A 63,758-nucleotide genomic window follows, 5' to 3' on the forward strand; every position below is an offset into this window, starting at 1 on the left:
AAGGTTAGCATTCTATCAACTCAAGCCACTCAGAATTTCACTTGTTTTTCTGCCTAGGATGGCCTCAAACCTTGATCTTCAGCTCTCAGCCTTCTTAGTATCTAGGATCACAGTCATGAACTATCAGTGTCTATGGTGTTTCAAAAGACTGATTAGATTTTCATGTTACTGTTTTTTAAACTTTTATATTTATCTTTTGTCCCTATGTGTTTTCATAGCAATGAGGCTTGTCAACATTAGCTCTACCTTCAGAGTTCCAGCTCTGAAATCTTTCTCTTCAGTGTCATATGGGCTAAACATAGTCTCTAGGCCATCTACATTTATTGAATACTTTAACACTTGGGGTACTATAGTTCTGTACAAAGGAGAAGGACACATTGGCCATACCAATTTAGATCCAGCGATAGGAAAGTATATCATAAAGGGGATAAGGTAATTAGCTGTATATCCTCTTATGCTTATAGTGTTAATTCACATTTGTTGCAGAAACATTGAGAACGAGAGATTGAATCATAGAATGAATTATTTTGAGTAGTAATAATCTTAGAAAAATTACTGAATTAACTAATGGTATCTTAAATCACTTGCAGTAAATTGATGATAAACTGTAAAGTGTTTCAGAATGAAAAAATACTTTTATGCAACAGTCAAGAAGTGAGTGTATGTGAGTGTGTGTGTGTGTGTGTGTGTGTGTGTGTGTGTGTGTGTTTGCTGGTCCTGGGGCTTGAACTCAGGGACTAGCACTGTCCCTGAGCTTGTTTGACCTCAAGGCCAGAGCTCTACCACTTGAGACACAGTGCCATTCCAAGCCTTTTCTGAGTAGTTTATTAGAGATTAGAGTCTCATGGACAATCCTGCTGGGCTGGATTTGAACCGAGAGCCTCAGCTGTCAGCCTCTTAAGTAGTTAGGATTGCAGGGCTGAATGTTTCTTGATGGTGACAAGTCCTCCTGGAGGCAGAGACAGCACAGGGAAACAGGCTCATCCCTCCATGTTGCTCCATCCTCCCATCAACACTCCTGAATATTTGCACGCAGAGGAGGAATCGCAGAATTACAATACATAAGTGGATGAACTTGCACACAAAACACATGATCACATTCACTGAAAAAGGACCTGGAAATGTAGAAACTTGATTGTCCACGGAAAAGAAGAGCATGGGTCTAGACGGGCCACTTTCTGATGCATGTAGTATGCCTTTTGTGTACAGCATGGGTCAAGAAGGAGGACAATTGGGGTCAAGCAGGTATGGAAGCCTTGCAAATATATGACCTGAAATGGAGCACTGAGACAGTGAGAATAGAGACCATGAGTTATGTAAATATGATAATAAGAAGAATTAATTGTTTTTCAAAAGCAAAAAGAGCAGATGTGTAGGCAGGGGACAAAAGGGTGACTGTGCTTTTATGCGTCTCCCATGTGGGGACTGCAGGAGATAAACCATGATCCAATTCAAGGAACAATAAGTGAGAACAAATTGGTTCACAAAATGAACAATGCTCCATAATAAAGGAAGAAATTAAAAATAAACAATATATAACTTCCTTCTCCTCTAAAATCTTGCAGTCTTGACTGAATAGAACAGGCTGGGTTGCTAGGATGACTAAACACACAGGGAAAAGAGAGCTAGCAATCATCTCATAGTTATAGTCAAGTGCAATTCAATAAGTCATCTAAAAAATAACAGGGAAGGAAGACTGAAGAGGAAGCCATTCTGATTACATATATCTAAGGATTTTCCAAAGAAGAAAACCTAGTAAAGGCTAGGAAAACCTGGTAATGGTGAAAATCTACTTGACAAAAGGAACAGCTGTGAAGAAAATTCTCTGGGCCTATTTATTTTTGACATTAAAAAAATTTATTGTAAAGGTGAAGCCCAGAGAAGTTACAGTTATGCAGGGAAGGTAATGAGTACATTTCTTTTAGAACAGTGTTATCCACTTCCTTTATTTCTCCCACGTTTACTGATCCCTTTCCCTTGACTGTGTCTTGGTGGTAGTATGCTTGCCTAGCATGCATGAGGCCCTGGTTTCAAATCCTTAGTACAACATAAACAAAAAATCTCTTGTGATTTAAAAAAAAGAAAGGAAAAAAGTGTACATTTGTGCCCTATGTCCTCATGGGCAGTCATCTGGGTGTCTGGGAATCTTCCAGTGCCAGTGGAGATGCCTGTTCTATCCTGGGTCCTGGAAATCCTGTGTCAGGCCATTGGGACTATTCCTAATTCCCAAAGTAATCTTCCTACTGAAGGAGCCTCAGCACTAGAATAGATTGTGAAGACCCCAAGTGCTGTCTCTTCATGTACATGACCAGTAGTGTGGGATACTGGCTGCTCCAGGAGGTTGTAAGGTCTGAGAGAGGAGCAATAATCTACATCACAATGAATGGATGCGAAAGACATTTACATTCTTATGAATTTTCTGCAAAGAATATGATGTTAAGAATATGAACAAAATGATCAAATCTGAAAGTTGGTAATATCCATAGAGATGATAAACAGCCAATTTACAGATTGCTTATTTTTGAAATGAATATCCAAGTGTGAATGATGGTTAATCCCATTAACCAAGGAAGTTCTCCCAATCAGTGGGTTCCACTGAGATTTCATGAACTCAGTTATTCAGATAGCCGATCACTTGAGCCAACAGTGGTGGATATGAAAGGTCAGAAATTGCACTACTAATTCTGGATTCCTTTTCCCTGTCATGCTGAAGGAGTCATGAGAGAAGAAAACCAGTCGGCTACCACAGATTTCATCCTCCTGGGAGTGACTGGACAGCAGGAACAGGAAGACATCTTCTTCATCCTCTTCCTGCTCATTTACCCCATCACACTGGTTGGAAACATGCTCATCATCCTGGCCATTCTCTCTGATGTTCGCCTCCACAACCCCATGTACTTCTTCCTTGCCAACCTCTCTCTGGTTGACATCTTCTTCTCATCTGTCACCATCCCCAAGATGCTGGCCAACCATCTCTTGGGTAGCAGAGCCATTTCCTTTGCTGGATGTTTCACACAGATGGATTTCATGATATTCTTGGCTAACACAGACAGCTATATCCTGGCTGTGATGGCAGTAGATCGAGCTGTGGCCATCAGCCGCCCTCTTCATTATACAATGATTATGAGACCCTGTTCTTGTGTCCTGATGCTTGTTGCGTCTTGGGCAGTTGCAATCATCAATTCCATTCCCCATGCTGTATTTACAGCTAGTCTGTCTTTCTGTGAAAACAGGGAAGTGGACAACTTCTACTGTGATGTTGCTGCTTTGATCAAGCTGGCCTGCTCTGACAACCACTTGAATGTGAAGATGTTGCACCTTGGAGCTAGTATTTTCTCATTGCCCTTTCTGTGTATCATTATCTCCTATGTTTGGGTCTTTGCCACTGTCTTACGGGTTCCATCTACTAAGGGCATACTCAAAGCCTTCTCCACCTGTGGCTCTCACCTCACTGTGGTTTCTTTGTATTATGGGACGGTCATGGGCATGTATTTACGGCCTCTGACCAGTTACAGCCAGAAAGATGCAGTGATTACTGTGATGTACACAGCAGTGACTCCAATGTTAAATCCTTTCATCTACAGTCTGAGAAACCGGGACATGAAGGCAGCTGTGGGGAAACTCTTTAGTAGAAGTTCTTCATCCCCACAGTGAGATCACACACTCTCTGGTGAGGTCCAGATTGGGAAGGACTTGGAGATCCAGGTCCGATACTACCTTCTACAGGATGCTGACTCGCATATTAACAGCTTCAATGGATTGATTTACTTGTTTTCTTTTTATGATTATTTTTAAGTAGTTGTAGAAAAGAGTTTACATTTTAACAAGCAATAATAAATACAGATATTTTCATCAATGTCACCCCCTTCAACATTCTCACTCAATCCCGTCTTCTCCCCTCACTCTTCTTAATTTTGTACAATGTATACTGAATTCTCTTTTTCTTGAATAACACTTTTTTATTGTCAACGTGATATACAGAGAGGTTACAGTTACATAAGTAAGGTAATAAGTACATTTCTTGTCAAACTTGTTACCTATTCCCTCATTTGTCTCCTACTTTCCCAGCCCCAATCCCACAAGTTATACAGGTAATTTCCAACATATTGTCTTGTGTATTTTGGTGTTGCCTTAATAACCTTGTTCTTTGTCTCACCATTCTGTTGTTCCCCTACCCTTCCTTAATTCAAATAAATGTATATAAAATCAATGTATATAATCAATGTATATAAAATACCAGGGAACCAAAATCAAATACAGTGACTGTTCATATGTCTTACTGAAGTAGGACTTCCATGATACTAGAAATCATTTAGAAAGGAAGATAGGGCTACATCACCACCATTACTATTCATAAAAGTCACAAGAAAAGATTATTGCAGTGCTTTTCTTTGTCAATACCATCAAATTTTGTTGCAGTTATAAAAAGTACAACCAGGTTACCTTTTCTCTTACTGAATTTCATGTTTCACAGGTCTGTAACATTTTTTATCCAGTAGAGAATTTTAAAATAGTTTCTGTAAGCATTCCAAGAATTTAAATGTGAAAGTAGTTTCACATTGTACTATCATGTTTTGCACCCGTGTTTTTCAAGTACACCAAAGAAATGTATTTTTCCCAAAAATGAAATATGATGTCCACATTAAAAAATAAAGCCTACAAAAAGTTCCAGAGCTAAAAAAGATTATTCATATGGCACAATGTGATCTCTTACTAGTCCAAAGGTTTAAGTCCATTTATATATCTTGTTTACTTTTCAATGGAAAACTAAACTTCTTGAGGTGAAATCACGTTATTTTTAGTTCTTCAGTCAACAAGTATACACAAATGTTTTTCTATATAGTTATTAAAAATAGGAGACCAAGTTGAATGTGCCAAAGAGTACATTTCTTCTCAAGCATTGTAGCCTCCGTAGCCTCCTCCTTTGTTTCCCCTTCCTATCCTCCCTCTCTCTGCCCATCCACCCAGTCATCTCCCCTCCCCCCCCCACCCCCCCCCCCCCCCGCACCAAAGTTGTAAAGTTTGTTTTCGACATAACGACTTGTACATCTCATTGTTGCAATGGGTCCACCTGTATCCCTATTTAAACGATTTGTTTTTCTCCTTTCCCTCAACAAATTATACAGTGAAAGCAGGGGTTATACTGTGGGGGAGGGACATACAAAGCAACAAAGAAATAATCTTATAAATGTGTTAGAAACAATTGCATGAAAGAAAAAAAATTAAATACATATCTTAGGGTTCATTTCCCTAACATCAACTTATCTGACCTTTTCTGCTTGACTCAGACATATACTAGATATTGCAAATAAGGAAAACCATGGCACCTATGTTTCTTTGGGCCTGGCTTACTTCACTTAATATAATTTTTTCCAAGCCTTTCCATTTAACCAGTACATTTCTTATCAAGACTTGTTTCCTCCTCTTTGTTTCCCCTTCCCATCCCTTCCCATATTCCCCCCCCCAATTCTCCCCCCCTCACCAAAGTTGTAAAGTTCGTTTTTCGACATAACGACTTGTACATCTCATTGTTGCAATGGGTCCACCTCTATCCCTAGTTAAATGATTTTTTCCCCTTCCCCTCCACAAATTATACCAACATCAAATACAGTGAAAGCATGGGTTATATTGTGGGGGAGGGACGATCCATTCATCTACTGAGGGGCAGGGGTTGGTGCATCTTAACTATGGTGAATAATGCTGTAGTAAACATAGTTTTACTGGTAGCTTTAGTATGCCCTTGTTTGTAATCATTTGGGTAAATGCCCAGAAGTGGAATTTCTGGGTCATAGGGGAACTCTATATGTATAGTCTTTTGAGGAACCTCCATACTGTTTTCCAGAGTGGTTGAACAAGTTTACACTCCCACCAATGGTGCAGTAATGTTTCCTTTTGGCCACATTCTCTCCAGCATCTGTTGTGATTAGCATCTGTTCTTGATCATAGTAATTCTAATTGGGGTGAGGTGGAATCTCAATGTTGTTTTTATTTGCATTTTTTTATGACCAGAGGAGTTGAGCATTTCATGTGTCGATTGGCCATTCTTATTTCCTCTTCAGAGAAGTCTCTCTTTAAATTGTCAGCCCCCTTATTAAAGAGGTGGTTGTTTCTTTGAGGGTAGTTTTGGGGGACTTTAATATTTGGAGTTCTAAGCATATTTTAGATATGAGGCCCTCTGTTGTATGGCTTGTGAAGATCTTCTCCCAATCCATGAGCTTTCTATTAATCTTGCTAGCTATGTCATTTGCCATGCAAAAAGCTCTGCAGTTTCATGCAATCCCATTTTCCAAGCTTTCTTTGAGTTGTTGTGTTTCTGGGTCTTTATTAAGAAAGTTTCAGCCTGTGCCAAGGAGACCTAGGGTTTCTCTTATTCCTTCCTGTAATATTTTCAGGGTGTCTGCTTTTACCACAAGGTCTTTGATACATTTGGAGTTGATTCTGATGCAGGGTGAGATATATAAGGATGTAACTTTAGTTTTCTACAGGTGTTTAACCAATTTTGCCAGCACCATTTACTGAAGTGGCTATGTTTCTACTACCCTATTTTTTTGCTCCCTTATTGAAGTTTAGGTGGCTATAGGTCTGTGGTTTCATTTCTGGGTCTTCAGTTCTATTCCCTTGGTCCTCAGGTCTGTTCTTGTGCCAATATCAAGCTGTTTTGATTACTTTGACTTTGTAATAGAGTTTGAAGTTTGGTATTGGTATTCCTCCAGCACTGTTCCTTCTGCTAAGGATTGTTTTTGCCATTAGGGCATATTGTTCCATATGGATTTTTGGATTGCTTCTTCTATTTCATTAAAGAATGAAGTTGGCATATTGATGGGTATTGCACTGAATTTGTAGATAGCCTTTGGCAGTATTTCCTTTTCACAATGTTAGTCCTCCAAATCCAGGAGACCAACTAGACTTAACAGACATCTTCAGAATAGTTCACCCAGCACCAGCAGAATACACATTCTTCTCAGTAGCACATGGAGCATTCTCCAAAATAGACCACATTTTAGGTCACAAAGCAAATCTGTCCAAATTCAGAAACAATGAATTTATTCCCTGCATTCTCTCATACCATAAGGGGATAAAATTAGAACTCTACACCAAAAGCCACCAAAGAAAATCCTGTAACACATGGAGACTGAACAATACACTGTTGAACCACCAGTGGGTCATAGAAAAGATCAGAAAGGAAATTCAAATGTTCATGATATTTAACAAAAATGAACATACATAGTACCAGCTCCTATGGGACACAGCAAAGGCTCTGAGTTTGTACATCAACAAATTGAAGAGATCTGAAACCCACAATTTAACAAGGCACCTGAAGCTCCTTGAAAAGGAGTAACATGCCAAACCTCAATCCAGTAGATGGAAACAAATAATTAAAATTAAATCAGAATTAAATGAGTTAGAGTCCAAACAACCATAGAAAGGATCAACAAAACAAAGAGTGGGTTCTTCAAAAAATTAACAAAATTGACAGACCCTTAGCAAATCTTATTAGAAAAAGAAGAGAACACACCAGGTAAACAAACTCAGAGATGAGAATGAAAACATCACCACAGAAACAACCAAGATTCAGAACAGTACAAGGGAATAGTCAAAGCTTATTTTTAAAATTCAATTTAATTTTATTTGTGAACATACTGTACAGAGGAGTTACAATTACATGGGCAGGATAATGCGTACATTTTTTACCAAGCATTGCAGCCTCCTCCTTTGTTTACCCTTCACATCCTTTCCCAGCCTCCCCCCTCCCCCCCAATCCCAATCCTTCTCCTTCCCCCCCTTCCCCCCCCTACACCGACGTTGTAAAGCTCGTTTTGGACATGACAACTTGTACTTCTCATTGTTGCAACAGTTCCACCTGTATCCTTAAACAACTGGTTTTTCCCCATCTCCTCCACAAGTTATACTGACATCAAATATAGTGAAAGCAGGGGTTATACTGTGGGGGAGGGACATACAAACCAACAAAGAGATAATCTTATAAATGCGTTAGAAACACATGCATGAAAGAAAAAACATTAAAATACACATCTAAGGGTTCATTTTCCTAACATCACATTATCTGACCTTTTCCGCTTGACTCATACATATACTAGATATTACAAATAAGGGAAACCATGGGACCTATGTTTCTTTGGGCCTGGCTTACTTCACTTAATATAATTTTTCCCAAGTTTTTCCATTTTCTAACAAATGGTGCAATGTCATTCTTTCTGATGGAGGAACAGAATTCCATTGTGTATATATACCACATTTTCTTGATCCATTCATCTACTGAGGGGCATCTGGGTTGGTTCCATATCTTAGCTATGGTAAATAATGCTGCAATAAACATAGTTGTGCTGGTAGGTTTAGTGTGGTCTTGTTTGTAAACATTTGGGTAAATGCCCAAAAGTGGGATTGCTGGGTCATAGGGGAGTTCTATGTGAAGTCTTTTGAGGAACCTCCATACTGCTTTCCAAAGTGGTTGAACAAGTTTACATTCCCACCAACAATGAAGTAAGGTTCCTTTCTGTCCACATCCCCTCCAGCATCTGTTGTTGTTAGAGTTCTTGATTTTTGCCATTCTAACTGGAGTGAGGTGATGTTCTCAATGTTGTTTTGATTTGCATTTCTTTTATGGCTAGGGATGTTGAACATTTCTTCATGTGTCTATTGGCCATCCTTCTTTCTTCTTCAGAGAAGTTTCTCTTTAAGTCTTTCGCCCACTTATTTATTGGGCAGTTGTTTCTTTGAGGATTTGTTGTTGGGGGGTTTAATTTTTTGAGTTCCAAGTATATTTTAGATATGAGACCCTTGTCTGTTGTATGGCTAGTAAAGATCTCCCAATCTGTGGGCTTTCTATTGATCTTGCTAGCTATGTCATTTGCCCTGCAGAAGCTCTGCAACTTTATGCAATCCCATTTGTCCAACCTTTCTTTGATTTGTTGTGTTTCCGGGTCTCTATTCAGAAAATTTCGGCCTGAGCCAAGGAGATCTAGGGTTTCTCCTAGGGAATACTCAAACCTTTATGCTAACAAATTTGAGAATCTGGAAGAAATGGAAGAATTTCCAGCAAATATTGACATGCCCAAACTAAACCAAGATTTAAACCAACTAAGCAGACCCATATCAAGCACTGAAATAGAAACAGCAATAAGAGGCCTCCCATCCAAGAAAAGCAGAGGACCAGATGGATTCACAGATGAATTCTGCAAGGCATTCCAAGCAGAACTCACACCAATACTCTTCTATTTCTTCAATTAAATTGAAAATGAAAGTTCGCCAACAAACTCTATGAATCCAGCATAACCCTGACCCCCAAACCAGACAAGGACTCATCAAATAAAGAGAACTACAGACCCATTTCTTAGATGAACATCGATGCAAAACTTCTCAGCAAAATTCTGGACAATCCACTTTAATAATTTATCAAAAAAATCATACACTATGATCAAACAGGATTCAATTCAGAGATGCAAAGCTGGTTCAATATACACAAGTCAATTAATGTAATTCATCACATCAACAAGAGCAAGGATAAGAACCACATGATTACCTCAATAGACTAGAAAAAGCATTTGAAAAGATCCAACAGCCCTTTATGATGAAAGCTCTGGAGAAACTAGGAATCCATGGGACATTCCTCAATATAATAAAGACTGTGTATGACAAACCTATAGCTAGAATTATACTTAATGACAAAAAGCTAAAGCAATTTTCTCTAAATTCAGGAATGAGAAAAAGATGTCTGCCCTTTCCACTCCTCTTCAACTTAGTATTAGAATGCGTAGCTAGTGCAATAAGGCACAATGAAAATGTAAAGGAGATACAAATAAGGAAAGATAAAGTAAAACTCTACCTCTCTGCAGATGACATGATCATTTAAAGAATCCCATTAACTCTACTCCCAAGTTGCTCAAGCTAATCTGAAACTTTGGCAAAGTCGCAGGGTATAAAATTAGCTTTCAAAAATCAATGGTTTTTTTTGTATGCCAATAAGAAGAGCATGCTGAAACCAGAAAAGCAACTCCATTTGTAATGGATTCCCCCCCCCCCCAAATAAAATGCCTAGGAATTAACTAGAGAAGTGAAGGACTTCTATGATGAAAATTTTAAAAACCTGGAAAAGGAAATTAAAGCAGAAATAAAGAAGTGTGAAAACCTCCTATACTGAATTCTTGAATACAATCTCCTACTCTTCTCCTCTTTATGAATCTACTGATTTCTCTTTGACACCAGCCCACCATACCCTGACTTAACACAGTCTTTTCTAGTGTTTTCCATTTCTTTACAAATGGTACAATAAAACTCTAATGGGTGAGTAAAATTCCAAAGATTACAGGTATGTACCACCAGTGCTTGGCTGACATTTTATTCTTAGAATTTGCAAAATATGGAAGGTTGCTCTCAGAATGTTGAAGTAAATAAAGTAGACACTCAAGCCCTCCTGAAGTCAATCCTAGCTTTAACATACTCTAAGTGAGATGAAGACTAGGCACAGTCAGGAAGAAATACCACAAAGCAAAGTAACTATACCATAATCCTTGCAACTACCCAGGCAGGGTGCTCAGTTGGTGCTGAGCAACAGGGAAGAGGAGATTGCATCCCAATCAAGTGGCTGGAATAGGTCAGCCCAGAGCCTGTACTCGGGGAATACATGCCAGGTAACTCAGGCTCCTCTTGAGACCCACTATGTCCACATAGAGCATAGCAGGATTAATTTCCACAAGTTTCAACAATTAGTGTGTCTTTGACCTGAATGAAAATCCTGGGAGACTCAGGGTTCCACAGACTTTATAACCCATTAACTAATTCCCCATCTTGTTTATACTATGACATGACAGCTTCTCAGAGATGGATGCTACACTCTTTGTCTTTAGGCTTCCTCCAGGAGAACTCTTTCTGCCCCTCCTGTTTTGGGTCAGAATCTGGTGACCTTCCTGCTTTCTCCACCTTAGTCACAGAGCACCAGGATGTGGCCTCACAGCTTATCTGTCCCCCAGAATGAATGCTAGGCAGTGCTAGACCCAGATGAACAACTGAGCTGACTCCCCAGGTAGGGCTGTCAATGTTGGAGACAGTTTTCATGACAGCAACAGCAATCAGTAAGAACATCTGCCAACTCCTTCCCTTGACCATCACTAGGCCCTAGGAGGTGAGTAGAATGATTGTGTCTTTGATCAGATGTGGTTTATCTGGAGAAATGAACTGACTGCAGTCACACAGAGAGGTGGTAGTAAAAGCAGGATACAGATGTCTGCCTGACTCCAGCACCAGAGTCCTGAAGATACAGTGGACAGAAGGCCGAGTGAGAGGATCCCACCCTGACCATGTTCCTCTGTGGGCTTTGTCCATGAACACAGAGTGGAAGAGGACAGTGGTGACTCGGTTGTTCCTTCTGTCTTTGGCTCATCTTCATTCGGAAGCAATACTGTGTGTAGGGGTACGTGCTGTGAATGCCTCTGTGTGTGTGTGTGTGTGTGTGTGTGTGTGTGTGTGTGTGTGTGTGTGTGTATGTGTGTTGTGTGTATGTGTGTACATTCACACATACACACATTGACAAGTGGGCAAAGGCATGATCTTAGGCAGAACTACAAAGGCATTGCCCACTCTCATATTCCATGGAACCTGGCAGTGGGCCCTTCTTTGTCAGGGACTAGCTGTGGATCAAGCAGATGAATCTGAGAGCACTCAAAAGATAGGGTTTTTACTGGGTCTGTTGAGCTAGGATAACAAGGGAAAGCATGTGGCCTTACTGATCTCTGAAAAACTTCCCACAACATCATCACCCTCGTGTCCTTGATACCTCAGGCTACAAATTATTCCAAGGAAACTAGGTGTTAATGGTTGGCCCTATGTGAGATGCTGACCTCCTTCCAGTGAGTTCAGGACACTGACTGTGTCTCCTATATTCACATTGATGCACCTCTTGGCTCCTTTTCCTGGGCTCTGAAGATTGTTTTGTGTCTTCCCAGGGGTTCTGGACACATTATCCACCCTATGGCCATGTTCTAATATCTAGCACTGTGTGTCTCCATCCTGAAGTCCCTCTGCTCAGAATTTCTTCTCCTTGGGTTCCCTGGTTCTTTTGGTCCTGCATTGGCCATATCAACTTTTCCTCTTTTTCTGGTGCAACTTTTCCTTTCATACTTACACTCTAGTTTTTATGACTGATTTCTGGCAATGCTTGTGAGATACTAGCTCAAAATGTTGCTTCATTTATCAATCACATAATGACTTTGCTCAAATACCTTCATTCACATTAAAGGGCCCAAAGCCTCTACTATCAGGTAGCACATTCTACCTCTACATTACTTTTTGTTGCCTCTTAATAATCCAGTCCGAAATCCTTGGCGTGGGTCAAAACCTTCCACAAAACAGAATCCAATTTTCTTGTCCAGATGATTTTCCTGTTCTCTGTCCTGGCTTCTAGCCTCAGTCCCTGATAAGTATAAGTAATACAATGTTGCCTGAAGTCACACTTCAATGTCTGAACTTTAGAACCTGGAAGTTTTTTTCTAATATGTAAATTGGACTTTGACTTTAATTGTTAGGTAGGAATACAAGTGATTTTCAGGTAATAGAAACATTCACATCTGCCTTAAAAATATATTTCTTGCTTGGTGCCGGTGGCTCATAACTTTATTCCTATCTACGCAGGAGGCTAAGATAAGTCCAAGAGACCCTTATTTCCATTAAGCACCAAAAAAGTTGGAAGTATAACTGTGACTCAAGTGGTAGAGCCCTATTAGCCTTAAGCAAAGAAAGCTCAGGGACAGTGCCCAGGTCCTGAGTTCAAGCCCCAGGATTGGTAGAACAGCAACAACTTTATATATTTCAGCCATCCCAACAAGCCAGGTTCATGAAGAAAGAAAAGTTAGAAGTGTGACAAGGCAGAAGATGACATATTGAATAAAGAGGGTAGAAGCATTGCCCACTCCATGGGAAAGAGCTGATGTTGATGTGGATATTGAAAAGGGAGAATAGTATAACTAAAGGATTTGATGGAGAAAATGACTGAGAGAAGAAGGAATGAAAAGAGGAGTCACCTGCACATACACATATCTTTCTCCTCTCTGAATCTTTCTTGTCATGAGAATTAGAAATGACCCTTGGATCATAACCAGGATAAGCAAACCCATTTGATTTGCATTCTCCTCACAGAGAAATCCCTCTCTGTCTCTGTCTGTTTTACCCTTGTAGTGAAATATGGGCTGAGCCAGTTTTATGGCCACACTAAGAGCCACATTTTCACCAAATATGTGACATCTTTATTTTAAATCACCTTTATTATGATACTATTTAAATATTAGGAGAGTTCCGAGAATAACACGACACACACCAACCCTTTGGATATAATAAATAGAGTAGTTGTTCTTAGTTCTAGTAAAAAAAACTTTTCTTCCTTTTACTCCCAAGATAGCCTATGCCCGGTGATTGTGAGGATATTCGCATCCAGTGCTTGCACTTTCTTATATACAAATAAATTCCTTTGTGTATGTGCCTCTGTGTGTGTGTGTGTGTGTGTGTGTGTGTGTGTGTGTGTGTGTGTGTGTGTGTGTGTCCTGGTTCTTGAACTCAAAGCCTGGATGCTGTCCCTGAGCTTCTTTGATCAAGGTTAGTGCTCTACCACCTGAAAGATAGCATCACTCACAGATTTTTTGTGGGGGTTATTGGAGATGAGAGTTTCATATCCTTTCCTGCCCAGGATGGCTTCAGACCATGATCTTCAGCTGTCAGTAGCTCTCAGAGTAGCTAGGATTACAGTTACAAGCATTGGTTTTTCATCATTGGTTTTTGAAAAGACTGATTTTAATGTGCTTTAAAACTTTTATGTTCATCTGCTGTTCCTATGTGTTTTCATAGCTCCAGCTCTGAAATCTTTCTCTTCTGTGTCACATGAGCTAAACATAGTCTCTAGGCCATCTAGATTTATGGAATACTTTAACACCTGGAGTATTATGATTCTGTATGAAGGAGACTGACACATGAAGGTTTTAAACATACTGATTTAGATTCAGCAATGGGAGAGCACAACATAATGGGATATGATAGATTTATATCCTCTCATGTTTATTGTGCTAATTTACATGTGTTGGAGAAATATTGAGAACTCTGATTGAATTAATAATGGAATGAATTATTTTTGAGTAGTAATAATTAATCATGAAAAATTATTGAATTACCTAACCATATTTCAGATCACTGTATTAAATTTATGATAGACTGTGAAAATGACTTAGACTGAAAAATTACTTAGAATGACTTGGAATGAAAGCACGCCAAGTGAGTGTTTCTTGATGGTGAGCAGTCCTCCTGTAGGTGGGGACAACACATGAACCTTCATGTCTCCATGTTGTTCCATCCTCCCAACAAGGTTCCTGAATATTTGCACACAGTGGAAGACTTGCAAAACTAGAATATATAAGTGGATGGATTAGAACACATAGAATCATATTCACTGAAAGAGGGCCTGGGAAATGTAGTCTTTTTCAGTATCCAAGAAAAAGAGAGGAGCCGGGGTCTGGGCAAGCAACTAGCTTCTGCCACAAGTAGTGTGCCTGAGTGTACAACATGGGTCGAGAAGGGGGCAACTGGGGTGTAGCAGTTATGGAAACTTTGCCACTACATGGCCTGAAATAGAGCACTGAGACAGTGAAAGGAGAGACCAAGAGTTATGTGATGATGATAATAATAATAATATAATTGTTGTTGTTGTTGGTCATGGGGCTTGAATACTGGGCCTGTGTGCTGTCTTTCAGCTCAAGGCTAAGGCTCACCACTTGAGCCACAGCACCACTTCTGGCTTTTTCTGTTTGTGTGGTGCTGAAAAATCGAATCCAGGGCTTCATGCATGCTAGGCAAGCACTCTGCCACCGAGCCCGCTTCCCAGACCAATTATTATTATCTTAATGCAAGGAGAAGCCAGTTGCCGGTGCCTCATTCTTGCAATCCTAGCTACTCAGGGGGCTGAGATCTGAGGATCATGATTTGAAGTCAGCCCAGGCAGAAAAGTCTGTGTCATTCTTATTTCCAATAAACCAATAGATAGAGCAGTGTGGCTCAAGAGGTAGAGCAGTAGCATTGAGCATAGAGTCTTGGGGACAGTGCCCAGTCCCTGAGTTCAAGATTCAGGACCAGCAAAAACAAAAAACAAATACACAACCAAAAAAAAATCAAGAAGAGAAGATGTACAGACAGGGGACAAATATGGTGATTTGTGCTGTGTGCATTCCCTATGTGGGGACTGCAAGAAATAAACCAGGATTTAACTCAAGGAACAATGAGTGAGAATGAATTGGTTCATGAAATGAACATTGCTCCATAATAATCACAAACAGTAATTAAAAATATACAATATATACCTTTCGTGTCCTCTAAAATCTTGCAATCATGATTGAACAGGCTGCGTTGCCAGGATGACTAAACACACAGGGAAAAACATTCTAGTTAAATAGAGCCAGTGGTTTTCTCACAGTAGTTGTAGCCAAGTGCAATTCAATTACTCATCTAAAGAATGAGAGCAGGAAGAGAAAAGTCTAAAGATTTTCCAGTGGCTAAAGCCTACAAAATCTAAACCTACTAAAACTTACTAAATCAACTTGGTAAATGGGACAGCTGTGGGCCTATTTTGGTAGGACTTAAATGCAGTCATCTGGGTGACTGGGAATCTTCCAGTGCCAGTGGAGATGCCTATTCTATCCTGGGTTCTAGAAATCCTGTGTCAGGCCATTGGGACTATTCCTAATTCCTAAATTAATCTTCCTACTGAAGGAGCTTCAGCACTAGAATAGATTGTGAAGACTCCAAATGCTGTCTCTTCATGTATGTGACCAGTAGTGTGGGACACTGGCTGCTCCAGGAGGTTGTAAGGTCTGAAAGAGGAGCAATAATGTACATCACAATGAATGAATGCAAAAAGCATTTGCATACTTATCAATTTTCTACATATCAAGAATATGATATTAAGAAGATGAGCAAAAGGATCAAATCTGAGACATTTACCTGGTAGTATCCACGGGGAGGATAAATACGAGCACATTCAATCCACAGATTGCTCATGTTAGAAATGAATGTCCACGTGTGAATGATGGTTAATCCCATTAACCAAGGAGGTTCCCCCAATCAGTGGGTTCCACTGAGATTTCATGAACTCAGTTATTCAGATAGCCGATCACTTGAGCCAACAGTGGTGGATATGAAAGGTCAGAAATTGCACTACTAATTCTGGATTCCTTTTCCCTGTCATGCTGAAGGAGTCATGAGAGAAGAAAACCAGTCGGCTACCACAGATTTCATCCTCCTGGGAGTGACTGGACAGCAGGAACAAGAAGACATCTTCTTCATCCTCTTCCTGCTCATTTACCCCATCACACTGGTTGGAAACATGCTCATCATCCTGGCCATTCTCTCTGATGTTCGCCTCCACAACCCCATGTACTTCTTCCTTGCCAACCTCTCTCTGGTTGACATCTTCTTCTCATCTGTCACCATCCCCAAGATGCTGGCCAACTATTTTCTGGAGAGTAAAACCATTTCCTATGCTGGATGCTTCATACAGATGGACTTCATGTTAGCTTTTGGTAACACTGACAGCTATGTCTTGGCTGCAATGGCAATTGATCGAGCTGTGGCCATCAGCCGCCCTCTTCATTATACCACAATTATGAGCCCAAGATTGTGTGTTGTGATGGTTGTTGGGTCTTGGGTGGTTGGAAATGCCAATTCACTTCCCCATGCCCTGCTTACAGCTAGTCTTTCTTTTTGTGGCAACAAGGAAGTGGCCAACTTCTACTGTGACATTATCCCTTTGCTCAAGCTGTCCTGCTCAGACATCCACTTCAATGTGAAGATAATGTACCTTGGGGTTGGCATTTTCTCTGTGCCACTGTTTTGCATCATTATCTCCTATGTTCGGGTCTTTGCCACTGTCTTACGGGTTCCATCCACTAAGGGCATACTCAAAGCCTTCTCCACCTGTGGCTCTCACCTCACTGTGGTTTCTTTGTATTATGGGACAATCATGGGCATGTACTCCCGACCTCTGACCAGTTACAGCCTGAAGGATGCAGTGATTACTGTGATGTACACAGCAGTGACTCCAATGTTAAATCCTTTTATCTACAGTCTGAGAAACCGGGACATGAAGGCAGCTCTGGGGAAACTCTTTGGCAGAACTTCTTCATCTCAGTTGTGAGATCACATACTGGGTGCTGGGGTCAATTTTGGGAAGGCCTTGAAGATCTAAGTCCAATGCTACCTTCCGTAGGATCTTAGCCCCAAATGATTGACTTATTTTTTTATTTTCATTTTATTATTCTTAACTAGTTGTACAAAGGTGTTGCCATTTAACTAAGCACTAATAAATACAATATATTTTCATCAATGTCACTCCTTTCAACATTTTCATTCATTCTTATCTCTATTTTCATTCTTCTTACTTTTGTACAATATATACTGAATTTTTAAATGCAGTCTCCCTCTCTCTTCCTCTTCATTCATCTACCCATTTCCCTTAGTTTCCAGCTCACCCCACCATGCCTAATTTAACATAATACTTTCCAGTTTTTACCATTTCTTTATAAATGGTACAATATCATTCTAATGGCTGAGTAAAATTCAATTTTAAGTGGCAAAGATTACAGGTATGTACCACCAGTTCATTCTATTTGTAGAATTTGCAAAATTTGGAAGCTTGCTCTCAGAATGTTGAAGTAAATAAAGTGTACACTCCAATCCTCTTAAAGTCAAATCCCAGTTTATAACATATACTAAACAAGATAAAGTCTCAGGCACAGGCAGGAAGAAATACCACGAAGTAAATAACTATACCATTATCCTAGCAACTCCCTAGGCATGGTGCTCAGTGGGTGCTGAGCAACAGGGAAGAGGAGATTGCATCCCAATCAAGTGGCTGGAATAGGTCAGCCCAGAGCCTGAACTCGGGGAACACATGCCAGGTAACTCAGGCTCCTCTTGAGACCCACTGTGTCCGCATATAGCATAGCAGGATTAAGTTCCACGAGTTTCAACAATTAGTGTGTCTTTGACCTGAATGAAAATCCTGGGAGACTCAGGGTTCCACAGACTTTATAACCCATTAACTAATTCCCCATCTTGTTTATACTAAGACATGACAGCTTCCCGGAGTTGGATGCTACACTCTTTGTCTTTAGGCTTCCTCCAGGAGAACTCTTTCTGCCCTTCTTGTTTTGGGTCAGAATCTGGTGACTTTCCTGCCTTCTCCACCTTAGTCACAGAGCACCAGGATGTGGCCTCCCAGCCGGTCTGTCCCCCAGAACGAATGTTAGACAGAGCTAGACCCAGCTGTGACTATTCCACATGTGGGAGAGGAGTGAAGATCGCAGCAGCAGGAAAGCTGAAAAACTGAGCTGACTCCCCAGGTAGGGCTGTCCATGTTGGAAACAGTTTTCATGACAGCAACAGCAATCAGTAAGAACATCCGCCAACTCCTTCTCTTGACCATCACTAGGCCCTAGGAGGTGAGTAGAATGATTGTGTCTTTGAACAGATGTGGTTTATCTGGAGAAATGAACTGACTGCAGTCACACAGAGAGATGGTAGTAAAAGCAGGATACAGATGTCTGCCTGACTCCAGCACCAGAGTCCTGAAGGTGCAGTGGACAGAAGGCAGTTTTCAATTCTATTCCAGTGGTCTTGAGGTCTGTTCTTGTGCCAGTACCAAGCTGTATCACTTTTATTATGATGCTGTTTAAATATTAGAAGACCGCAGGGAATAACACAACACAAACCAACCCTCTGGATTTAATAAATACAGTAGCATTTCTTCTTAGTTCTAATTTAAAAAAATATTGCTGGTACACTTGAAATTCTTATTTTTCTCCCTCTGACTTATAAGATAGCCAATGTTCAGTGATCAGAACGATATTCCCATCCAGTGCTTACACTTCCTTGTACACTAATAAATTCCTCTGTGTGTGTATGTATGTATGTATGTATGTATGTATGTATGTATGTATGTATGTATGTATGTATGTATGTATGCGTCCTGGTTCTTGAATTGAAAGCCTGGACACTGTCCCTGAGCTTCTTTGGTCAAGGTTAGTGCTCTACCACCTGAGGCAAAGCTTCACTCAGAGATTTTTGAGTAGCTAGAGTTACAGTAATGAACTATCAGTGTTCATGGTTTTCAAAAGATTATGTTTTCATGTCTTTTAAAACTTTTATGTTCATCTGTTGTTACTATGTGTTTTCATAGCAATGAGACTTAACATTATTTCTGACTTCAGAGCTGCAGCTCTCAAATCTTTCTCTTCTGTGTCATATGAGCTAAATATAGCCTTTGGGCCATCTAGGTTTATAGAACTCTCTCATACCTGGAGATTATGATTCTGTATGAAGGAGAAGATACATGAAGGGTTCAACCATACTGATTTAGATTCAGCGATAGGACAGTACATCATAATGGGATATGATAAAGTTAATTTAATTTATATCCTCTCATGCTCATTGTGTTAATTCACATGTGTTACAGAAACATTGGGAATTGCTTCCAGTGACTGAATTAATTATAGAATGAATTATTTTTGAGTAGTAATAATTAATCTTGGAACACTTACTGAATTATCTAACCACATTTCAGATCACTGTAGTAAGCTGATAATACTGTAAAAACGACTTAGACTGAAAAATTACTTTTCTGTTATATTGCAGTCCAAATGAGTCAGGCAAGAATTTCTCCTGTAGGCGGGGACAACACAGGGAAGTAGGTTCATCTTGTCATGTCTAGGCTCTTGAATATTTGCATGCAGTGGAGGAATCGCAGAACCAGTCTACATAAGTGGATGGACTACAACACAATCACATAATCACATTCACAAGAGGGCTTGGGAAATATAGTGTACTTGAGTGTCCAGGAAAGAGAAGAACATTGGTCTTGGCAAGCCAGCTACCAGTTTCTGCCACATGTAGCGTGCCTTAGAGTACAACATGGGTTAAGAAGGGGCAACTGGGGTTTAGAGGTTATGGAAGAATGCCACTATATAGCCTGAGATAGAGGATTGAGACAATGAAATGAGAAAGCATGAGTTATGGAATAATTACTAAGAAAAAAGGGAGAAGATCAGATGTACAGGCAGGGGAAAAAATAGGGTGATTGTGCTTATGTGCCTTCCTCATGTAGGTCTGCAGGAGATAAACCAGAATTTAATTCAAGGAACAATGAGTGAGAACAAATTGGTTCACAAAATGAGCAATGCTCCATAATAATCATAGGAAGAAATTAACAATAAACAATATATAAACTTCTTCTCCTCTAAAATCTTGCAGTTTTGACTGGATGTGAGCAGTCTAGGTTGCCAGATATGACTAGACACACGGGGAAATGAGACTTGTCGTTTATCTCATGGTAGTTGTAGTCAAGTGCAATTCAATAACTCATCTAAAGAATAGAAGAGAAGGGAAGACTGATGGGGAAACCATTGTGATTGTGTCTCTCTAAGGATTTTCCAAAGGAGAAAGCCTAGTAAAGGCAGTGATGAAAATCTACTTGGCAAAAGGGACAGTTGTGAAGAAAATTCCTGGGCCTATTTTGGTAGGACTTAAATGCAGTCATCTGGGTGACTGAGCTCTTCCAGTGCCAGTGTAGATGACTGTTCTATCCTGGGTTCTGGAAATCCTGTGTCAGGCCACTGGGAATATTTCTAATTCCCAAATTAATCTTCCTACTGAAGGAGCCTCAGCCCTAGAATAGATTGTGAAGGACTGCAAAATGCTGTCTCTTTATTTTCATGTACGTGATCAGTAGTGTGGGACACTGGCTGCTCCAGGAGGTTGTAAGGTCTGAGAGAGGGATGTGAAAGGCAAAGAATATGATCTTAAGAATATGAATGAAATGATCAAATCTGAGAGTTGGTAATATCCATAGAGATGATAAACACAAGTACATCCAATTTACAGGTTTCTCATTTTTGAAATGAATATCTAGGTGTTAATGACAGTTAATCCCATTAACCAGGGAAATTCCCCCAAGTAGTGGGTTCCATTGGGATTTCATGAACTCAGTTTTTCAGATAGCCGATCACTTAAGCCAACAGCAGTGGATATGAAAGGTCAGGAACTACACTACTAAATCTGGGTTCCTTTCCTCTTGCCTGCTGAAGGAGCCATGAGAGAAGAAAACCAGTCTGCTACCACAGATTTCATCCTTCTGGGAGTGACTGGACAGCAGGAACAAGAAGACACCTTCTTCATCCTCTTCCTGCTCATTTACCCCATCACACTGGTTGGAAACATGCTCATCATCCTGGCCATTCTCTCTGATGTTCGCCTCCACAACCCCATGTACTTCTTCCTTGCCAACCTCTCTCTGGTTGACATCTTCTTCTCATCTGTCACCATCCCCAAGATGCTGGCCAACTATCTCTTGGAGAGTAAAGCTATTTCCCTTGCGGCTGCTTCATGCAGATGAATTTTATGTTAGCTTTTGGTAACACTGACAGCTATGTCTTGGCTGCAATGGCAATTGATCGAGCTGTGGCCATCAGCCATCCTCTTCATTATTCAATGATTATGAGACTCTGTTCTTGTGTCCTGATGGTTGTTGGGTCTTGGGCAGTTGCAATCATCATTTCCTCACACTCTACTCACAGCTGGCTTACTGTAACATTGCTCCTTTGCTCAAGTTGTCTTGCTCTGACATCCACTGATGTACCCTGGTGCTGGTGTTTTTTCTGTGCCACTCTTTTGCATCATTATCTCCTATGTTTGGGTCTTTGCCACTGTCTTATGGGTTCCATCTACTAAGGGCATACTCAAAGCCTTCTCCACCTGTGGCTCTCACCTCACTGTGGTTTCTTTGTATTATGGGATGGTCATGGGCATGTACTCCCACCCTTTGACCAGTTACAGCCTGAAGGATGCAGTGGTTACTATGATGTATGCAGCTGTGACCCCAATGTTAAATCCTTTCATTTACAGTCTGAGAAACTGGGACATGAAGATGGCTCTGGGGAAATTCTTCAGCAGAAGTTCTTCATCCCTACTGTGAGATCACACACAGGGCTGGAAGTGCTTACAGAGTAAGAACTTCTATCAGATCCAAGTCCAATGCTGCCTCCTATCAGATGCTGCCTTTATCTTTCCAGTCTGAAATTTGTTTTGTTCAGAAATTTTATAATAGTCAGATCACCAATTTGTTGAAATCATCCCTTCCAACTCAGTTTTGCTCTTCTGTGATAGTGACAGCATTGAATTCATGTTTATGCTTCTGTCCAGCAGAATAAATATGGAAAAGTCAGGGTCATGTCTTCCTCACCCCCATATTAAAAATGATTATATTTGTCCTGCCAATGTCTTTAAGTGTGGCTGCAGTAGCTCATGCTTTCAGGTCAATACAATTTTCATATAAAGTTTTATTTGACTCTTCAATAATCTTCAGTGGGCAGGAGCTGTCTTTATACATGGTTGTACATTCACAATCTTAGACCTGTAAAATGAATCTTAAACAACATTAATGGAGAATAAATAAATGAAAGAAAATATTAGTCTCTGAGATGTAATCTGATAATGATTAGGGATAACAGTATAATTTACCCATGCTTTAAAGAAATGGAACTGGGAAGATATTTTTGTGCTTATTTTAGTTGATTAATCTCTCCCTTCCTCCCTCCCTTCCCCTCTCCCCCTCTCTCTCCTTCTGTCTCTCAGCATTACAAGTGTTTAAACTCATGTCCTTGGGCGGGTGGATAGATTGTTCTTGCACTTGAGCCACACCACCAGCCCTTTGTGATATTTAAACAAATATTTGAATAGTATCTTGTACTTATGCCTGACTATGGCCTGGACCATGATCCGATTTATTCTTCCTCCATATATGGGATGACATGCATATGTCTCATGCCAGGACTCTTTATTATTGGTTGGAACGAAGTCCTGAGAAGGTTTTGTGGCCTCAAACTAAAATGCTACCACTCCTCAGCAACTAAGAGTCCAAGTGTGAGCTATGCCATGGTGTATTTATTTTTCAGACGTCTCAGGCTTTTATCTGGGATGACCACAGACAGTAATCTTCCTGCTTATGTCTCTTATGTAGCTAGAATTCCATGTGTGTGCTACCACGCCTGTCTTATCTGTTCAGTGCCCTCTTTTTGTATGGATGGGGTTTCAGTTTCAATCCTCCTGATCTACATCTCCCAGTTGGCTGTGATTACCAACAAGAGCCACCCTTGCCTGGTGAAAATATTTCGTTTCACATCTAAAGATGCGAAAACTTCCCAAATTCTTACTAAAATGATACTAATCAAGGTTTGTTACGTCGTAAGATAATAAAGATTTTATTTAATTAAGGTGATTATTTAATTATATTATGAAATAAAGCAACAGTGATCAAACAGTTGGGACCACGAAGGAAATAAAAGGCAGCACTGGAAATACCATGGTCCTGTTTCTCCAGTGTGATTGTATAAGTGGGAGGCTTTGATTAGGTGACTCCTGACTTTGTAGGCAATATTCCCAGAATAGGTAGTGACTGCAGCAGGTCATTAAATTCCCACCGAGAAGCCTGACTGTCTATAGCTGCATTCTACCTAGAAGATTATTTTTAAAAATTTCAAAGTATTTGTAATATTGCCAATTGCTCAACAACCTTATATTTCCAATGAAGTTAATAATTAAAGAGATTGAGTATATATTATGACAGTGTATACATTGTTCTAATTTTTTCTTAGCTACCAGGAAAAAAATTCACATATTAAATCTTCTGAAGACAATTCACATTATTGGGAATTTGTCCATGGATGTTGGAGGGGCTCACATTTAAAAAATATAGTTTCATCATTATTAAAGTGTTGTACAGAGGGATGACCATTTTGTAAGTCAGGTAATGAGTACATTTCTTTCTTTTTGATGATTCAAATGTAATGTTTATTACATGCTTATTACTGTGCCCATTATTAAAATAACCAAAGAAAAATCAATTAAAAAATGCCCAACTGTCAGTCCTGGCAGTACTGACATTTCAGCTTGACTGGTTCATGGTAGAGCATAAATATGTGAAGCAATTCTTTACAGACCCAGCTTGGTTCTCCTTCAGTGTATATTCTCTTGGAGTTGTACCTGATTTTTTCTTACCAGTTATCATCTGAATCCGCTGGGGAATGGGGTGATTTTGCTTTTGTTTCATGGCCATAAACCGCTTGATTCTGAAAGTCTTGTGAGAAGACACGATGAGAAGCCCAGGAAGGCACAGTAACCACGATGGTGAACAAAAGCTGAAGAGAGTACATTTCTTCTTTTGGACAATGTCACCCCCCCTTCCTTCATTTGCCCCAGTTTCCCCCTCCCATGCCTGCCCACAAGTTATATAGTTCATTTTCCACACAGTGTTTACTGAATAGTATGATTGCATTTGTTCACCCTTCCACCTTCTCTCCCTTTCTGTATATGCCCCTCCTTTGCCCTCTTAAGAAGTGGGCTTGGGGCTGGGAAGGTGGCTCAGTGGTAGAGTGCTTATCTTGCATGCACGAGGCCCTGGGTTCGATTCCTCAGCACCACAGAAGCAGAAAAAGCCGGAAGTGACACTGTGGCTCAAGTGGTAGAGCACTAGCCTTGAGCTGAAGAGCTGAGGGACAGTGCCCAGGCCCAGAGCTCAGGCCCCACGATGGACCCCCCCACCAAAAAAAAGAAGTGGGCTTACATTCTACTATAAGTCGTCACCCAGAGCAGGAACCACCATAATGATCTTCATTTAACTAAAGAGAGTTTGATTATAAACTGAGTGAGGGACTGATCAAATGATGGGGAAAATCAAGACATTTTATTTAGGTGGTTGTTCAAGGTCCATGAAAAGTCTACATAATTTTATTTGTTGTCTGTCTCTCCTATCAGAGAGAGAAAAAAGGTCTGAGAGTACTTTAAATAAATAATGGCCAATTTTCATTTTTGAACTTAAAAATTTTAATGTATATATTTTTATTGTAAAGATACTGTACAGAGGGGCTACAGTTACATGAGCAAGGTAATGAGTCCATTTCCTATTGAGCATTGGCACATCCTCCTTTATATTTCCCCTACCATCCCTTTCCTCCCCACCTCCCCACCTCCACCCTCCCCTCTCCTCACCCTCCCCCCCACAAAGCTGTAAAGTTCATTTTCAACCTACTGTCTTGAACATCCTATTGTTACAATGGGTCAACCTGTATCCTTATTTCAGCATTTTGTTATTTCTCTTCCCTCTCCGAATTAGAAAAATGTATATACAAGATTCAGGGCACCAGAATCAAATACAGTGACAAGAGTTGTACCATGGGGGAAGAACATACAAAAGAAACAAAAAAAATCACATTGTACATTATAAGTATATTAAGAAGAACAGCAACAAGGATAAAACCTCTTATGTCCCTATCTTGGGGTTCATTTCGCTTAGCATCACTTTATATGGTCATATGTATATAGCATTTGACCTCTTCTGCTTGTCCTAGACATATACTAGTTATTACAAATAAGGAAAACCATGGGACCTATGTTTCTTTGAGTCTGGCTTTCTTCACTTAATATAATTTTTCCAAGTCTTTCCATTTCCTAACAAATGGGGCAGTGTCATTCTTTCTGATGGAGGCATAGAATTCCATTTGTGTGTGTATACATACATACATATATATATATATATATATATATATATATATATATATATATGAATGGATCAAGAAAATGTGATATATTTTCTTGATCCATTCATCTATGGAGGGGCACCTGGGTTGGTTCCATATCTTAGTTATGGTGAATAATGCTGCGATAAACATAGTTGTGGTGGTAGCTTTAGTGATCATTTGGGTAAATGCTTAAAAGTGGGATTGCTGGGTCATAGGACAGCTCTATGTGGAGTCTTTTGAGGAACCGCCATACTGCTTTCCAAAGTAGTTGAACAAGTTTACATTACCACCAACAATGCAGTAGGGTTCCCTTTTGGCCACATCCCCTCTAGCATCTGTTGTTATTAAATTACTTGATTATAGCCATGCTAAGTGGGGTGAGGTAGAATCTCTGTTGTTTTGATTTGTATTTCTTTTATGGCCAGAGAAGTTGAGCATTCCTTCATATGTCTATTGGCCATTCTTATTTCCTCTTCAGAGAAGTTGCTCTTTAAGTCTTTAGCCCACTTATTTTAACGGGTGGCTGTTTCTTTGAGGATTTGTTTTTGGGGGATTTAATTTTTTGAGTTCTAAGTATATGAGATTGTTGTCCATTGTATGGCTAGTGAAGATCTTCTCCCAATCCGTGGGCTTTCTATTGATCTCGCTAGCAATGTCCTTTGCCATGCAGAAGCTCTGCAGTTTCTCGCAGTCCCATTTGTCCAATCTTTCTTTGATTTGTTGTGTTTCTGGGTCTTTATTAAGAAAATTTCAACCTGTGCCAAGGAGACCTAGGGTTTCTCCTATTCCTTTTTGTAATGTTTTCAGGGTGTCTGCTTTTACCTCAAGGTCTTTGATCCACTTGGAGTTGATTCTGGTGCAGGATGATATATGGAGATATAGCTTGTGTTTTCTACAGGTGTTTAGTAGCCAATTTTGCCAGCACCATTTACTGAAGAGGCTGTCTTTCTTCCACTCTATTTTTTTTTAGCTCCCTTATCAAAGATTAGGTGGCTATAGGTCTGTGGGTTCATTTCTTCAGTTCTATTCCATTGATCCTCATGTCTGTACTTGTGCCAGTATCAAGCTGTTTTGATTACTATGGCTTTGTAGTAGAGTTTGAAGTTTGGTATTGATATTCCTCCAGGACTGTTCTTTCTGCTAAGGATTGTTTTTGCTATTTGGGGTCTTTTATTGTTTCATATGAACTTTTGGATTACTTCCTCTATTTCCTTGGGATAGTGATAGGTATTGCATTGAATTTGTAGATAGCCTTTGGCAGTATTGCCATTTTCATGAGGTTAATCCTCCCAATCCAGGAGTATGGACGGTTTTTCTACTTCCTTAGTTTTGCCTTAATTTCCTTTTTCGGGTTTTTAAAGTTTTCATCATAGAGGTCCTTCACTTCTCTAGTTAACTCCTAGATATTTCATTTTTTGTGGAGCTATTACAAAGGGAGTTGCTTTCCTGATTTCAGCACTGCGCTTCTCATTATTGGCATACAGGAAAGCCATTGATTTTTAAGGGTTAATTTTGTATCTTGCTACTTTGCCAAAGTTCTGAAGCAGCTCGAGTAACTTGGGAGTAGAGTCGGTTCTTTAAATATAAGATCATGTCATCTGCAAAGAAGGAGATTTTTACTTAATCTTTCCCTATTTGCATCCCCTTTATGTTTGCATCTTGTCTTCTTGCTGTAGCTAGGCATTCTAATATTAAATTGAAGAGAAGTGGAGAGAGTGGACATCCTTGTCTCATTCCTGAATTTAGATGAAATGGCTTTAGCTTTTCACATTAAGTGTAATGCTGGCTTTAGGTTTGTCATACACACCCTTTATTATATTGAGGAATGTTCCATGAATTCCTAGTTTTTCCAGAGCTTTCATCATTAAGGGGTGTTGGATCTTGTCAAATGCTTTTCCTGCAACTATTGAAATAATCATGTGGTTCTTATTCTTGCTCTTGTTGATGTGATGAATTATATTAATTGATTTGCATGTATTAAACCAGCTTTGCATGCCTGAAATGAATCCTGTTTGATCATTGTGTATGATTTTTTTGATGAGTTGTTGAAGTTGATTGGCCAAAATTTTGTTGAGAAGTTTTGCATCGATGTTGATCAAAGAAATGTGTCTATAGTTCTCTTTGGTGAGTCCGTGCCTGGTTTTGGGATGAGGGTTATGATGGCTTCATAGAAGGAGTTTGGTAGTAAACTTTCACTTTCAATTTAATTGAAGAGTTGGAGGAGTATTGGTGTGAGCTCTGTTTTGAAGGCCTTGTAGAATTCAGCTGTAAATCCATCCAGTCCTGGGCTTTTCTTGGGCAGGAGGTCTCTTATTGCTGTTTCTATTTCGATGCTTGATATGGGTCTGTTAAGTTGGTTTAACTCATCTTGATTTAATTTGGGCATGTTAATATTTGATAGCAATTTGTCCATTTATTCAAGATTCTCCAGATTATGAGCATAAAGGTTTGAGAAGTATTCACTTATAATTTTCTGAATCTTGGTTGTTTCTGTGGTGATGTTACCATTTTCATCTCTGAGTTTTTTTGTTTTGTTTTGTTTTGGGTCTGGTCATGGGGCCTGAACTCTGGGCCTGGGCGCTGTCCCTCAGCTCTTTAGCTCAAGGCTAGCACGCTACCACTTGAGCCATAGCACCACTTCCCACTTTTTTCTTTTTGCTTATGTGGTGCTGAGGAATCGAACCCAGGACCTCAGGCATGCAAGGCAAACGCTCTACCACTGAGCCACCTTCTCAGCCCCTCTGAGTTTGTTTATATAGTTGTGTTCTCTTCTTTTTCTAATAAGATTTGCTAAAGGTCTGTCAATTTTGTTAATTTTTTTGAAGAACCAACTCTTCGTTTTGTTGATTCTTTCTATGGTTTTTTTTGGACTCTAATTAATTTAATTCTGATTTGATTTTAATTATTTCTTTCCTTCTACTGGCTTGGGGTTTTTTTGTTGCTCATTTCGAGGACCTTCAGGTGCCTTGTTAAATTGTGGGTTTCAGATCTCTCTAATTTGTTGATGTAGGAACTCAGAGCTATAAATTTTCCTCTGAGTACTGCCTTTGTTGTGTCCCAGAGGAGCTGGTAACATGTATGTTTATTTTTGTTAAATATCATGAACATTTGAATTTCCTTTCTTATCTTTTCTGTGATCCACTGGTGGTTCAACAGTGTGTTGTTCAGCCTCCATGTGTTACAGATTTTCTTTGGTGGCTTTTGGTGTTGAAATCTAATTTTACTCCCTTGTGCTCTGAGAGAATGCAGGACATAATTTCAATGTTTCTAAATTTGGATAAATTTTCCTTGTGACCTAAAATGTGGTCTATTTTGGGGAATGTTCCATGTGCTGCTGAGAAGAATGTGTATTCTGATGCTGCTGGGTGAAATATTTGGTAGATATCTGTTAAGTCTAGTTGATCTATGCAGTTGTTTAGATCTGTGGTTTCTCTGTTGAGTTTTTGCCGAGTTGATCTATCCAGCGGGGTTAGTGGTGTGTTAAAGTCCCCAACAATTAATGTCTTTGGATCTATGAGTGATTTTAGGGAAAGTAGTGTTTCTTGGATAAATTTGGGTGCTCCATTATTTGGTGAATAGATATTTAGAATTGTAATATCCACCTGAAGGAGAGATCCTTTAATTAGTATGCAACGACCTTCTTCATCTCATCTCACTAATTTTAATTTGAAGTCTATTTTATCTGATATTAAGATTGCAGCTCCCACCTGTTTATGGGGGCTGTTTGCTTGGTAGATTTTATTCCAGCCTTTCACTTTTTTTTTTTTTGTGGGCAAGATGTGCTTCTTGCAGGCAGCAGATAGAAGGATCTTGCTTTTTTAAAAAAAATTTTTTATTGTGAAAATACCGTACAGAGGGGTTACAATTACATGGGCAAGGTAATGAGTACATTTCTTATCAAGCATTGTTGCCTCCTCCTTTGTTTCCCCTTCCCATCCCTTCCTATCCCTTCCCCACCCCGGCCCCTCCCGGCCAAAGTTGTAAAGTTTGTTTTTCAATATAACGTCTTATACATCTCATTGTTGCAATGGGTCCACCTGTATCCCTATTTAAATGGTTTGTTTTTGTCCTTCCCCTCCACAAATTATACCAACAGCAAATACAATGAAAGCAGGGGTTATACCATGAGGGAGAGACATACAAAGCAACAAAGAAATCATCTTATAAATATGTTAGAAACAATCACAAGAAAGAAAAAAAACATTTGAATCCTTATCTTGGGGTTCATTTCACCTAACATCAACTTTTCTGACCGTTTCTGCTTGACTCAGACATATACTAGTTATTGCAAATAAGGGAAACCATGGGATCTATGTTTCTTTGGGCCTGGCTTACTTCACTTATTATAATTTTTCCAAGTCTTTTCATTCTTTTCAACGTCATTCTTTCTGATGGAGGCATAGAATTCCATTGTGTATATATACCACATTTTCTTGATCCATTCATCTACTGAGGGGCATCTGGGTTGGTTACATATCTTAGCTATGGTAAATAATGCTGCAATAAACATAGTTGTGCTGGTAGCTTTAGTATGGTCTTGTTTGTGATCATTTGGGTTAATGCTGGAGGAATATCAATACTAAATTTCAAACTCTACTACAAAGCCATAGTAATCAAAACAGCTTGGTACTGGCACAAGAACAGACCTTAGGACCAATGGAATAGAATTTAAAACCCAGAAATGAACCTAAAGACATATAGCCATCTAATCTTTGAAAAGGAAGCTAAAAAATAGAATGGAAGAAAGACAGCCTCTTCAGTAAATGGTGCTGGCAAAACTGGTTAATCACTTGTAGAAAACTAAAGCTAGATCCTTATATGTCACCCTGCACCAGAATCAACTCCAAATGGATCAAAGACCTCGAAGTCAAAGCAGACACTCTGAAAACATTACAGGAAGGAATAGGAGAAACCCTAGGTCTCCTTGGCACAGGTTGAAAATTTCTTAATAGAGACCCAGAAATACAACAAATCAAAGAAAGGTTGGACAAATGGGACTGCGAGAAACTGCAGAGCTTCTGCATGGCCAAGGACATAGCTAGCAAGATCAATAGAAAGCCCACGGATTGGGAGAAGATCTTCATTAGCCATACAATGGACAAGGGTCTCATATCTAAAATATACCTGGAACTCAAAAAATTAAATCCCCCAACAACAAATCCTCAAAGAAACAACTGCCCAATAAATAAGTGGGCTAAAGACTTAAAGAGCAACTTCTCTGAAGAGGAAAGAAGGATGGCCTATAGACACATGAAGAAATGCTCAACCTCTCTAGCCATAAAAGAAATGCAAATCAAAACAACATTGATATTCCACCTCACACCAGTTAGAATGGCTATAATCAAGAACTTTTGTAGGGATGGTTTGGTGGAGATATATTGCTTCAATTTTTCTTTGCTATGGAAGGTTTTTATTTGACCTTGTATTATAAAGGAGAGTTTTGCAGGGTATAGTATTCTTGGTAGATAGTTGTTTGTCTTTAGGGCATGGCATACATCATTCCAGGCTCTTCTTGCTTTAATTGTCTCTGCTGAGGGATCTGAAGTTATTCTGATTGGTTTCCCTTTATAGGTGATTGATCTTTTCTCTTTGACAGCTTTAAGGATCCTTTCTTTGGTCTGAATTGATCCTGTGCGGATTACAATGTGACAGTGGGATGTCCCATTCTGGTCTGGCCTTTCTGGGGTTATAAAGACTTCTGGTAGTTGAATAAGCCTATCTTTTTGCATGCTTGGGAAGGTCTCTGCTATGATCCTAGACCAAATAAATTTCCTAGACCATTAACTTCTGTCTCTAGGTGCTCCTCTACACTCATTATCCTCAAATTAGGCCTTCTGATGGTATTGAATAGATTCTATTCTACATGTTGAATAGATCTATCATATTTCTTTGATTTGTCTCAAATAATTGTCTGTTCTTTCTCAATAATATCTAGGCTGTCTTCAATCCCAGAGGTTCGATCTTCTGCATGGTCTAACCTACTGTCAAGACTTTCTACTTTGTTTTTTATTTCTTTTCCTTCTAATTGGTCAGATTTGATGGCTTCAAGTTCTTTGTTGGAGCTTTGTTTTAGATCTTGTATGGACTTCTTTACTTCCTTAATTTGGTTTTCTGTGTTCATTCTCAAATACCTTAGTAGATTGGTTATGGTTTCATTGGACTCCCTTTCCTTCTGTTGGGCTTCATTCATCATTTCCTTTGTGGCCTCCCTGGATTCCTCCAGCTGTCTGTTTGTGGACTCCTTGAATGCCTTAATTAGTCTTTGTCTATTCTCATTCTGCTCATGAAATTCCTCTATTAATCTTAAATTAGCCTCATCATGCTCACAATATTCCTATATTAAACTTTGGTTAGGCTCATCATGCTCATGCATTTCCCTGTCATGCTCACAGTGAGTCCTTTGCAGGTTTTCACGTTTTTCATTCAGCATGTTTTCCATTAGTGCTTGTTGAGCATTTTGGGAACACTCCCCTGGGTTATTCATTGACTGCTCTGTTGCCTGATTGTCATGAGCGGGAGTTGAAATACCTGGACCTGCCATTTTTCTTGTGTTTCTGCTTGTTCTGCCCATTTGGGTATGATAGCCAAACCCATTCTGAGCTAGAACACTATTTTAAGGCAAGCATCAACCAGAGTCCTGTAGTTGCACATTGTTTGATCCAGTCAAAATGGGTACAGATACAATCTAGTTCAACAGATACAATCTAGTTCAACAATAAACAGCTAGGGATCGATGGACTAAGAAAAATCAAGGAAGGGGTCAGCAGACCAGAAATTAATAGGTTCAGGGAGAATTGTGAGGAGAAAATAAGATTGGAGGTACATAGGGAAGGAAAGTGAGACAGCAATTCAGAGAAAGGGCAGGGATAGCAGGAAAGGAGAAGAGAGATAAAGAAAAAGGAAAAATAAAAAATAAAACATTTGGGCTGGGAAGGTGGCTCAGTGGTAGAGCGCTTGCCTGGCATGCTTGAGGCCCTGGGTTCGATTCCCCAGCACCACATAAGAAAAGAGAAAAAAGCTGGAAGTGGCGCTGTGGCTCAAGTGGTAGAGCGCTAGCCTTGAGCTGAAGAGCTGAGGGACAGCACCCAGCGCCAGAGTTCAGGCCCCACAACTGGACCCCCCCCCAAAAAAATAAAAATAAAACATTTAAAATGAAACACTTAAAATTATATAAGTATAAAGAAATAATTCTACAATTAATAGAGTTAAGTCTGGGAGTTTGTGAATCGAGTAATCAATTTCTGAATTAAGTATGCACACAATGAAGGATAAGGTCTAATAATTGAAGATAGGTATATATCTGGAGATGAACAGAACAGCAATTAAATAAGGCAAAACAAAACAACAACCCTAAAAGGACAATAAGGGGAAAGAGTATAAAGAGAATATTAAAAAAAAAAAAGAAACAAGAACAAAAAAGAAAACAAAAACAAACCTAAAATAAAAGTGATAAAAATAGACAACAGTTTAAAAAAATAGGTAGAAAAAATTCTTTGGATTTTTTTTGTTGGGGGGCAGAGTGGATCTTGTGTCTCACCTGTGTCCATACCCAGTCTCTTGGTGGTGGAGTCTCTGGTTTGCTTGTGGTGTTTGGTTGTCCTGTGGCTTGGCTGGTTTCTTCCATCAGTTTGTTTGAGCAGGCTGAAGGAAGCTCTGCCTTACCCAGGGGTTTATGTCCCTTCTCCCAGGCTAGTTCAGTGGGAGGGTGATCTACTTTGAGTATCACAAAAGAGTGAGGTGGCTTTTTCCTCTAGCTTGGAGTTGCTGTGAGGGGTGCTAGGTTGTAGGTAGGGCTGTGGCCTGTCAGCAATCAGTAGCTTTACCCTGATGGGGTAGCTCCTAAGAGACTCAATCAGCCTAGCCTGGAGCCAATCTCAGGATTTATGAGTAACAAGTTTCCAATTGCTCCAGGGTGTGAGTTGCTTCTTGTGCAGCAGCTGGGTAGGGTAGCCTCTGGTTCTGTTGACCCACTTAGGAGATTCTACCCTGTCCATGAGGAGCTGCCTCTGCTTGGGAGGAGCAAATTTGCCCAGGGATGGAGCTGAGCCCTGACGCAGGTCAAATCTTTTTGACCTATTGTCTTCTTCCCAGGCCTGAGTTAAGTGCTAGCTGCTCTGGCTGGGTCTGTGTCAGTATCAAAGATGCAGTTTTTCTCCAGTGGTGGGGGAGGGGCTACCTTCCTACTGCTGCTCAGTGAGAAGGAGTGAGGATGTCTTGGGGTACTCATGCCTATCCCTTGGTTTCCAGGTTGTCCACACCCATGGTCTGCAATTGTCTGTGGTCTGGCAAATGAAGATTTCTGCTCCTTGCTGGGTTTTGCTGGTGGTGAGCAGAATCCATTCATGCACCCCCTCTGGTTCATTTGTCCCAGGCTCTCTCTGTCAATATGTCAGCCAGCTGCAGCAGCCACTGCCTCTTCTGCTGCTGCAAACCAGGGGTGCTCGAATCTGTGTCCTTAACTAAGCTGCCTGAGTTTTTCCTCTTTGGCCAAACTCTGTACTATGATAACACACTTGGTGTGTCTCTCTAGCTTTAGATTTTCCACTGGAATACTAATACTGGTTTCTACAGGAGAGCTTGCTTAGCCCCCAGTCTCTCCTCTGCCATCTTCCTGTGTCTTCATTTGAACTCATTTTTTTAATGCACATTTTACATGTCTAAAACTTAACTGCATGTATGTGTAAGTGGCCTGTCAGGTTTTTTTTTAACTGGTCCTGGGGCTTGAACTCAGGGCCTAGGCACTGTCCCCAAGACTCTTTGCGCTCAAGGCTTTGGGGGGGGGTAGTTTATTGGAGATAAGAGTCTCACAGGAACTTTTCTGCTTGGGCTGGCTTCAAACCATAATCCTCAGATCTCAACCTCCTGAGTAGCTAGGATTACAGGTGTGAGCCACTGGTGCCTGGCCTGTCAGTTTTAATGTACAAGTTTTTATCACTTTGAAAAAAAATGATTCTATTACCTTAATCAGGTCCAACCATGTACAGATAGTTAGGAATAAACTCTGGCTCAAAGCAAAGGAAAAAAGGTCAGTTGAAAACTCAAAACTGCAACGAGGTCTTCAAATTTTATTATTTATGGAGAAAGTACAGATTGCGTGTGATTATTTCCTACTACATTTTATAGCCTGATACTTTTTTTCATGTATTCTTCTCCCTTAACATTTTGGGGCACATTTTACATGATGAATATCATGAGCATAGTCATGTGTTTAGCTAGTTCTTTCCCTCAGTAGTTTGTAAGACCAGTAGGGAACATTATCCATAGTTTCAAATAAAAATTGACATATAGACAAATGTGGTTGTGTTCTTCTATAATACCAGCTATGTGGGAGATGGAGATAAAATATGCATGGTTAAAGGCCAATTGAGCAAGGTATTAAGAAGATCCTATCACAGAAAAGAAGCAGGACACAGTGGTTCATATTTCTAATACCAGCTATATGGGAGAAGGCAAGAGAATTGTGGTCCAAGACATATCCTGAGGAAAAAGAGCAAGACCCTACTGAAAACTCAATTAAATAACATGGACTGGGATCTTTGTTCAAGTGACAGAGTACTTCCCTTTCAAGTGTGATGTACTAAGTTAAAAAAAATTGACACACTGATTTTTCATGCTTGAAGCATGGCCACAACCTGTAACAGGCAGGGCAGACATTGTCCTTATGGAACTGGAGCCTCTGACTTTTCCATCTTCACAGGTCATGAACATAAATAGGACATGAACTCAATACTTTGCAACCTTGCTGACGGAGTAGAGTGTTGGAGGGATAAGTTCAATAAATTGTTGCATCAGAACAATAGTAAATTTCCTAGAAAAGAAATTTGAGGCTGCATAGATAAGAGGTGGTTTCTTGTAGTAGATGGCACTGGACCCGGTGTGTGATCTCACAGTGGGGATGAAGAACTTCTACTGAAGAGTTTCCCCAGAGCTGCCTTCATGTCCCGGTTTCTCAGACTGTAGATGAAAGGATTTAACATTGGGGTCACAGCCATGTACATCACAGTAATCACTGCATCCTTCAGGCTGTAACTGGTCAGAGGTCGGAAATACATGCCCATGACCGTCCCATAATACAAAGAAACCACAGTGAGGTGAGAGCCACAGGTGGAGAAGGCTTTGAGTATGCCCTTAGTAGATGGAACCCTTAAGACAGTGGCAAAGACCTGAACATAGGAGATAATGATGCATAATAATGGTACAGAGAAAACACCAACCCCAAGGTACATCATCTTCACATTAAAGTGGATGTCAGAGCAGGAGAGCTTGAGCAGAGGGGTAATGTCACAGTAGAAGTTGGCCACTTCCTTGTTGCCACAGAAAGATAAACCAGCTGTGAGTACAGTATGAGGAAGAGCATTTGCATTTCCAACTACCCAAGACCCCAAAACCATCAGGACACAAGAACGGGGTCTCATAATCATTGTATAATGAAGAGGGCGGCTGATGGCCACAGCTCGATCAATTGCCATTGCTGCTAAGATATAGCTGTCAGTGTTACCCAAGGCTATCATAAAGTACATCTGTGCCAAACATCCTCCAAAAGAAATTTCTTTCCTCCCCAGAAAATGGTTGGCCAAGGTCTTGGGGATGGTGACAGATGAGAAGAAGATGTCAACCAGAGAGAGGTTGGCGAGGAAGAAGTACATGGGGTTGTGGAGGCGAACATCAGAGAGAATGGCCAGGATGATGAGCATGTTTCCAACCAGTGTGATGGGGTATATGAGCAGGAAGAGGATGAAGAAGATGTCTTCTTGTTCCTGCTGTCCAGTCACTCCCAAGAGGATGAAATCTGTGGTAGCAGAATGGTTTTCTTCTCCCATGGCTCCTTCAGCATGGAATGGGAAAGGAATCCACAGTGCAGTTCCTAATTGTTATAACCTTTCTTGTCTATCATGGTTGGCTCAGGTCACAGCATCTGCATTTTTAACCAAGTTCATGAAATTCAGGGGTAAGCCATCATTTGGAGGGAAATTCTCTGCCCCTGGGAATCATTGTCATTCACACATGAATAGTCATATCTAAGATTAGAAGGTCATGCCAGTGAATGATGATGTTCACCCTCCCCATTACCAATACTATTAAACAATTCAGATCAATTCCTTTGTAAGAAAGCTCACAATTCATTGCCAATATCCTTTCTGATCATTGTGGAGAAATCACAACCATGTGATTAATATAGTTTTTCACCATTCATTCTACATAGAAGTCAGTCTCTCTTTCAAGAACCTTACAATTGCCCAGGGAGTCCACTATCACACACTAATTTTAATGTGCATGTTAAAAAAAGACATCATTTTGAGGTCATTGACAAAGTCTTTGTGTAGAAGAGTGTCTTGGTTGAAAGATCAGTTTGGAAATTTGAATTGTTTCATTGACCCAACACAGAGTGATCCCAGAAACTGGCGAATGACAGTGAAGCTAGGTGTTTTCAATAGCATTGGGATATTGTAATTTACAAGACCATTGGATTTAGGAACTACTATCACCATCCTGGTGAATTTTCTCCTTAGTGTACCTCTTGTGAAATATATTTTCACTATCATTATTAATAGACTTTATCCTTTTGACAGAACCTCAGACATATATAGCCATATGGCTTTCTCTGTCTTGTCTTCCTGTTCTTAGTGACTTGTATAACTGCATGTTGGCTTCAATTGCTCATGAAAGGTCTATTTCTGGAGATGATCTCTTTTCTCCACATCTCCACGTGTAGGCACTCCTACCAACATGGCTGGGAAAACTCCACACATTGCACATCCAGTTGGAGGTTGTAAGATTTGGGGAGAGAAAAAGCAATAGATGGTTTATTTTCAACTCCTGAATCATTGATTACTGTAGTGCATTGCTCATTTCATGAACTAATCAGTTTGCACTCAATATTTCTTGAGTGGTTTTCTCAATGATTTGCCATCTGTGGTATGCTTGCAAGTATAATCACTCAGTTTGTATCTTGCCTGTACATTTGCTCTTGTTGCTTCTTCATTGAAAATAATAGTTTATATTTACAATGTTACTGCTCTAGCTTAACCCACATACTTTCAATGAAGAACAGTTGTACTGTTTGCATAAGTACAACACCAGGATTCTCAGTTCTTGGATCCAAGCTGCACTTCAAAGTGTACTAAATATGACAGGCATGACCAGCTGTTTGCTGAAATCCATGGTCTTCTTTTTCGTGGGCACTCAATTAGAGCATATTTCCTAGATGTCCTTTCAGGGAGCTGTGGTCATACGACTGAGGCCTAGCCCATCCACTTATGTATTCCAGGTCTGGGTTTCCTCCACTATGCTCAAATATTCAGGAAGCTGAATTGGTTGGTGGTGGGATGGGCCTGAATTCCTAGTTCTTCACTTCTAGGAGAGCTGCCCTGTTATATAGAAGAGAAAAACTTACCTTATGTTTAAGTCATTGTATGCTCTTTGGTCAATTTATTACAGTGGTCTGAGTTGGAATTTTTAATTCACTAATTTCTCCAAAGTAATTTCTACTTCTTTCTACCAGCCTTTTAGTGTTTCTATTACATATATGTGAATTATATGCTAGGCACCAGGGACATAGATATAATTGTTGTTGTTTTTAACACATCTAGTAATGGGCATCCCTGTCTCTAACCTAGAGCAGTTTGGTCTATTCTCTTAAAGTGTCCTTCTTCTCCATTCAGAATCATAATAACTAAGGGGTGGTTAGTAACATGGTTTGGGGGTGGGGCTAGTTCCAATGATGGAGAAGAGAAAGATTTCAGAGATCAACTTGGCTATATGCCAGATTAATCTAATGTTGATGAACCTAATTCCTATTAAGAACACAAAAGTTATAGGTGTATATGTTAGTTAAAAATCACATATAATTACCTTTAAAAAGATAAAGAATAATTTTGTATAAGGCAAAAAGTAAAGCTCAGAGCAAGAAGTGTAAACTATAGTGGATGCTCTACAACCCCATGGGATTTGCAGTCAGATTTATAGTCAGGGTGCTGAGGGTTGGGGTCTGGGGGTACTTACATCTGGCCAATGATCTACACAAAGCTCAGAGATTAATAGTATGTGTGCAATGCTAGAATAATCCTTATATGTGAACAGAGTATTAGGAATAATTTTGCTAGATAGTAATTAGAAAGTAATTAAAAGTTACAGGGTCACACCTGTAATACTAGCTACCCAGGAGGCTGAAATCAAAGCCAGTCCAGACAGGAAAGTCCATGAGACTCTTATCTCCAATTAAACACCTAAAAACCAGGAAATAGAGCTGTGGCTTAAAGTGTTAGAGTGCTAGCCTTGAGCAAAAATGCTCAGGGAGAATGCCCAGTCCCTGAGTTCACTCCACGACTGACAAAAAAAAAGTCAATACCATTCTTGTACTTAAGTAAATTTAAATTAGAAAAAATTACAAAAAGGATTCCTATTTAAAATAACTGAAAAATTGGAGAACTCTAGAATTAATTCTATCAAGACAATCTAAAATTGGTTTGAAATTATATAAACTTTGATGGACAAAAAGAAAATGAGTGGACCAATAATATGAATGGAAAACTTTAATATAAGAATACCTCTTCTCTTCCAATCAGTCTCTGCATTTAATGAAACGCCAATCTGAACACCACAGGCTTTTCCTTTTGAAATAGAATTTAGTAAACTGATTAAAAAATGTAGGTCACTTGTAGGTCACTTGTAGAACAAAGATATCTGTTGCTTCAACAGATATAAAAATGATATATTGTAGTTGCAGAAATGTTGACTGAATTTTGGCAGGGAGAAGCACAAATAGATCTGTATAACATTTATTAGAAGATACTATACAATGGAGGCTGGTTTAGAAAAGGGATGGGTTGACGACAGCAAATAGTCATGGGAGAAGTTGGTAACCTTGATATAAAAATAATACAGAAAATCAGATTAAAATATAATACATATAATATATGAAATATTATGGTAAGACCCTTTTTCACAATGAATATTCACTAAAAGTGAATGATAAGAATGTAAAATAGGTTCTATTGGGGGTGGGGATCAACAGGAGAAGGGAGGCTGAACAGGGCGGGTAGAGGAGGGTAAACATGGTCAATGTATTTTATGTATGTGTATGAAAATAGAACAATGTAACCTGTTGTAATTGTTTCAAGAAGAAGGGGAAGGAAGGATAAAAGATAGCTATAGAGGGGGCAAATTTGGCCAGGGTACATTGTATGCATATTTGGAAATCTCACAGTGATATTCGAGTCATAGGCCAATGAAATTGCTAAAAGGAGTATTTACAAATCAATATGAAGAAAAGGCATTTCTAGCAAAGAAAGAAAAAATTACAAATGAAAAGGAGGAATTAAAGACATAAAAATGTACATATGAAAATATATTGAAAGTCATTAGTGGCAAGCAGAACATCAATAAAAAATACAGAAAAAGCCGGGCGCTGGTGGCTCACGCCTGTAATCCTAGCTACTCAGGAGGCTGAGATCTGAGGATCACGGTTCAAAGCCAGCCCGGGCAGGAGAGACCGTGAGACTCCTATCTCCAATAAATCACCAGAAAACCGGAAGTGGCGCTGTAGCTCAAGTGGTAGAGTGCTCGCCTTGAGCTGAAGAGCTGAGGGACAGCGCCCAGGCCCAGAGTTCAAGCCCCATGACTGACAAAAAAAAAAAAAAAAAACCAGAAAATAATTACTAAAGAATTAATTGTGGTATGGAAATCCTCAAAAAAAACCTAAGAGGAATATGTGTCTGTTATCAGGGAGGAAATTGACTTAAATGAGGCACAAACACATGACCTAAGGAAAATACTCTAAAATTTAACTACTGTAAAACATTTGTGTGAAAAGGATATAAAAAGAAATCACAATCAGCATTTGTAAGAATTTTTAGAATAAAGGGACAAAACAAGGAGCCAAAAGCACAGCAGGAAAAAGGGGCAAAAAATGTTATTTTTACCTGGGTGCCATTGGCTCATGCCTGTAGTCCTAGCTACTTGTGAGGATCAGGGTTCAAAGCCAGCCCAGGCAGGAAAGTCTGTAAGACTCTTATCTCCAATAAAGTACTCCCTAAAAAAGCCAGGAGTGGAGCTATGGCTCAAGTGGAATAGCACTAATCTTGAGCAAAACAGCTCAGGGAAAGTGCCCAGGCCTTGAGTGCAAGCCCAGGAACACACACACACACACACACACACACACACACTCACACACAAACTTGTTATTTGTAAATAGGTAGGCCATCACTACCCTGTCCACTCATAAGGCCATGCATGTCAGTAAATGTGCATGCCCACAACACACTCAGATTTTACCTCAGGGAACAGATAGAGCTGAGGACTCAAGTGAACTAGACCCAGCTGCCTTTTTCCCTGCCTGTGTTGTGGACAAGAACTCCAGGAGAAGTGTGCACAAGGTGGTGTTCTCTCACTGTGTCTCATGTTCATTGCTTCTTGAAGACCTAGGATCTGGAATCAAGTAGATAATATATCCTAGCTTTACTGCCACCTGTCTGTATGACTATCAGTTCATTTCACCAGATAAACAACATCTGCTAACATGACACAGAAATTCTACTCACCTCCTGAAGCTTCCAGAGGTCAGGGGAGGGAATGGCTTGGGGTCATTACTGCTTCTGGAAGGATCATAAAACTGTTTCCAACATCTATAGCCTCACCTGGGAAGTCAGTTCACATGGTGTCAAAAACCTCCCTGGTTCCTGTGGCTTTCATTCTTTGTCCACATGTGAGATGGCAGGCAGTGGTCTAGCACCTTCTTGCATTCTTCTTGGGGGCCAGTTAGGCCCCCATCCTGGAGTTCTGTGACTGTGGTGGAGAAGGCAGGAATGGCATGACTTGCAGACAGGAGGCCTCAAGCTCTGAAGCATTAGCAGGAAGGGAAGAAAGTTTTCCCGGAAGGAACCTGAGGAGGAGGAGTCAAGTTCCTCTGCAAGGAAGCTGGATGAGTCCTAGTATAGATGGCTGGAATTAGTCAACAGGTTATAAGGTCTCCTGAAATTCGAGACTCCCTGGTCCTGATTCAAGGCCAAAGTCAGAATAATTACTGAGATTCATGGAAACTCCTCTGGATTTGCCCTGAGGGACACAGTAGCTCTCAAGTGTAATCTGCAGTTTCCTGGAGAGTAGTATGTCTCCAGGGTCCAAGCATGGGGCTGACCTGTTCCAGCCTCTTTATTTGGATGTGATCTCCTCTCTCTTGCTTTTCAGCACTAATTTGTAGCACCATTGGAGTTGTAAAGATGGTGTTATAATTGAACTGCTGCCTTTCTTAAGCCCATGCTAATACCTTCCTGCTGCTTAGTATGGCAATGAAAAAGAATTGCATGTCATCTTTCCTCTAAGAATTGTCTTTAGGAGTGTGCTTTCTTTAATCCATCATGCTGATAGTATATCTATAAACTTTATAAATTCTTACACATAGAAAGAGTCTAGATGCCATTTACTCTATTTTATACAGGAAGCCATTATAGTACCTTGGAATAATGATCACATCTTATAATAACTTAGCACTTCCTGTAGCAAAAAAATTGCTTGCTTTTTGTGTAAGGCAATGGTGAGGATTGAGCCATGACTTTGTTCAGGACTTATGTCTGCCAATCATTGGCCCAGGATCATGATTTCATTTATTTATACACCATTAAAATAGAAAAGTAATGATAATGATGACCTCACTCTCAAAATGTTATAAATGTTAGATGAATTTGTATTTAAAATTTTCTTAAAATAATGCTGGACACACAGCTGTTATTTATTAACTCTGTATTACCATATCCCTTCTTAATATATACCACCAGTCATGTCATGATTTTTCACACCTAACAGACTACACATAGTAGATATGGTTGTTGAGTGGCATTTTACTGTGGGTACATCTTATGTCACATAATTATGCTGCCTGTTATTAATTGTCCTATTTCTATGTGTTCACTACATAGAACCCAATGACAACCTATGATACTTTCCATAATCAACTAAAACTTTATTTTAAAAACTGATATATCAAAAGAAAATCTTTTAAATATTCACACATTTTAGTAAATTGACTAACTAAAAACAAAATCCCAACTGTTTGTCTCTTGCAAGAAATTCATTTCATCTCTAAGGACACATGTAGATGGAAAGCAAAGAGACAAAATAAGCTATCGCACATGAATGGAAGCCAAAAGAAAGCAGAAGTAGACACACTGATATTAGGCAAAATGTATTTTAAATAAGAAATCATCAACAGAGGCAAGACAGGTCATCACATAATGATAAAGGGATCAATTCTGCCAGAGGAAATGTCATTTTAAAAATATGCGTGCAACGAATACCAGAGCACTCAAGTAAACAAATCCGTATTAACAGGCCTAAAGAGAGAGGCGGAGTCTCAACAAAAACTGGAGATTTTAACACCCCACTTCCAGCAATAGATCATTCAGAGAATAAAAAAATCAACTATTGGAGTGAAATTGTACCCTAGGTAAAATGGACCTCAAAGACTTCTAATCCTAGAAATGTGGTCCCCTAAATCAATGTCAGTTAACAAATAATAAGAACAAGAATTTTGGAGAAATGAAAGTAAAGGTTTAGTGATTTTTTTTTTCCAGGTGAAGTAAGAATAGGATGAGCTACTCTTCTAAAAGCTACATTCCTACTGAATGTAGGGGGAAAGGATGAACTTTAAAGGAAAGCCCCACAGCATGGGCTCTGGACACACATACTGGAGCATGGCTGTGGGTTGATGGTGGCCTTGGGGCTGCTTGTTTCCTGATATGCTCAATGTGGATATGACATCCACATGGTAAGATAAGGAGAGAAGCCATGATGGCCTTGCCTGGAGCTGTAAAGACGTGCTTGATTTTCATCATAAGGGGTAATGGGAGCAAGAGACAGGACAATAAGGAACTTGCACAGCTTGCAGGATTGTTAGTAGAGAGTCAGTTATTGGTCGGAAACTACATTTGTGAGCATATTTAGGTGTCTGTTCTTAGCCCCCACCTCACTGTCCCTCAACCCACACCCCAATTAGACCTCCATAGAGGTTTATATCTTTTTGTTCATTTGGATTTACAGATCTAGATTATGAACGTGAGACACAATCTGTGATATTTGTTTTTTCTGAATCTGGCCTGTTTTGTTAATAAGCCAATGTCACATTCCATACATTTTAATGCGAACAACGTAATATCCTTCCTCGTCAGGCTAATAATCCACTGTGTGTATTTGTGACAGTTCATAAACATGGGAGAAAAATAGTTTTTATCTGTTCATTCAGGATCTAAAACATATTTCTTGTTCTCAAGTACCTTACAATTTCATGGAGAAGATTCATATGCTTATGTTATTAGACATAAGGCAAATACATTATTTTGGGGAGTCTTTGACAAGGTGTAAGGCTTTTCAAGCCCTTCTTCTGTCAGGAGAAGGACTCGTCTACAAACTAGTAATTATTCCATGGACTAAGTTCAGTGCAACTCAAGAGCCCAGGAGGTGCTAGGGGTCACTCCACATTGTAAAGAATCATGTAAGACAAGTTCACTACGAGGAAGATTTAAGTTAGAGGAAATAAAATTGTGTGTGCTATGAAAGGATGGTTTTGGATATTCTTTAATTATACTATTTAATCACCCAATGCTCTTCCTCAATCAGACTATTCATTTTGTGTAAGCTGGTGTTTCACCCATGGTGAACTCTCTCCTGTGCGACTTTCTGTTAGAGAGTGTAGACAACATGGCACTTTTTAATCTACCTTCCCAAAACTTGGATGACCCTGCCATCCCTCTCCAAGTGGGCAACCTCAGACAATCTATTCATTCTTTCATCTGGGCTCTTGCAGCATATTCCGGAAGAATAGAAATCTGGGACTAGAATCATGAATCTCAAATCCCTTTGGACCCTTCCTACTCTTCAATTATAAATGGAGGTCATCTAAACCCTGGTGACTCTCCTCCCACTCCCCTTAGCACCTATATGAGCACTTTTCCAGAGGCCTAGGAGTTACCTCCCTCACCTCTTGGAAAATTCAACCTGTGAGAGAGTGTTTCCTCATTGTTTCCCAGAGCATGTCATGCTAATACATTCACTTCACCTTATTTCCATCTTCTCAAGAGATAGAAAAAAATGCATCTATTTGCCAACCTTACTCTCATTGATTTTCTCAGACATTTTGCCCTGTCAGGTTCTTCAACTGCTAGATCTTCTTTTAAATATGTGCCTCAACTCCTGTGCTTTCCTATTTCCAGGAAAATTTCCTGTAGTCTTTTAATAATTCAACAAAACCTCCAATCCTTTCACTCCAACCATTTTTTAATCTCTGTGCTCCTTTTCTGAAGCTGGCTTGTTTATGGTGATATCTCAAGGATAAAAAAAAACACCTCAAGGATAAATCAATTGAAACAATTCTCTTTATTGAAACAATAAAGAGAAAATTCAGGCAAAAATATGTAGTGATATGTCATTGTCAGAGTAGAGAATACAGGTTAAGATAAGGAAAAAGAAAGAGTCAACCTGAAAAAGAAGTTTGGGTTTATATTGTAGAAGATTTTGACTGAAGGCAAGGACTTTAGTAATAATTACTAGAGTAATGTGGGTTCCACTAACTCTTTGTGCAATAGATGTATTCTGTCTTTCATTTAGAATGAATACAGATATTTCAACCTATTCACTGGGTAACCAATGCACGATGCCATATTTTCACTAAGGTTAGTTTATAAGGATAATCGTGGTCATTTAAATAATAGAGCTCAAGAATAAAGGAGACAGACACTAGTGGCTCATATCTAATCTCAGAGACTCAGGAGGCTGAGATCTGGAAGATCAAGACACAAAAGTCAGTGAGACCTAATCTCCAATTAACCAGAAAAAATGCCAGATTAGAGGCATGGCTCAACTGGCTCAGTGCAAAGCCTTGTGCTCAAATCACAGTTTTAAAGAAAAAAAAATTAAGTATGATCAATATAGGACCAAAAGAACCAAGGAACCTAAGAAGAAAGGTTTCTGAGCACAGGGTCTCCAGGATGGAGACACACAAGGTTCAACATTAGATCATTACCATGGAGAGAGACCATCAATTTGGCAACCCAAGGAAGAGGCAAAAAGACTCTCAAAGCTCAGGGAGAGGATCCTCAAAGTGCATGCACACAAGTGCCTGAGGAATGAAATCCTTAGCTTATAAGAATCAGGTCAGGGGCTGGGAAGGTGGCTCAGTGGTAGAGTGCTTGCCTTGCATGCCTGAGGCCCTGGTTTCGATTCCTCAGCACCACATAAGCAAACAGAAAAAAAGCGGGAAGTGGTGCTGTGGCTAAAGTGGTACAGCGCTAGCCTTGAGCTGAAGAGCTGAGGGACAGCACCCAGGCCCAGAGTTCAGGCCCACGACTAGACACCCCCCCCCAAAAAAAAGAATCAGGTCAGATTTTCATGCCTCGCTTACCACTAATCTCCACCTCCCTGGAAAGGGTTGATGCTCTGAGATCTCAGTGACATGAGTATGATGATGCTGTGGACAATTGTGCAGAGATATATGAAGCCAGGTTTTTCTCCCTGTCATCTAAGGGGGCCATGATAAGGTAAAAACACATCTTATGAGGGTTTTCAGATTTCTTTGATAGGTGAGAACTTAGTGCTTTAATGAGATACCATAGCTCTCTGAAGGGCCTACTGCCAGGCTGCATGGGCTGTGAGAGTAGAGCTCTTTCTAAGACCATGCCTTTGCCCATGTGTGTGAGTGCTCACAGCACATGACACACAGTTGGGCTGTCAGGATGATAGAGCTCAGGAGGAAGGAAGCTACTTACAACCACCTTGTTCAGGCCAGTGCTTATGGGTAAGAGCCCCCAGAGGACCGTGGTCAAGATGAGATTCGCTCACTTTGCCTGCTGTCCATTGCATCTTGAGGACTTAGGTGCTACAGTCAGGCAGACATTTGTGTCCTAGTTTTACTGCCACCTCTCTTTGTGACCTTCGTCAGTTCATTTCACCTGATAAACCATATCTGACTGAAAAAGTACAATTCTACGTACCTTGTAGGTTCTTGCGAGGTCAAGGGAGAGGCTGGCTGGGTGTGGTTCCCGGTGCTCAGTCACTTGATGCTGAGGTCATAATCTCTCCAGCATCCACAGCCACCCAGGAGTCAGCACAGACCTTGTCATAGAAGGTGCTGGCCCTGTGGCCTTCACATCTACTACCTGCGGGAAGTGCAGACAGCTGGGCTGGAACTGCTCGCCTTCCTCTAGGACTATGGGTATTTTGAATGGTGGCATGTCACCACCATGAGACAGAGGAGAAGACGCAAGTGGGATGGACTGGAAAGAGGAGTGCCTAGTTTCTTGCCCATGAGAAGAAGGGACAGAAGGAGTTGTCTGGATGGGGGCTGAGCTGTGGAAGCTAGTGTCTCCTTAAGGAAGTGGGGCAAGTGTGAGCAGACTCACTCTCCACCCATCAAAGATGGATGCAGCCCAGTCACATAGCATGGAGCAATCTAAGGTTATAAGGTCTTCTGGAACTCGTGGCTCCCAGATCTTCACTCAGGTCAAAGTCAGAGTAATTGCTGAGAGTCCTAGAAACTCACGTGGCTGTTTCCTGAGGGGACATAGTGTGTCCCAAGAGTGACGTGGGATTTTCTGGCTCTTGTGTCTCCAGGGTCAAAGCTCTGGGCTGCCCTCGTCCATCTCTTTGCTCAGCTGTTGCTCTTCTCCTCTGCTCTTCAGCATTACCTGGATCCACCTCCAGGGACCTGCACGGATTAACAGTGCGATTGAGCTGTTGGTAATTTTACCAGCCTGTGCCTGAGGTTTTCTTCTGTTTAGTGGGGCCAAATAAAACATTACCTGCCACTTTTTCCCTAGCATTTGACTTTAGGACAATTCATGTGTGAGCACTCTTTCTTTAATCCTACAGGCTGATAGTAGGCTCTTGAATTTTCTAGTGATTTAGAGATAGAAAGCACCTAGATGTTCTCTAGCCTTCTTTGTGCATGTGTCCCCTGTAGGGTGAGCCCTGGTAGGCTCCTCACTCCCTAACTGTAATTGACCTTGGGCCATTATTAAACTCACTCAAATAGGAATGATAGTGGCTATGACAGCAACAGCAGCCTCACAAAGTTGGAAGGGTTGAGTGAATTCCAGCTGAGAGATTATTCAACGATGCCTGCACAGACAACACTTATAAATGTTGATTGTTATTTTTCCCCTTGTGGATTGTGGCTGTACGTACCATTTTCCTACTGCCTGCCCACTTCCTGTCTCACTATGAATCACGTAGCACCTCTCCCTATCCACCATAATTGGTCCACAGTAAATGGTTCAGTGTTTGCTGAATTATATTTTTCCTTAGATAGGTCTCAGATTGCATCATATCATTGGCTCTATTATTATCTGTGTCCAGATAATGCCCCCATGTCCAGGACACAATGAGGTCTTGTAAGTTCTTCTCTCCTAATAATCACATTGAAGAATCTTGATATCCACCTCAGAATCTGTTTCATTCTTCCATGTTTTATTTATTGGGTGCGCTGGAGATAGAAGGAACTATACATTGTAAAGGAGATATTGGTAAGCCACAGAGACAATCTGATTAAAATATTTTATGGGTCTGGGTGAAATTCTGTGCTAAAGCGCCTTTGAACAATTAGCATACATTTAAAATGAAAGACAGGAATATAAGTGTTGTCTGGAATGTGGTACTGATGGGAGGGGGAGAGTGACTGGAAAGGGTGACAATAAGTTGAATATGGTCAAAAGACTTTGTGAAAGAGGGGATGATAAAGCTTGAGATTGGTTTTGTAAGTGGAGAAGAAGATCAGGGAGCATGATGGTAAGAATGCACCTGATCAAGGTATATTGTATGGACCTATATCTATGTATATGTCCATTCTAGGTGTCAAAATGAGATTTTCATTACCTCTAACAATTGCTAATAAAAATATGCAGGAAAAGAAAGAAAATGATGCACTAACCCACAAATATTCTCCAACATTTTGTTTAGATGATAACTACAGTTGTGGGTTGTTGTTTTTCCTTATGAAAAGAAAGCTTGACTGTCCCTGTTTCTCCTAAACAGAAAATGCTTTGGATATTTTCTTCATGTGAGAGAAGGTAAATTTAATTCTCTGGAGGCAAACTTCAGTCTTAGTTAATTCCTTTCTCATTGAATGAATATTTAGGAATAATGATTATGAAATATATCTACAGAATAAGAGATTTGGGAATAACAGTTTAGGTATTTGGAGGACAAACTTTTTTCTTCTTTAAAAAAAACCCTGAGTTAACATATATTTGTAATCGAGTTTCACTGTGCTATTTCCAGACATGCACAGAGTTTACTTTGAAGAAATTTATCACGTCTACCATATTCTTATGCTCCTATTCCTCTTCCCTCTCTTTTCAAATAGCATTTTATGGGTTTCATTATGTTACACACACACACACACACACACACACACACACACACACACACACTACACATTGTTCCATTCTCTTCACCCCTTAGTATCTCTTTTGCAGTAAGAGGCCACAATTGCTCTTAGGAGAAGAATACAAAGGTACAATGCCTATGTGCATCTGATTATATAAAATAGTATTTATAGAAAGGAGCTCCAGGAAATGGAAATGAGGATTCTTTCCTTGTTGCTGTTTTTGATTTCTTTTTTTCTTTGTTTTCTTTTTATCTGTCTTCGGGAGGGTAAGCAGTTGGCACTGAAATGGAGGGACAATAGGGTAAACAAATGCAGCAGTGGTACTCACTAGACACTGTGATGAAAATGAACTATACAACTTGTGCATGAGGATGGGAGGGAAAAACTGAGAGTGAGGAAAGGGGTGACCTTGTCCAATAAGAAATGTACTCTTGCTGGGCGCTGGTGGCTCACTCCTGTAATCCTAACTACTCAGGAGGCTGAGATCTGAGGATCATGATTCAAAGCCAGGCCAGGCAGGAAAGTCCGTGAGATTCTTATCTCCAATAAACCACCAGAAAATGGGAAGTGGTGCTGTGGCTCAAGTGGTAAAGTGCTTGTCTTGAGCTGAAGAGCTGAGGGACAATTTCCAGGCCCAGAATTCAAGCCCCATGACTGACAAAGAAGAAAGAAAGAAAGAAATGTACTCTTTACCTGACTTATGTAACTGTAACCTCTCTGTGCATCACCTTTATAATAACAATGAAAATTTTAAAGAAGAAACCATGATTGGTTATATAGGTGATAAAGTTGCTTAAGTGTGGGGCTGGGAAGGTGGCTCAGTGGTAGAGCGCTTGCCTTGCATGCCTGAGGCCCTTGGTTCGATTCCTCAGCATCACATAAGCAAAAAGAAAAAAGCTGGAAGTGGCGCTGTGGCTCAAGTGGCAGGGTGCTAGCCTTGAGCTGAAGAGCTGAGGGACAGCGCCCAGGCCCAAAGTTCAGGCCCCACGACCGGACCCCCCAAAAAAAAAAGTTGCTTAAGTGTATTCAGGTTGTGGGTGTCAGTAGCTGACTGTGTAAGTACATGCTGTAATATCCATTCAGTGATGAAGTTGCCTAGCAACATAGTTCTCAGGATATACTTCCTGACTTTTCCAATAAGAAATATCTTTTGGAGTCCCCATAAAGAAATTGATGCAACATTTAATGCTACTATGGTCATGGAAAGTGGGCTATTGTTTAAAATGATCAAATTTGAAGGAGAAAGATGGTAAATTGGAGTCAACCCACCATTTTCTCAGGTCTTTCTGAGCCTACAACTGATCTTGTGTAGCTGCAGGGTTAAGAAAGTGATGTAGCATGGCACTGGTGTGTAGCAGTACATATAGCAGTTTGGCACAGCATGTAAAATGTCAAACTTAAGATTTATAAAAGAAATGATGAACCCAAATACTGGATACTAGGCAGCACAGTACAGAAGGGGGAGAGTCCCCCATTCAACTGGAACTTTGAGCAAAAGAGAAAAGGAAAACCTTGTCAAGATCCATAGGTGCACATTCTTGTACTTTGCAAAGATACGGTTTAATGAAGGAGATCTGGATAAGCTGAAGCTGGAGAACTGGTCCCCTACACAGCCTAGCCTTCTCATTGGTCATTTTTTTGCATACTGATACTGGGATTTAAACTCAGGGCCTAGACACCATCCTTGCCAGTGGGCTTGCACTCTGTCTTTTGAGCCACATCTCCACTTTTGGTCTTTTTGATGTTTAACTGGAGGTAAGAGTCTCATGGACTTGCCTGCTTGAGCTGACTTTGAACTATGATCCTCAGATCTCAGCCTCCTGAGTAGCTAGAGATTACAAGTGTGAGCTACCAGCACCTGTATGGAAATCATCTTGAGAGATCTTCAGCTTGGCAAAACAAAAAACTGTCAGTTTGGTATCTCCACGCTTCATAGCTCCAAGTCTTCATCACTGGCAAAAAGAGCAACTAACCTGAGCATCAGTGTGGGCCCTTGAAACTGGATATTACTTGAATAGATTCGCAGTCACTGGTACACTTGGTGGGGAGTGTGGGACTCTGCGAGAGAAACCGGGATCCTCACAACTGGGCAGTGTGTCCTGACCTCTGGGAGATGGACCATGATCACATATGTGTGAACTCCAAGTGAAGTGTCAGAGGCACGGCACCTGGGATGCTATGCTGGTGGGGGGAGCAGAGTCCCCTAGTCAGGACACTTTCACTGTGCAAGAAAGAAAAGACAGGGTTCAACATGCAAACAACCTTTTTGGGGGTCTGATCTTGCTGATTTTGAGAAAGACAATGGCTCAATACTGGCAGAGCTCAGCATTACAAGTACACTTCAAAATGACAAGCCAAGCCTGTTTGTTTGTTTTTTTAAACCACATCAATGAATCATCTCTGTTCTCTATCTTTTCAGGAAAGAAGAAATACAGGCCATTTTTTTTCATGTGTTTTAATTTTTTTGGTTATATTCATGACTTGTTTTGGTGTGTTTACCCTCACTACTCTCTTTGTCTCTGTCTCTCTCTCTGTTTCTCTCTCTCTCTCTCAATCTCTTTTTATCTCTCTCTGTGGTGGTACTGGATTTTGAACCCAAAACCTCATACTTGCTAGGCTGGTGTTCTACCATTTGAGACACATTGGAGATGTGCTCTGCTTTTTTAACCTACAATGATGTCAAATCATGGTCCTCCAGCTAGGCTTAAAGATTTGAGCTATTGGTATCCTGCTACTATTATTTCTTATACCTTCAATGTGTATTTTCTCTCTCTCCTATTTTATGTATTTTCTCTTTATTCATTTACCCATCTCTTGTTCATATTACTTAATGCTTTTGCTTTTGAATTTAAAAATTTCTAATTGATGATATATAAGCATTCTAACTAATTCATTTTCTATCACTTTTGCAGTTTAGCTATTGTTCTCAACCTTTTAAACTACATATAACTATCTGAACTGTTATTACTGATGTTTACTTTTTGTCCATTGAGTGGTATAAGGGATTAGTATTTCAAGACAAGGTTCTATCTAGTAATGAAATAGCGCACCACTGGCCTGAAAACAGAGATGAAGTGGAATATAGTGGTAGACTCAGAAATAAGCTAAATGCCCAATAACCACTATGTCTTTGACAAAGCTACAAAAACATACTTTGGAGAAAAAAATAGCTCTTTAACAAATAGTGCTGGGAAAATTGGATATCCACATGTAGAAGACTGAAACTAGATCCTATCTCTCATCCTCTACAAAAAATATCACTTCAATATAAATGAAAGATTTTACCTGAAACTTTGAAGACAATTCAGGAATATATAGGGAGACATATAAGGACATAGGCATAGATACAACTTTCTAAATAGGACTTCAATTGCTTAGGAAATCAGAGCAACAATTGAAAAAATGTGACTGCATCAAATTAAAATGGTTGAGAAATAATTGTCCAACTGAAGAGACAGCCTACAGAATAGGAGAAAATCTTTGCAAGCTATTCATCAGATAAATGATTAATATACAGAATATATACAGTAATCAAAAAATCAATTATCAAAGAAAGTAATTCAGTTAATAAATGAGCAAAGGAACAAACAACTTTTGAAAGAGGTACAAATAGTCAATAAGTAACAACAACATTTAAAATTTTTAGCCATAAAGGAAATGCAGATCAGTTATGTAATCAGCCTGTGTGCCCATCGACAGACAAATGGATAAAGAAAATGTGGTATGATTGAGCAGTGGAATTTTACTCAGCCAGGAAGAAGAAAATGTCTTATATGAGGAAAATGGATAGTAGAGATGATCGTGTTAAATAAAATAAGCCAGTCTTATAAAGACAATTATTACATGTTGTTTTATTTTCTCAAGTGTGGAACTTTGAGAAGGAAAAGGACATGAAAGTAAAAAGGTAACAATTCAGCATATGGAAAAGGAAAAAGACAATGGGGAAGGATAAGAAAGTAATAAATGGAAGAATGTAATCAATGTACATTAAATGCATGTGTGAAATATACAAAATCCATTACTTTGTACAGTAAGTATATGTGAATCAAAATGTAATTGGCCATGAGCAAGTATGATCAATATTACATGTCTAAGTATTTACAACTTTAAAGGAACAGTACATTTTTCCTATGAAAATAGGTAATTATACAAAATGTTCCTGAAGGTTATGACCCATCAACATATTTTCACCCACATAAAAAAATCTCTTCACAGTAGGCATGATCTGGGTACTATTTTGTTAAAGATGAGGGGACAACTTCTAATGAGAAGATCGAATAAATTTCAGTTAAACACTATGGGAACTAGTGTGTAGTTATTCTCTGACCGTCTTCCCTATCTATTTGTGTACATCAGAGCATGTTGTGATTGTTTGGGGCATGCTGCCAACAGCCTGTGCCATCTGAGCTTAGGGTGGGTTTCCAGTCACTGTAGAGAGTTTGCTGCAGATGGAACATGTGATGGAACAAAGTGCACACTTTTGCTTCCTGAGGTGATAATAGCAAGGGAGTTGGTATCAGTTCCATGGATTGTGAAAAGTTATTTCCAGAGAGAAGACAGTGAAGTGAGACTGAAGAGCTGTACAGGGCTGCTGTTCAATGATCCATGCCTTGTGTCACTCAAATCCTTTGGTAGCTTCTTATTTTACCCAGCTCCCATTCTATAACATGGGACTTCTATTTGTTGTTGCTATTCAAGTGTATCTGGTCTCACTCCTTTCCAAATAGAGTGGAAATACATCTCATAATTAAGAATTTCTTTTGAGTTAGTAGGCTGTTACAAGATGGAAAGATTTAAGTATACGTAGGTTGAGAAAAGATGCAAGTATATTTTGGATATAATTGAAGGCTATCATCTCCATTCTATATTGTCCTTTCTAGATTTTGTTCACTGAAGCTATCACTTTGGGAGTTCTGGGAGAATGACTTCTTCATCCATGCTGCACCTGTGTTTGTAGCTATTCTGTTCTTTTTGTGTGGTAAAGACCCAACTTGCTTATTAATGTTTATTGCTGCTCTGAAGGAAGTACTAGGAGATATTCACATGAATGCTGCAGGTAAAAAACAAGATTTCTTTCTCATTTGTGTAGCAGCGATGGTAATCAGTTATCTGAGTTAGGAAAGTCATGCCGATCTTTTCTTGTAAATATACTGTGTAAGGAGTAAAAAAAAAATTCACAGGGTAAATTACAGTTTCTATTTCAATTAATTTCTTATTTTTGCATTTTAAATGACCATATATTAGTCCTGTAAGTGGGTTTCATTGGGATGTTTCCACACATGCATACAATGTACTCTGGTCAAACTTACTCCTTTCCTTGCTTACCATTTCCTCTTCTTAAAACAATTTAGTAACTAGGTATAAATAGTCTAAATACACCAATTAAAAGATAGGATTAGCCAAGTGAGTTAAACATTATCTAATTGTATGCTCTCCACAAGAAACCCTCTTCAAATAATCAAACTATTTGAAAGTAAAATAATGGGAAATTATGCAGATGTGAATAAAAATGAACAGATGTAGCTATGTTAATTTCATGTAAAGTAGGTTTCAGAGCAAAGAAAATTATGGGAAGCAGAGAGGAATATTAAAGATTATCATTATGTCATGATCAAGAGGTCAGTCTACCAAGCAGGCATTCCCATCCTTAATTGGGTTTGTCACACAATTGATAGAGAAAAAAAAGTGAAGAAAAACTAGTAAAACTGAAAGGTCAAAGACAAAACCATAATTACCACAGGAGAATTCAAAACTCTTCCTTCAACAATTGATGGAACCACTAACTCAACCACTAACCATAACTCAAAAGGGTTGGCGTTTGTAGATGGCTTTCTTCAATAATAGCAGAACAAACATGTTTTTATCCCACTCTCAGAATTTACCAAACATATAGAATCTACCATCAGATTTCAAAATAATTTCTATGCCTCCATCAGAAAGAATGACATTGCACATTTGTTAGGAAATGGAAAGACTTGGAAAACATTATATTAAGTGAAGTAAGCCAGGCCCAAAGAAACATAGGTCCCATGGTTTCCCTTATTTGCAATAACTAGTATATGTCTGAGTCAAGCAGAAAGGGTCAGATAAGTTGATGTTAGAGGAATGAACCCCAAGATAAATATACAAATGTTTTTTGTTTATTTTTCCTTTCATGCAATTGTTTCTAACATATTTATAAGATGATTTCTATGTTGCTTTGTATGTCCCTCCTCCATGGTATAACCCACGCTTTCACTGTATTTGAGGTTGGTATAATTTGTGGAGGGGAAGGGAAAAAACCAATCATTTAACTAGGGATACAGGTGGACCCATTGCAACAATGAGATGTACAAGTCATTATGTTGAAAAACGAACTTTACAACTTTGGTTGGGGGAGAATCAGGTGGGGAGGGGAGGAGTATGGGAAGGGATGGGAAGGGGAAACAAAGAGGAGGCTACAATGCTTGATAAGAAATGTACTCGTTATCTTGCCCATGTAATTGTAACTCCTCTGTACGGTATTCTCACAATTAAAAAAAATTTAAAAAAAGAAAGGAAAAAATAAAATAAAATAATTTCTATCAACAAATAAAATAAAAGCTACTAACACATTTAAAATAATTGGAATAATAATCCAAAGTTTTACTCAGTAAATGGGCACAACTGGGTTGAGAAGACTTTCTCTAGGGATTAATTCAGCATCCAAGTTAAGGGGACAAGGGATGGTGGAAGCAGAGCCTCCCTGGAGCCTCATTAGTGGGGAAACAGACAGGTGATAGGCTAAAGTTCCTAGCACATCTCAGCACAATTACCTATTTCCCTGGGTGGTCCTATGGAGTCAGATCCTGTCTCTGGCTCCAAGGAAATTCAGCCTGAGAGACCTTATTCTTTGTGAGTTTATATCCTGGTCCCACTAGATGGGAAATTGAAGTTCCTACCATGTCTGACAGAGCTCTGTGTCCCAGTGCCCAATACAGGGAGAAACTTTTATCGTATCTTAGTAAAAGTCTATGGGTGAAGTTGGGTGCTAGTGGTTCATGCCTCTAATTCTAGCGACTCAGGAGGCTGAGAACTGAGGATCATGGTTTGAAGCCAGCTTGGGCAGAAAAAAATGTGAGACTCATATCTCCAATTAAGCATCAAAAAACAGAAATCAAGCTGTAGCTCAAGTAGTACAGCACCCAGCAAAGGGATAGCATGCAGGCCCTGAGTTTAAGGGCCAGTACTGTCTGTACTGTCTGTCTGTCTATCTGTCTGTCTGTCTCTCTCTCATACACACACACACACACACACACACACACACACACACACACACACACACACACACACACACACACACACAGAGTCCATAGGTGGAAATGAATTGCTTGAATGTTTGATTAAGGTCAAGAACTGTGATATTTTCTAACTTTTTCCTTTAAATGTCCACAGGAACATATGGCAAATTGAAAATGTATTTGCCAATGGATGTTCAGAGTTTAGGGTGGCTTGTATTGTTTGTCTCATCTTTTTAGACTTTTTAGTTTTTTTAGTTGGAATACAGTAATAATATGAGAGATTTTCATTGTGATAATTCCATGTGTATATATATGTGTTTTTTGAAAAATTTCACTCCCTCCTTTCTCTCCTCCTCTACATAGTTTATCTATCTTTTATCTATTGATACCTATTTTGATCCTCTCTACTTTTCAGCATGATTTTTCTCCCGCATCCTGATGCTCCCTAGACAGTCCTGTCTTTACAATAATGTCCCATCATCATCTTCATTGTTGTCACCATCATCACCACCGTCGTCGTCGTCATCATCATCATCATCATCATCATGATTTCTGGTCTAGGTTTCACAAATGAGTGAGAACATATGATTTTTTTTTACCTTGGCTTATTTTGCTCAACATAATCTCCAGTTCTATCTATTTTCCTGCAAATGACTTAATTTCCTTTTTCTTTATGGCTGAGTAATATTCTGGGGTATAGGTAATCAATAGGGCAGAATCTACAGTGACTATTTTGAGCAGAATTGCAATACATATGGGGATGCAGGTAACTTTCTTGCATCTCGACCAATTCTTAAGGCTGAGAGGGGAAGAGGGCATGTGATCTCGAGGTGATAACACACTGTTCTGATGGGCTCCAGGGTCATTGCTCAGACTCTTATTCAGAAATCAGAATTTACTGAGCAAACCTCCTTGGGTTGTAATTTCTCTGTGCTTAACACATGAGCCAAACAGCATAGAGAAGTGGAAACTTTTGATAGGCAAACACTTGCTGGGTCCCAAGTCCTGGTTGAGGACCTGGTGACACTAGGATCAGTCAAGATTCATTGAGAAGCCCCAGATCTTGGCTCAGCAGGGAATTGACATAAACATAGATATTAAACATAACCATTAAAAAATCACATCTACTATCCACACCCAGGTCAGCATATGCAATATATTTCTAGGTGTACTTTTCATACTTACCTGTGTGCGGGGAATGACAAGAAGTAGTTCTTGTCATTATCTAATGAGAAATGTCCCATGAACATGTTTTCACCCTTTATAAACACCACCAATAACCTTAGGCATTCCCTCATTTGACTTCTTATTTTTAAAATGATAAAAATTGCTATGTTGGATATCTTTGTAAAAATTCCGCATTTCAGATGACTTATTAGGACATTCCTGTTTAGGAGTATAGTTACAAAGACAAAATGAGATTTCCTAATATCTTCATTTTTAAATGATGAATATCTGATCTTCATGGTCTGAGGCATACACTTGCAGGTTTTTCTCAAACTACAAGTGCACACATATTATTTAAAAAGTAAGATCACACAACACTTTTATCTTTTATTTAAAAGTTTATCAGGAGGGTGGGAGGCATAGCTCAGTTGGTAGAACACTAGCCAATGAGTGAAAGTTTCAAGTCCTGAGTTCAAGTGCTTGGACATAAAGCAATTCATCATGGAAAAAAAATGTCACATTACTTCCTTAAGGTACACCTCACAAGGCGCTTTACAAAGACGTTGTATTTCATTTTAGGAATTATTTGTTTTACTTGATTGTCTACTGACAGATATTTGAGTGACTTCAAATTTTCATAATTACAAGTCATATTATCATAAATTTCCTAATGCTTTTGCCTTTTCACCCTTTGCATGGTTGCTTGAGTTCCTCTCAACCCAGAAAGTGAGATTGTCTCAAAAAGAGTGAGCCCTTCAGTTTTTATGGATGCTCTACAGTGCTAAAAGGCTTGTAGCACATTCTAGAACCCAATTTTTTTCTTTTGCCTATCTTCAAGTGCAGTTATTTTTCTTGAACTTTCTGAAGAAGTCATTGGGGACAATTCCCCTAACACTGTAGTCTCAAAGCTCCTCCTTCCTGACAGGTCACTGGAGGAAGTAGGCAGCTGGAAAAATGTCAGACCTCCAGGGAAAAACTGGCTGCTGCCCAGAAAGACCAGGTTGCTACTAAAAAAAAAAAAGAAAAAGCCACCATCTGAGTCAACCATTCTTCGAGTGCACTGCCCTAAAACAATTTAAACGGGCAAAAAACAAGCTTCCTGCTACAAGTCCCCACTCTCGATAAGTTCTGCTTTTACCTCGCCTAAAAAAGCTCTGCTACAACTACACTCAGTGAAACCTCTCTGATTCTGACCAGAGAGCTCGCCCAGGAGCGTACCCCAGTAAACTTTCCTGTCAAGCTTTTTATTCCTCTAAAACTTTATCTTTCTTTCCTTCTTTCCTTCTTTCTTTCTTTCTTTCTTTCTTTCTTTCTTTCTTTCTTTCTTTCTTTCTTTCTTTCTTTCTTTCTTTCTTTCTTTCTTCCTTCCTTCCTTCCTTTCTTCCTTTCTTCCTTCCTTCCTTCCTTTCTTTCTTTCTTTCTTTCTTTCTTTCTTTCTTTCTTTCTTTCTTTCTTTCTTTCCTTCTTTCTTTCTTTCTTTCTTTCTTTCTTTCTTTCTTTCTTTCTTTCTTTCTTTCCTTTCTCTCTCTCTTTCTTTCTTTCCTATTTCATTATTTTCATGGAGCATTCAAATATATGGTGATATTGTTGGAGGTCTCCTGCCTCTTACTTTTCTTCCATAATTTTACCTGGACAGTCTTTTTGCTTTGTCTCTTTTTCTCCTGTGCTATTACATGTAGGATCTATTCTCAGAAACTTCTCTTCATTGTAGAGGTGCCTTATCCAAGAAGGAACAATAACTAGAGTTGAGGGTTCACTGGGTCTTGGCTACTCCAAACTGCTCAAACTAGAAATTCCATATGTTTCCAGTTCTATCCCTTTTCCAAGGCTGTAGGTGGGGGTGTGTTTTCTTCCATCCTAAGACAAATGACATGATCAGCTCTCTTTGTGATGTTAACACCTCCAATGCTTATTGCATAGCTGCAGTCATTCACTAGTTGTTGTCAAAGGGGTGATAGTCTAATTCCATCTTTCATTTTCATTTGTCAAAAGGAAGATAACGATAAAAAAATAGTAAAAATACTAAGTTGTATAGATTGTCAGGAAAGTTCGATGAAGGCAAAGGTGGTGAAATGCAAAAACAAAACAAAATGAAAACACAGCCAGCTGAAGGATACATCGCAGAAGAGCTTTGCCACCAAGCAGATAAAAAAAAAAAATCATGACTGTTTTCCAGACTCCTGTCCAAAGTGCTAGGCTTTGCTTTATCTAAAATGCATTTCAGTCTCTTCCTTGAGACATTTTGGTGACTTGTAATTGGAATAAAAAGTGGCTTTCCAGTTTATTCTGCCCTTACCTTCCAGCCTCGTGCCCTGCCACTCACAACCTAGCTTTCAAAGCACCAGCATCTGCTTCTGGTCAGCCCTAGAATGTTCGTTCAAAGATCATCCCTCACTTTTGTCTTTCCTGATGCTGTTCCCTCTGTCTGAGTGTGTGCAGGTCCCCACTCAGCTTAAGTGTCTCTTTCTCAGAGATTGATTGTTGTGGCTATGTTGGGTTGTTTTGGTGCTGGAGCTGGAACCCAGGACCTTCTTATGCTGAGCTCTGTCACTAAGCTGCACACAGAGCCTCTCTTGGAGTTCTTCCTGTCTACCCAATCTAATAAGAGGCATACTCCTTTCCTCTCTACCACTCCCTATTTTTAGATTCATTTTCTCGGGGGCCTCATTAGCTTGTAATTATTTCACCTCTTTGTCTGTTTAGGAGGCCTCTTCTGCTCCGGTCTGAAACTCTGTGAAGGCAAGTGGCTATGGCCATCTTGGTCAGCATGGTGTATCTAGGGTCCAGCCCAATGATTGCCATCAATGGACAAACAATGCAAGAATAACGCAAGATGAGAACTGAGGGCAGGAAGCCAGATTCTTGGGCAGGAGGAGGTTGCCTTAGTGGCAGTTATACAGAATCTGGGCTACTCTCAGGAAAGGGTGCTGGTGGGGAAGGCTGAATGCTAGTAGCAGGAGAGCGGCAAGGACAGCAATCTGCCTGACCCATGGTTTCACCCTCTGTGGCATCTATTACCCACCTACATTCAACTGTGACCAAAAAATAGCACATGGAAAACTCCAGAAATAGAAGTTTTAAGTAAGTTTTTTGTTGTCGTTGTTTATTTTTTGTCAGTCATGGGGGCTGAACTCTGGGCCTGAGTGCTGTCCCTCAGCTCTTCAGCTCAAGGTTAGCGCCCTACCACTTGAGCCACAGCACCACTTCTGGCTTTTTCTGCTTACATGGTACTGAGGAATTGAACCCAGGGCCTCATGCATGCGAGGCAAGCACTCTACCAATGAGCCACCTTCCCAGCCCCTTTAAGTTTTATTCCAATAGATCCTTATACTTATTCTATCATACTGTTATTGTTCCTCTCTTATTGTACATGACTTTAGATTTTATCATAGGTATGTATGGGTAGGAAAAAAATCTTAGTCTATATGGGGTTTGTGATTTCAAAAGCTCATTGGGACTCTAAGAATGAATCCACCATGAATAAGGGTGGATAAGGACTCCATTTGTGGCACCAAAAGAACTCTACCTGAAGCAGGATGGACAAAGAGAAATTGAGGTACGGTCAGCTTACAGCAAATACAGAAAATATTCCTTCATGTACTTCCCTTAAGATTAAGGGAGCAAAATCACTTAGGAGAAAATGAAACAAGATAACTTAAGAAACTGAGGTCTGGTGAAGGCAACTCTGAAATACGGCATTTAGAAACATAAAAGTGCCATTATTGCTTTAAAGAGAGACAACAGGATGCATCCCCCTTATCTCAAGGATAAGGTTCTGTTCTATGGAAGGATGCATTCTTACCTGGAAACTCAGAAAGTAACACCAAGAGTAATAGAGCAAAGACAAAACATCCATCTTTGCATAACTTTGAAGCCATAACTTTGAAGTCTTACCATATAAATACCCCAACAGCCCAAGATACTGTGTGTGTGTGTCTCCCTGTGAGAGCATCCACACTCTGCTTGAGTGTGCCCCCGCCCTTCTGCTCATCCATTTGCCTATTTTTTGTCTATTTGTCTGCTTGACTGCTCACTTACTCAATAAAGCTCTGCCAAATTTTCTTACCACTGTGGCTTGTCCACAAATTCTTATTCTACGATTTAAGTCAAAGACACTAAGTGAAGAGTTCCTATCTCTAAGGGGAAACTTTACTAACCTTTACCTGTATCCACTGACATGCCCACCTCATAACTGAGCAAGAGCAGAGTTGGTTACTGCAAACTAAAACATTAACTATGGATTATATAGCAGTAGAACACACCGCCCAGGCCTCAAACCATTCCTGCTCTCCTTCATGTGCTATGTGGCCCACATGAGGTCTCCAAACAGGGTGTTTGACATCTGCCAAGCATGAGACCAGGCGTAAGGCCTGTGTGAATGCAGGGAGCTCCCCATCAGAGGAGTTACATGCAAACACAAGTTGAGTTGCCCTCTAGAAATGCTGCTATCTGGACAGGGTGTATTTTACAGCATGTGGAGGTGGGTGGTTTGAAGCTAAAGCCTTTCAAGCTCTGACATGGTGGTGCTAGGAATTTGGGCAGAAAGCATGTAGACTGAGAGACTGATGGTTTGGGAGATCCAAGCTCATCCCAATCACAGAAACAGGGAAATGGGGGGAAGCGGAGGGAAGACCTGGAGGAGACTAGGAGAGGGAAGGAGAGAGAATCTGGTAGACTCCTGGTAAACAGGGCTCATCTCTCAAGGCCTTGGCTCATAGATAGTAACATTAGTGAAATTATTCCTGTCCCTCTGCAGATACCATCGTGGGATTACTTCCCTGAGGCCTCTCCCAAGCTGATAAATAAGGCCTGGCACAGTTCTGGCTCAGCCCCTTTCTTTCGGAAAGGAGACTCAGGAATCAGCTTTCAAGTTCCTTAACCTTGTTGGGGAACCCACAATCTGAGTACCAATCCTCTGTTTTTCCATCTTTGCCTTAACTGCTGAGTCCCACACAGCCCTGCTCTGGGCCTTCTCTGTGAGTTTGTGAACCTGCATTGGATGGAGGAGGAAGGTGGGCACAGCAGAAGCAGGGGATTCTAAGAGCTGCAGAGACATTGGTAAGGTCTGGATGTCCAGGGGCTATGCTCTTTGTCTCTCTTCCTTTTCTTACAATTCTCGTCTCTATCATTTCTCTCATAGACATACACACCATGAAAAACCTTATGACCTTACTTAATGTTCAAGATAATATGATGATCCTTCCAATCATTTTAACATTCATTTTCAAAGTGTTCTTACATGCCCTGTTGCTTGTCAGTCTCCAGCCTGTAAAAAAGACAAACTTCACAGGTTTTCTCTGCCATCATTTTGCACTGATGGCAGTGCAAAATGGGGGCTGTTTGGGGTGGGAACAGGCTGCAGGGGTGGGTAAAAGGAACACATGATAGAGAAGGTGCAATCAGATGGAAGCATTTCATTTATATTTATGAAAATAGAATAATGAAACCTGTCAGTATGATTTTAAAAATTGGGAGCGTGGGAATGAGAAAGAGTCATAGAGTAAATTTGATCCAAGAAATAGCATAAAGAACCCCCTGTGTGCAATTAATAGCGGCTAATAAAAAAATCAAAAAGTAAAAAAGCTCCATGGAACACCGTAAGGCATTCCAGGGGGAGTGTGTCCTCCCCGGAAGGTCCCATAATCAGGCAGCATCGGAGGAGGTACAAATCCCAGTTTGATTCTTTTTTATGAGTGTATATTATTTGTTTTTATTTAACTTTTTTATTATCTTGAAATAGTTGTACAAAGAAGTTCCCATTCTGCAAAACAGTATGAGTACAACGTGTCTGACAACATTGTCACCCATCTCTCTTACCCATCCCTTCTCTGAGTGTATATTATTTGTGCAAAAAGTTTCACTGTGCTATTACCATACGTGTGTACAAGGTGCCCCAATCAAATTTACTCCTTCTACGAAGCCCAGTTTTCTGACCTTTAGCTCACAGTACTTTTCTGTACCATCCCCCCATTTTTCTCTATTCTCTGCTGATCCCACAGCTGCGGGGTGTGTGTCTCCAGAGCTTTCTGACCACGCAGATCTTCAGATGCACCGATTCTTACAGAATCTTAGCATAGAATCTGAAGCTCTGGGTGCTTGGATTTTGAGAAGACAGCTGGTAACTATATCATAAGGAAGAGGGCTTGAACATCCTTTTTATTGGTTTTGTTTTATTATTTATTTGTTTAAGTGTTTTGCTCAATACTAGTGCTCTACCGCTTGGGCCACAGCTTCATTTCAAGGGTGTTGCTGGTTAATTGGAGATAGAATCTCATGGCTTTGTCTGTGCAGGCTGACTTCAAACCAGGACCCTCAGATCTCAGCAACCTGAGTGGCTAAGATCAC

At 39.9% G+C, this 63,758-nt stretch overlaps 3 protein-coding genes and 1 pseudogene across 3 annotated transcripts; 3 read left to right on the top strand and 1 right to left on the bottom strand.

Moving 5' to 3' along the window:
- Positions 1-2,718: 2,718 nt before the first annotated feature.
- LOC138830517 (olfactory receptor 1A1-like) lies at positions 2,719-3,654 on the top strand. Its single transcript, XM_070026897.1, has one exon. The coding sequence runs from the start codon at positions 2,719-2,721 to the stop codon at positions 3,652-3,654; it is 936 nt and encodes a 311-aa protein (XP_069882998.1).
- A 12,592-nt stretch (positions 3,655-16,246) lies between these two features.
- On the top strand, positions 16,247-17,182 carry LOC138830518 (olfactory receptor 1A1-like). The gene has a single exon (XM_070026898.1). The coding sequence runs from the start codon at positions 16,247-16,249 to the stop codon at positions 17,180-17,182; it is 936 nt and encodes a 311-aa protein (XP_069882999.1).
- Positions 17,183-21,133: 3,951 nt separating this feature from the next.
- On the top strand, positions 21,134-22,015 carry LOC138830390 (olfactory receptor 1A1-like; annotated as a pseudogene).
- Positions 22,016-34,978: 12,963 nt separating this feature from the next.
- LOC138830391 (olfactory receptor 1A1) lies at positions 34,979-36,621 on the bottom strand. The gene has a single exon (XM_070026766.1). It carries the CDS (start codon positions 36,434-36,436, stop codon positions 35,501-35,503), a length of 936 nt encoding a protein of 311 aa, XP_069882867.1. The 5' UTR covers positions 36,437-36,621; the 3' UTR covers positions 34,979-35,500.
- Positions 36,622-63,758: the final 27,137 nt, after the last annotated feature.

This window comes from Dipodomys merriami, unplaced genomic scaffold (genome assembly GCF_024711535.1).
Source record: "Dipodomys merriami isolate MVZ:Mamm:240054 unplaced genomic scaffold, mDipMer1.0.p SCAF_19, whole genome shotgun sequence".
NCBI lineage: Eukaryota > Metazoa > Chordata > Mammalia > Rodentia > Heteromyidae > Dipodomys > Dipodomys merriami.

Coding starts and splice junctions, on each gene's coding strand:
- LOC138830517 (XM_070026897.1), top strand. CDS start 2,719: ATGAGAGAAGAAAACCAGTCGGCTACCACAGATTTCATCCTCCTGGGA.
- LOC138830518 (XM_070026898.1), top strand. CDS start 16,247: ATGAGAGAAGAAAACCAGTCGGCTACCACAGATTTCATCCTCCTGGGA.
- LOC138830391 (XM_070026766.1), bottom strand. CDS start 36,436: ATGGGAGAAGAAAACCATTCTGCTACCACAGATTTCATCCTCTTGGGA.